The sequence below is a fragment of the Monodon monoceros genome, unplaced genomic scaffold (genome assembly GCF_005190385.1).
Source record: "Monodon monoceros isolate NGI ecotype Baffin Bay Population unplaced genomic scaffold, NGI_Narwhal_1 Super_Scaffold_22, whole genome shotgun sequence".
Lineage (NCBI taxonomy): Eukaryota > Metazoa > Chordata > Mammalia > Artiodactyla > Monodontidae > Monodon > Monodon monoceros.
The window spans coordinates 96,345,678-96,417,766 of record NW_021703779.1 but is presented as its reverse complement, the minus strand read 5'-3'; the positions used below and the strand labels follow the sequence as shown (position 1 = coordinate 96,417,766).

General features: G+C 34.8%; 2 non-coding genes and 1 pseudogene across 2 annotated transcripts; all 3 read right to left on the bottom strand.

Annotated features, from left to right (window-relative positions):
* Window positions 1–21,613: 21,613 nt before the first annotated feature.
* LOC114906715 lies at window positions 21,614–21,720 on the bottom strand. The gene has a single exon (XR_003796525.1). It is a non-coding gene; the product is annotated as a U6 spliceosomal RNA (small nuclear RNA).
* Window positions 21,721–28,781: 7,061 nt separating this feature from the next.
* On the bottom strand, window positions 28,782–64,714 carry LOC114905864 (annotated as a pseudogene).
* On the bottom strand, window positions 64,489–64,617 carry LOC114906660. The gene has a single exon (XR_003796477.1). It is a non-coding gene; the product is annotated as a small nucleolar RNA SNORA35 (small nucleolar RNA).
* Window positions 64,715–72,089: the final 7,375 nt, after the last annotated feature.

Sequence of the window (72,089 nt, the reverse complement as noted above, 5' to 3'; positions counted from 1 at the left end):
GCTGCTATTAGGACAGACTCTGTCTTTAATACAGATGCAAAAGCTGAAAGGGGTTGATACTTTGCTATCGTGATAGTACATTCAGTAAATCTAACTTTCTTTACCATTTAGTCTGGTTTTTTTTTTTTTTACATCTTTATTGGAGTATAATTGCTTTACAATGGTGTGTTAGTTTCTGCTTTATAACAAAGTGAATCAGTTATACATATACATATGTTCCCGTATCTCTTCCCCCTTGCATACCATTTAGTCTTTAGTGGGGAGAATAAAGTCCCCTTAGGTATAATGGGCTCCAGGGATCTTAAACCACAGTTTAGCTTTAGCAATTGTGATTCATGATTCAACCATATTTTAAAAATGACTATTTTCTTCATGTGTTTTTTTCTTGTAGTCAGGTTAATTCACTGATCTTAAGTGAACATTAAGTGGATTATATCAAATTAGGTTTTTCACAGCCAGTAGCATTGGAAAATTTCAATTTCAATATTCTGTGTAGAATTACAGAAACTGAGAATTTTGAAACGTAAGAGAGTTCTTTGGATATAGAGGCAGTCTCAAGAAATATTTGTTGAATAAGTTTTCTGTAAACCACTGGCTTTCAAAAAAAGCAAGTTATGTATTTTAAGATTGAAATGGACTAACATTGTTTGGTGTGCTAATTAAGTTTTCAAGTTTATCTTCTAGGCAGCATTTCTGCTGATGATCTTTTGTTGCAACACTTATAATACCTATATTATTTAGCGCTTAGAAAGCTATTTTAAATTTGAAAGAAAAGTTTCACTGAAGGTTTATAGCATATGCAAAACATGCCATATAGTATTTGGGTGACAAAAGAGGAGGCAGAAAGTTTAAAGAATATACCAACTCAGTTTATGATGCCCAAGCCACACACCTCTAGTTAATAAATGTATACAGACAAAAGATCTTACACTAAATTCTTAAATCTTTTAACCATATGTGACAAAAAAAACTACTTAATTTTTGAAAAGAAAAAGTTAAGCATGCTTATCCCCTCTGGAAAAGTCCATAAGAACTGACATTTTCTATCTAGCTGGCTATAAGAACTCACTAATTGTTTTATAATGGACAGTGACTTACTTGAAGTCTTGCTATGAAATAAGTACATAGAAATAAATACTTCTAAAATGTTCTACTTTCTTTTTGGCTGAAAAATGATAGTCTTCAGGAATGGTGCCTGATGAATATTAACATGATATTCTTGAAATAAAATGTATAACCTATAATTTACCAAACTTTTAGATCTGAGTGAAATGCTTTTTCTGGGACTACTTAATATTGGAAGCAAAACTATATTATTGGAAACAATTATTGCCAATCAATTCTTCCTCCAAGAACAAATGTTTCAGTACAGTAATATGGAAATATAGGTCAATATTTTCTTTGGCTTTATGCTGTAATAAAGGAGATGCTAAAGTGAGGCAAAACACCTAGCCAAACTATAAATTAAAAAAAAAAAATCACAGTCCAGTTACCTGAGTTCATTCTTCTGTTTTAAAATGAGAGTCATTTAATTCTTTAACACTTTCTGGTTAACCTAAACATCCTGAACTCAAAGAACTTTTTTCACCAAAGAGACCTAAATATTTTTAACTCATTGTTCCATTCATTCCCATGAGATAATTAAACAGACAGGCTTGGGAATTCAATGAAGAGATTGGGAAAATGACAGTACAAAGATCCTCCATACATTAGTGGATCATTCCTGTACCATATTCCCAAACTCCTAACACCCCTAGAGTCACATTAGTGTACACCTGAAGTCCTCCAGTTCCTTCTCTCTAGCTAATTCCTTCCTACTTCATCTATGTACCTGCAGCACTAGGGATCCCTACTCTAAGCAGGAAAAGGGATCAGAAAGCAAACTATCAGGCTCAGAATCCTGTTTTCTTTTCTAAACTGACATTCTGGGATTTTGGACTCTTCCGCTGAATACTGTGCTCAGGTTTCTCCCATCCAATTCTACATCTATTATCAAACGGCCCCAAACCTGATTTGCTCCTGACAATGGATGCCTCCGATTGTTTAACTCCACCTGCATTTCCCAGTTTTAAGACTTTTGTACAGATTGGGACTACAGATGCATTAGCTCCCTAGGCACAACTTTGATTTCTTGGCTCTCAAGTGCTTGATAAGCTTTTGATCTTTGGCATTATATGGGAAAGAAAGTTCTTATTTGCCGCTTGTGTCCAACTCTTTCCCTTCCTACTTGTCTAACTAGAACATATTACTGCCTGTAGAGCCAGCAGTAGGAACCCCAATTTCTTAATTCCTGTTTCATTTCTTCTTACATGAAAGGCACAAATACTGAAAAATTGATAGTCACTTCTCCTGAACGAGTTCGTTCTGTAAAAGATAGTAATTTACGAAAAACGTAGTACTTCTATTTTAGTGAAGAACATTTTTCTGTTGTTGCATTTCTTTTCCTCCTAACGTTTCAAGAATTCCAAGCTAGCAGTGATGATATCAACAAGATATATAGATGCTATTTTTTGCTAACAAGTAGTAGCCATCTGGGGCAAACACATTTTATGAAACAACCTATTTATTTGTACCAATACATTTGGAACTAATTTGTTTTTAACATGCAAAGATGCCAAAGTGAATCCAAACCATGTCTCAGATTATCAATGTAGGTATTTGACATTTGACATTAAATTCCTTAAGACAGAACCTGGCATAGAGTAGGAGTTTAGTAAATATCTGTTCAATGAAGAAACTATTGAAATTTCTCAAACTAGTTGAGATTTTCTCAAGAATTTATACAGAATTAAGGAGGCATGCAAGACAGAGAAAATACTTTAAAAAGAAAGAAATTTCAAATAATTGCTCAAAAATATGCCTTGTCAAAGATAAAGAGCTAACAAAAAAGCAAAGGGTTATATGATAAATGTGTAAGTTTTGGTTTTATACAGAAATGCTTTCTAACTCACATTTCTCATCAGTCTGTGCTAAAGCAAAATAAACTTAGTTTCAATGTTAAGTAGGCTATGTCACCACTATTGTTTTGTCACTTCTAACGTTCAGCATGGGGCATTTGCTGGTGTGATTTCTATGTTACCTCAGTCCTGTGTATAAGACTGAAGAGCATATGCCTATTTCTAGTTCGCACACACTGGTTTGCCATTGATTTCCATGTAATTATAATTGATTTTCATATAATAATTTCCAAGGAGACCAAAGAAGGAAGTGTTCTAATATTTCTTTTAAAGAAAATTCCTTTCTTTCTCACTGTGTGGCCTTGTTCTACAAGGTACTTAGTCACTTTTAGCCTCAATTTCCTCTTCTATAATATGGAGGTAGTAATAGCATCAATCTCGCTGGGTTGTTATGAGGATTGAGAATGATAGAAATTAAGATTATTATTGTTGTTAATATGATTGTGATGATAAAACATAAATAGTGATACCAATTCAAGGGATACCTGTTTAATGAGACAACTCGTGTCTATAAATAGGATGCAGTGTAGTGTCAAAAAGGGTCTCAGTCTAGGGTTCAGGCTATATGTTTTTCATAACACGGTAAACTTGCTAAATAATTTTAGACATTTTTTTCCAGTATTGTATTAAAGTATTAATGTTTTCATCACAGAGAATAAGTAAAATATTGCATGCTTATTGTTTTTAATCTCTATTAACTGAGTTTTATTTTTATAATGCTCATCTCAAGCTAACCATCAAATGATATACAAAAGAGTACTTGCTCTATTATCCCAGAATCAACGACTGCCTTTTTAGTTACTAATTTACTCAGTATGGCATAAAGGAATCCTCTATGGTTCATCTATTTTTGTTTGTGAGTTGTTTCCCATAATGTAGTCTTTTAAAGTTCTTTCTTTGTATTCCATTTTTTATATAGAATTCTTTTGTTAGATCAGAAGAAGATGATACAGAAAAAAAGAAAAACATCTTACAGATATTGCAGCAGATGGAAAACAGTCAAGCAATCAAAATCAGGTAGTGCTAGTTTTCATTTCTTTTAGGTATATTCTGGAGGGGAAAAGAAAAATGGAAAGGAAAACTGTCATGTACTACTGAATACCAGGCACTATGCTAGGAATGTCCACATGTCTAGATATTTAATCCTTGCCTTCAATTTGTAGAGGAAGAAATGGTTGAGTTGCAGATTGGAAATTCTTAACCAGATCTACATCTGTATCTCATAGAGTCAAGAAGTGTCATGATCATCTTTAGTGCTCTGAGGAAAAAAGGCTGCCTTTCTAGGGTGCTGCTAAGATATGCTGACCAAAATAATTCCTCACCCAGGAAACAGACTTTTCAAAATAGTGATAGACACAACAGATGCTTTAGTTGGAAATTACACAGAGTTGCAGCATTGCTGTTCTTATTATTTGAATAAAAAAATATGAAGTGCTGTCAAATTGATAACTTTTATAAATAGTGATTTAAAAAAAAAAAAAAGAGAGCCGAGTTATCTTACAAGTGACAGGAAATGTTCCCAGTAATAACTGTAAACTTAATTTCACTTTAAAAAGTTACTGCATCAGGGGCTTCCCTGGTGGCGCAGTGGTTGGGAGTCCGCCTGCCGATGCAGGGGACACGGGTTCGTGCCCCTGTCCGGGAGGGTCCCACGTGCTGCGGAGCGGCTGGGCCCGTGGGCCATGGCCGCTGGGCCTGTGCGTCCGAGGCCTGTGCTCCGCAACAGGAGAGGCCACAACAGTGAGAGGCCCGCGTACCGCAAAAAAAAAAAAAAAAAAAAAAAAAAAAGTTACTGCATCACAAACCAAACCATATTGTACTTCACTTGAACTATTAAGTTACTAGTATCAGGACTAGTGTTGTATTGAAATTCCAGTGAAATCTAGTTTGTAGTCTAATGTCTTTGCATTGTTTTGGTTATAATGAATCATCTGATGTGTTACAAATCCTGAGGTCTCTTCCATTTTGGAGAAAATGTCTTTGCAGTCACACAGATATGGTAGTTGGGAACACCACAGTTACACAAGTGTTCCCAGTTTTCCATTTATTAATAAGCCTCTGGCCAGCCAAATTGTACTGACAAATGCAACTGAGTCAGAATTGTCCAACAAAAAGCCTATTTTACTAAATTAAAGCAAGGAAATATACCCATATCTCCTTATTTCAAGGAACTGAGTCATTTTGGAAGCCAAATTGATGTGACATTAACGAAAATAGAACCAGAATGACACTGTGTTAGCCTCAAAATGAACTTTCTATCCAGATTAAGTAGACCTTTCTTGGATCACACTCACACCCTAGAGGATAAATTTGTATGGCAAGGTACTATTGGGGAATATGAGACATTTGCCACCAAAAATCTTGCTTTTTAAAAATTGAACTCTCTCTCTTTCTCAGTGGCCAGACGTTTTTAAAAGTGCAGTTGTCTGAATTTTCCAAGCTTTTTAGAAAGGAAGCATTTGTAGAGATTTTCTCCTTTTAAAACCATTATTAAAAAATAATTGTCAGAAGTACCATTTGCCTCTGGTCTAGACTGAACCATTCTAATGCAAAGTAGACCTGGTTCAAACAAAATGCTACTAGGTTTGCTCTGATTCTACAAGGCTGTGGTCCTTTCCCTCTTCAGTATCTAGTTTTCTTGTGAATTTTTATCAGGACAGAAAACAAAGGTATCATTTTTTTCTATTTTCAATCACTTGAATAAAAAAATCCATTGCTTCAGAAGAAGAGCTGATTAAAGCTCTAATGACTGATGTAATCTTTATCCAAGTTGTAGTTTCCTCAAAGACTCCACATTACCTTATGAAGAAGCACCATCCCCTTAAGATACTAATAGAAACTGGGCAAGTTCAGCAAACGTGGTTTGTGAGGACAGTATGATGCCCACAACACATTAATAAAGGCTATTATTTAAGCCCTTTATGGTTGTTTCATAGATTTTGTACAATAAAATTTGGTTATTGGAAATTAATAGTTATGTACCATTTTTTATAAGTGCTTACTTTAACTTCTGAAGATACAAGATTAAATCATCCTGTTTGAGAGAAATGTCTAGTAGGAGAAACAGAAAAATAAGTGGGCCATTGCAGGTCAGTGACTTACATACTATGATGGAGGTACCTACAAGGTGTTATGAGAGCTAAGAAGAAACACATCTCATCAAGACAGGAATTTTTAAAACTTCCTTATAGTAAGTGAGTTTTGAAACATAAATAAGAGTTGGCTAGAAAAAGGGACTTAGGATATGGGTGAGGAGTGTTATCTGAAAATTTGGTTCTTCCCTTTTTCTCTTCTGCTCTTTCAGTATTGTATCTTCCCACATAATAAGTACTTAGATCTGAAGACAAAATTCTCATCTGCGCTTCTATGACCAGGAATAAAAATCTGCTCAAATTAGAATTCTCCTCATCTGTCTATTATTCAATTTCCTTATTTCAGTGAGGCTTTCATCAAAGAATGAACGATAAAATAGCTTTCTCTTCCCAGGTAGCAACAGCTAAATTAAGTGTACTACCTATTAAACTTGACTGTTAAATTATAAGACAGCTTTTTTTTACTATGTCACAGTACATTATGTATATCATTAATTGGTAATCATAATTCATTTTCTAGCCAGCTGTGTGCCTGTAGGCCAATTACTATGGTGTTGATATAGCACTTTCCCCAAATGTTAATGTGAATTTCATTTCCAGATTTTTTAAACAGATCTGTGCTTCATAAAACAATTGAAACTGAGTTTAGTATTTATGACTAGTTTAACATTTATTACGATCTAACAGATGACTTTAATGAAGATCAGAAGCATAGTACAAAAGGAAGGGCCTGAGACATTAAAAATTGACAAAGAATGGAATTGTAATTTATAAAGGAAATCTAATAAAATAAAGTTTGCATTAAAAGATCATAAGGTTAAGAATCTCCAATGCACTTTACATTTATAAATATGAATCATCTATACCAGTATTTTGTTGACTAAGAAATAATACTTTTCAAAACTTAAAATAAATTACTCTGAAATTATGCTACTAAACTTCATAGATCATACCAGATTGGTCTTGAGGTTAGATAAACCTAATCTTAATTGTTAGCTATACAAAATTCATAATAAAGTAAAAACAGATTTTAAGCATTTGTTTACTCTCTGCTAAAGGAATTATAAATGCTTTTATAGAAAATATACAACAAACATGACATTTAATAAGCAATGCACTGCTAATTGCTAGGGTTTAGGATACCTTGAGGTGATGTTGAAAGACACTCAAATTCCCAAATCAGTGCAAGTACACGAAACATATAAAACATGGATACATTATTAAATGATGGAAAGTGCACAAAATAATGTATTGTGAAAGTACAAATATAATTGTGTCTATCAGCCAGCAGAAACCTAATTGCTTTCTGAACAATGTAAGTTTTCAGAATATTGTTTTTCATATGTATTTTCCACTTTATCTCATAATATATACCAAGTAACTGTTCTGCATACTGCTTTCCAAAACAAGTTTTAAATGCTTACCAGAAGAAAATATAACTGGTGTAAATGATAGGAATAATCTTTTTAATTCACAAAATCTCTTCTGAACCTCAGCATAATTAAGTCAATGCCATGAATTCCACTATGGCTGTATTTTCAAAATGATATTTCAGGCACTGACTTTACATACAAATTTTACTTCTTCTAAGAAAAACTTCAGCTATATAAGATATATCAAATATTAAAATAAAGTAATTTAAAAAATTTCTCACTCTTCTTTCAAAACAGAAAATAAAATGCAATTCATAAGGTTTTAAATCTATTTTGTTCTTATCTGAAATATTATATTATGAAGGTATTGTTATTTTTATTTATGGTAAGTTTGTATCTATAATGTATTCGCACAATGGCTATTTAGTATATTTATTTTAGTTATGTTCCTTTATATGTATAATAAATCTGCTTTTATAATCTTCTTTAAATGTTATTTTAATTGTTTTAATAAAAATATAATTATTCTGGATAGAAGTAATACAGGTAAATTTTTCCTTCCTTTCTACCTTTGCCTACTTTCCAAATTAAACATTTTAAATTGTGAACACTTGAACAAACTTATATTTTAAAATAATTCACAAGATGTTAAATTAGAAATAACAACCTCGCTCTTCCACCAATAGACCTATTGTCCTCTCAGAAATAAGTTCCTGACACATTCTCACATTGAAACTTCAGCCTCAACTGAAGATGAATATTCTAGCAATAAATCATCAAGAGTTACCACTGGAAATGCCTTTTCAAAGTAAGTACTTTTCAAAGTTAGTACTTTCTTTTTTTTTTTTTTTCTTTTTTGCGATACGCGGGCCTCTCACTGTTGTGGCCTCTCCCGTTGCAGAGCACAGGCTCCGGACACGCAGGGCCAGCGGCCATGGCTCACGGACCTAGCCGCTCCGCGGCATGTGGGATCTTCCCGGACGGGGGCACGAACCCGTGTCCCCTGCATCGGCAGGCGGACTCTCAACCACTGCGCCACCAGGGAAGCCCAAAGTTAGTACTTTCTGACTGGAGAAAAATAGTTCCAAAATTTGTACGTGCTCAGTAGCATCAAAGTGCTGACATTCCTTGTTTCTCTTTTTATTTGCCCATGGAGGAAGGGCTCTGAGGAATGTGGAACCAATGGAGAATTGTTTCTGAAACATGCTGTAAAGTAGAGTAGCTAAAAATTCTTCCTTCTGCTAGAGGATCCTCATATCCTAATCTGGTCAAAAGTTTTAGATAACAAAGTTAATTTTTTAAATGAAAGATGCATTTTAATCATGTCCGAGGACAATAAAATATTTAGAGTAAATGGTAAATACTAACAGGGAAAGACTGTCAGAGAATTACCAAAATGACCTTAATTTATATTGTTTATTTTAAAAGGATTTGCTTTATATCAACTGTCCTTTATTGAAGGCTAAATATTGTTACACTTCATTGACTTGCATAGCAACATTTTTAATGAGGAAAAGGTAGGGGCTAGGTAGAAACACTTAACTGAATCCTCATTTGTAAAATAAAACAATTGGGCTACATTCCTTCTTGTTATAAAGTCCTAGGAATCTATGCTAACCTACTGTTATAACCTGTCTCAGATAAATGTGTGGCTCTGACAGACCATCCAGGGACTGACAATTCCCTGGTAATGGGTTCCTCTAATTTCAGTTTTGTTTTAGGCAAAGAAATCAACTCCTGAAAGCTGTATCAGCACATATAATCACACATAGTACTAATAAAAATTACATCAGTTCCAGTAATAGATTACTACTTCATTGATGAATTCAGAAATCATGAGATTGGTTCAATGAAGTGGCACCAATGCAAAGTGATAGTTTTATTGACAGGGTCTCCATGATTAAAGGATATAAAGAACTATGCTGCATTCATCTTATGGCTTTTGAAGGTACTAAAGTGCCAAAGTACCACTGAATATGTGAAACAAGAATACTCTATTAATATCTTGCTTATAAGCTGTATAGTCAGGATAATTAAACATTGTTCTGGTGGGATGAGAAGATTTAATTAGTCCAGGGCATTTAGAAACCATTAATAAAAGTTTAAGTATTCATCAATCTTACAGCTATTGTTAACTGGTTCACTAATACATTATCATGCTATTTCTTAATGACGCAAATTAATGGCATTTATAATATAAATGGTAGAATTAATAAAACAATAATTTAAAAAAACATGAATATCACCTTTAGAAAAAAAATACCCACCAAATTTTAGTTTACTAAAGTGTTTTGACTGCAGTACATAGATTCTATTATTGCTCTTCTAGTTTTCTTTCCAGTGCATCAAATTACACCTCATTATTGTTGAAAGATTTTATTCTTTTGACCTATTGTATCTAAAATATTTGTATAAACCTATCACCTGCCTGGACTTAGAGATAAAAGTTTTACAGTAGAGGTTTTTGATTTTAGAAGGAACTATTTTTGATTAAACTTTTAAAATAGCAAATTCATTTATATCATGGTGATTTTTTAAAAGGTATCTTGTGTTAGTCCTTTTCTATAAAAGTATATTTTTAAAGTATGTGAGGAGAAATAAAATCCTCCGACTTTCATTCCCATTTTCATAAATTTGATATTTTTCAAAAAAACTGCAATACTTTATATGCCAAAAAAGCTTTTGTACTTATTCTTAGTGTGTTTTTAAATAGTATCAAGAAAGTGGAAATTGTCTGTCTTTCTTTAGAAAAATATCTCCCCCTTCCACGAAATAAGCAAGAGAACCAGGGTAACTACTAAACAAAACTAGATTTTACAAATTTCAAGACTGTGAAATAAGAGAGGTATTTTCTGTTATTAAACACCTGGCTTGGAAGAAGAAAATGAAAAGACTTTCCAAAGCATAATTTTTCTTGATAAAGAGTATTTAATTTTAGTATAATCAATGCTTCTTTCTAAATAAGTGTAATCTTTGGATTCTTGTCCAGCTACATTTATGCTTGGCCACAAGTTCTTAGAGCAATTTCTTTACTTAAGGTCAGTGAATAATGTCCTCTTATTGCATTCTTCAGTCTTGGTAAGCAAATCATTTTACAAAATGTGAGAAACAGTCATGATACAAAGTATGTTAGAATACTTCAGTGGAATTCTAAGGTAAAACTGATACAAAAATATAAAAATACTAAATTGGTAAGTAGTTGATAATAACCAAGTGGGTTATCAATATAACCTGGTATCTCAAAGGGTTCTCAATATAAAGCTGCTTTCTTATGTCATAAAAATATATTTTTATTAATTAAATATATTCACTGCTGCCAAGGGTTATTATTTTTTTCAGGGAAAGGGATGTACCTTAGCAGTTGGATGAACTTGTAAAGAGAATATTGTTATTTTAAAAGGTAATTCTCATAACAAAATTTTTGAGTGCAAAAAATACAGTTCTCAGAAGTCAAGCATTTTGAATATAGAGTATCTGGGATTCCTAAAGGCTTATTCTTCTTTGCCAGTGTACAAATTTTATGAATGATGAATGCCCCCTCCCCCCCGCAACCCATACTTCAGTGAAACTTCAGCTTACATTTACTAGGAATGCAAAATTTGGAAGTGCAAATATGGCATTCAGGGACATTTTGTGTATGAAAGTGTTTTGTATGGCTAAATGATATACTAGCATAGATGAACAGCAGTATAAAGATAAGTTGTCTCTTTCTTCAGCTCGATGCTTTGTGACGACCTAGAGGGGTGGAATAAGGAGGATGGGAGGGAGGCTCAAGAGGGAGGGGATATGGGTATATATGTATACATATAGCTGATTCACTTTGATGTACAGCAGAAACTAACAACATTGTAAAGCAATTATACTCCAATAAAGATGTAAAAAAAAATAAGTTATCTCTTTCCATCCTCAATCTATTATATTCATTATTTGTATTTCAACGTGTGTTACAAAGAAAATCACCAAGAGAACATTCATCTTTGTATATATAGCAACCGCTGATGAGTTAAAAATAGGTAAAAAGTCAACCTGTGTTTCAAATACTGAAGTGTTTCATCAAACTTCCAAGAGTGACACAAAGTTGTGACATCTCTGGCACGTTTGTTCTATTTATCTTATGGCCATAATTACAGCCTCATATTATGTTTCCATCAGTAAGACAGGGAACCAGCTCTGCTTACCTGGTGTCATCAGTATGAGTACGTGTATTTTCCGATTTGGCAGAAAGAGGAGCTTCTATTTATATACAAATAATGTTAAATTAATGGAAACGTTCGATGAAGTGACTAAGGGCATACTGCTCCTTTTCAAATAGTTATATGCAATAGACTGTTCCGCTTCTTAAAAAAAAAACAGAAAAGCTTAAGGACAAGTCTGGCTGAAGCCTATTATACACGGGTTGGGTTTCAGAGCCACGAGGAAAAGGTATTGGGTGGGTATGAAGGAGTGGGGGAGGGAGACAGGGAGACAGATCTGATCTCTAAATGAATTGTAGATTTCTATTTTTTTTTTCTGGGTAGGCAAAAAAAGAAAAAGTTTATTTCAATGAAGATGTTAGTCTAAAACTTAATAAGCAGCAGAAAGCTAATGAAGTATTCTTTGAAGAGAATGACAAATCTCATTTCTAAGGCAACCTCATTCCCTGAACTTTGAAATTCTGAAAAGAGCAGCATATTAAATGATATAAAAAGCACATTTACATATGAAAATGTCATCTAGAAATTTCAGTATGTGTTACCACCCACTAATTATAGATACTAAGTAGTCCAGTTTTATAAAAGATTCAGTTTCTATTTAAAATAGCACTACTCACTTAAAAAATATATCTAAAAGGTTATTGTTGAGAGGAGAATGGCAAACTTTATTCTACACCAATTAAATCTCAATATAGCATTTTAAAGGTATTCATTTTATCATTCTTCCGTTAATGCTTTTAACATATGCTTCTTTATGGTTCTAGGTATTCATTACTTGTTTTATTGAAAAAATAAGTGTGACCTTGTGGAATGAGTTTCCTAATCTTTAAATTCTTTCTCTGAATGCAAGGTAATTATATATCAATGGCATGTATACATTGTAAACAATTGATTTTTGTTGTTGAAGTATAGTTGATTTACAATGTTGTGTTAGTTTCTGGTGTACAGCAAAGTGATTCAGTTCTACATATATATGTATATATTCTTTTTCAGATTTTTTCTATTATAGTTTATTACAATATATGGAATATAGTTCCCTGTGTTATACAGTAAGACCTTATTGTTTACCTATTTTATATACAGTGGTTTGTATCTGCTAAACCCAAACTTTTAATTTATCCCTCCCCCCGCCCTTTGGTAACCATAAGTTTGCTTTCTATGTCTGTGGATCTATTTCTGTTTTATAAAATAATTTCATTTGTATCTTTTTTTTACATTCCCAATATGTGATATCATATGATATTTGTCTTTCTCTGTCTGACTTACTTCACTTAAAATGATAATCTCTCAGTCTATCCACGTTGCTGCAAATGGCATTATTTCATTCTCTTTTACAGCTAAGTAATATTCCGTTATATATATATATCACATCTTTTTTATCCATTCCTCTATTGATGGACACTTAGGTTGCTTCTATGTCTTGGCTATTGTGAATAGTGCTGCTATGAACAGTGGGGTGTATGCATCTTTTCAAATTATAGTTTTTTCTGGATATATGCCCAGGAGTGGGATTGCTGGATCATATATCATATGGTAACTCTAACAATTGAATTTCTAGAGGTGGCAAAACTTGACTGAAAATAAGTCTTAATTTAAATTGTTCAGATAGTAAAGATAGAAACATTCCTTCTAAAAATTAAGGAATCCATGTGTCCCGTATCCCACTTTATTGATTGCATTTTCCTCATTTCTTTTGTGACATTGCTAGCCATAAATATGTGTGTTTGAAGGAAGGGGAATGTGGTTAATAGAAAGCAGACTGGCAGAGAGGAGCTTTTTTTTTTCTTTGCGGTACGCGGGCCTCTCACTATTGTGGCCTCTCCCGTTGAGGAGCACCGGCTCCGTACGCGCAAGCTCAGCGGCCATGGCTCACGGGCCTAGCCGCTCTGCGGCATGTGGGATCTTCCCGGACCGGGGCACGAACCCGTGTCCCCTGCATCGGCAGGCGGAATCTCAACCACTGCGCCACCAGGGAAGCCCCTGAGGAGCATGTTTTGACAGTAGAGAGCTCTAGTATATTCTAACAGGTTAAAGAAACATTAGGGATAGTCCCTTCAGCACAGGTTTCCACTATAGAAAGAAGAGAGCTGACAATCATGATTATCTCCTGGGATTAGATCACTAAAATACCTGAGACTTTTCATTAATCTGAGAGGTAAAAGACAAACCAGGAAAAGTCTGATCAAAGATGATAACTTCATTCAAAAGTTTGAATGAAACTTACTGATGACACCATTGCCTCTTTTTTTTAAAACTAATTTTTATTGGAGTAGAGTTGCTTTACAATGTTGTGCCAGCTTCTGCTGTACAGCAAAGTGAATCAGCCATATGTACACACATATCCCCTCTTCTTTTCGGATTTCCTTCCCATTTAGGTCACCACGGAGCACTGAGTAGAGTTCCCTGAGCTATACAGCAGGTCCTCATCAGTCATCTATTTTATACATAGTATCAATAGTGTATATATGTCAATCCCAATCTCCCAATTCATCCCCCTGCCCCAACACCATCGCCTCTTCTTATTTCCTTTTCCTCACTTTGGAGGTAGAGGTTAGAAAACCCAACTGCAAATCATAACTTGAGCCCCCTTTATCCTTTTGTTTCTTGCATTGTTACCCAATGTTAAGGCTTGATCGACCACTCGTTGATTTAGGACAAGTCATTTTCTCAAAATATCAGTTTCCTCCATTTTAAAACAGGGTAATATCTACTTCAAAGAGTTGTGGGAACCATGGAATCCTGCAAGTACATAGCACCTAGAAAGCATTCAATGGATGTATATTATAATAATTATTAAGGCTGGCAATGACCAAGGGAGTGATTTCATAATGATATCTAAATATAAATAGTAATCTCACTTAGAATAAGTTGACCAACTGTCCTCAATCTCCTCAGGGGATAGAAAGTGAAAGAGGATAACTTTTTGGAACAACATATTTAACTATAATATAGGAAAGAAGGATACTGAAAAAATTCAGTATTGACATAGGTTTCTGGATGGAGTGCAAAACGGATAGTCAGATGAAATGAGGTTTCCATATGGCTGTCACCAATGTTAACCAGTATAGTACAGTACTTTCTCTTCTAAGGTCTAAATTAATTAAACATAGAATATGGGCACCATGATCTGCGTGGCAATATTTTTATCAGTAGAAGGCAATAGCAGGCTTTTTCTGTGAAACGTGTAAAGCTTGAAATTGCAAAACTTTGGGACATATAGGATACAGGGAGATAACAATACTTTTGTTACCACCAAAGGTTGCTTTAAACAAAGAGTCTTTTGGTATATATTATTCACTTAAACACTTTTAATCTTCACAGAATATAACCTATCAACTAATCTTATGCATAATTTTCTTCTGGAGATTTTTTTTTTAGCTTTCATTCTTGGCAAGATAATTAATAAACTTCTTGGATATTAGAAGTGGTTTCAGATCTAGTAATTAATTACCGCTTGTTTAAAGGGGACAACAATATCTTTTTTGTTATTTTGGTCACTTAATTCTGTTGTCTTTTCCATGGTTCCAAATTTAAGTCGAGAAATTGTAATCAAATATTGTCCAATTATAAACCAAGTGAAGTAGGTATCGTTTGTAATTTACCAAGTATATATCAACATAATCAGTTTCAATGTATAATGAGTTATACATTAATAACCAAGAAAATATTATTCTCCTACCTAAATTTTACTCATTTGAAGATGATATCGGATCCTTAAAGATACTCCGTGGCATGTCAGGCAAAGCATTAAGCTAGGAGTGAAGATCTAGATTCTAGTTTTGTGAACTCGGACAAATTACAATCTTTTTAGAACTGAATTTCCTCTTCCATAAATATCAGGTATGCGTTATATATAAGCTATTAGGTTTAGGAATACAGCTATACTGTAAATATAATATGGCCTCTACTTTGACAGAGCTTACCTTCCAGATGGGTGTGATTTTCTTACTGGATAATCTCTAAATTCACATTCATTTAGAAAATTCTGTGATGGTAATGTTCTTTCAGATTGCCAAGGATTGGCCAGCATTATATGTAGGAAAAGAAAGGACACAGGACACATAACAATTGTACATTAAGTATGGAATGAGAAAAAGAGAGAAATAAACAAGCCCATGCCCATAGAAGGGGCTCAATTCAGAATTGTTTACATAATTATTTTACTAAGAAGTCTAACAATGTGTTTCCAATTTGTGGTTCAGCAGATTTGTTTATCCAATATTTTATATTTCTGCCTGTTTTATTTATATTTTAATTTTTTTTTCTTTAGGAAACTCTTGTGGAAGTCTAAGAGGACATCTTTCAGTGGGTGAAAATACTCCTTCTAATTGACAGATTACTTAGGCAGCAAGAACACTTTACTAGCTAAATTCATAGCTCTTCTTAGTAGTGACATAGTAGAAATGCAATGGCTTAAGGCTAACATTTTAAAGGTGACATGTGGGTAACTGAGAAACTAAATCTGAGTAGGAGAGATGAAAATTACTACATCATTTGAAATGTTACCTAAACCCAAATGTGTAATGTTCCTAAAATCTATGGTATTTTACAGTTTGCAAAGCACTTTCACATTCATCATCTCATTTGAACCTCACAAGGTCAAGATCACCAGAATTGGAAACAAGAGGAAAAAAGCAAAGTAAATGCTATCTTTCTTTTTAAATAGTATTGAGGCTCTATTCATTCCCCAGTATGGTCTGGCTGCTAATCTTCAACACCACTGCAACACTAGAACTTTATTTTCTCTCTCTTGTTCCCATCCTCACTACTAAGTCAACAACAGCATTTTCTGGTTATGCCTATCACTTTTTTTCCAGTTTGAGTTAGGAACATGGAAGTAAGAATACAGGTGGGAAGGCTGACAGAATTTGAGGGGTTGGTTAGTTTGATCCTTTAAATTTCGTTCTGTTTTGCATCAGTCTTTATAAATGTGTGAGTGTGTGTGTGCACTCATGCGTGGTTTGTGCATGGAACCCAAATATGCAGTTTTAAAATATCTTGTCAAGTACATACTGTCTGATCAACCTTTAATATTTACTACATGTTCAGAAGAAGAATCATTCTGCCCATACTCTATTCACAGGGTCTATTTACCTTGATTTACGCTGGGGTCCAAAAATAATTCAAAGAACAGGAAAAAGGAGAGGAGGATGGCCAGACCTTCTGGTTCAGAAGTAATTTAATAAATTTTTAATTGTAAAATGGCATTGTTTCGTAGCAGCACTTAATGTCCTTATATGTCATAAGAACTCAGGAAAACAAAAAAATAGAGTGCTTTAGGATACCCATTTTTTTAGCTATGGCCTAGGGGATCATTTTGATAATTTGGCAAATCATAAAAGGGAAAAAATGGTAATATTAGAAATAGATATAGTAATATTTTCATTTTTTCCTAATCTCAGATACATAGAATTGAGCTCGATTATGTTCTGTTTAAGAAGGCAGATAATAATTGCAAAAAGTTTAGCCTGCTTGTAATTATCATTCTTTTCTCCTTTATTGACAAGTACTCAAGATTATTTACAGTCCATTATGATTTCTTATTAGCAAAGGATTATCATCTGAGCTCTTTAGTTTTTAAAATCTCCAAGTCTTTTGGTGTTTTAAAATATAAGGCCTTATTTGTCATTAAGAAGCTGCTGGCTGAAAAACAGAATTTTTAACTCCGTCCAATATACTGTTTCATTGTGTCATGGTTAAAGTACCAGTAAGTACTTCATTATTCTCTAGGGCTGAATGTTTTCTTGTAGTTAAATGAGGTTTGCCCTCCAAGGAGAAGACGAAAGCAATCAGTACTTCATTGATATATTATACACTGGTAGTTTTCCCAGATGACTTAAGTTTAAGGCATCAGCTTATCAAAATATCAATATTTTCGGATCTGTTCCCTCCTTTCCTGTTGGCCCTCATCAACTTTTGTCTAGACTATTCCAATAGTCTCCACATAGTTCTCCTTGCCTCTAGACTCTTACTTGCTCCAATTCTTCTCAATATTGCCATTATAGCTTAATTCCTGTGTGAGATGTGATCATGTTATCCATCAGCTCAAGAAATCTATATTGACCACAGAATAAAGTCCAAACAAAATTTTTAGCCCTTCACAAAATTCCCAAAGCCTATTTCTCATTTCCACCGTCAATAGTGGCCCTGCAAACACACAACAAATGCACACATGCACACACATCTAACACAAATCATAATATATTTCTTGAATGTGTCAGGCACTTTCACTAGTCTATACCTTTATTATTACGGAGAGGAAATCAAATACAATTGCTCGGTATTTTAATTAAATTAAGGAGTTCAAACACTGAACTAGAGGAAGATTTTAAGCAAGCAAATCTCCCTGTTCTTCTAGCCCTTGAATTTCACACTCACCCACTCAGGCCACCTGTTATCTGACTAGTTTTTAGCTCAAAAGTAGATAATTCCAGAGCAGTCTTTTGATGGTTTTCTAAGGATTAAAAAAACTTCATATAGAGCATATTCATTCTGATCTAAAAGTAAAAAAGCAAGCAAGCAAGCAAACGACTGAAAAACAGAGTATCATAGGGCAATAATAACAAATTAAGCCCTTTTTTGGGGAGAAGTAATTTTCTACATTTCTATTTTAAAACTCTCATGAGTAATTCTTTCAGCAATTAATAAATCCCCGCGAAAGAAAAAAATCTGTATTGCAATTTGACAGTTGTCACACCTGTAGCTCGCAATGAATTCTTTCTTTTCAAATGATTTCTTAGCAATGATTTTTCCAATGTGCATAAAAATGGAAATATTTTTGCATTTTGCAGCCCAAGTGATCTTTTAATTTCCTTTTCAAAAGTGGGTCTTTTCTTCCCTCAGAAAGCAGAAGTGGAACACATTTCTATTTTCAGCATGGAACAATGGCTATGGGCAATCAAAGGTGATTATATCACAAGATTAAGGAGAATTCTGAATGTTAGAGAGCAAGCCTTTTTGCTTAGTCATTTTGGTAGATTAATCAATTTCATTTATATATATTTTTTCATGTATGTGTTAGGCACCCACAGACAAAACTTACGATTACAGGCAAATGATTTTCAGAGTTAATATTTACCTACTCACTCTTAGATATGGTTATCAAAACAACCTTAAAGCTGTAAAAATCTCTCAACATTGCAATAATTGTTCATATTTTTTCGCAACTTTTATTCCTTTGAATTTTTGTCCAATGAAATGATCAAGATGTCAGGGTTTAAACTATTTCTATGTCTGGCCTCTTGGGAAGCTAAAGCAACTATTTCAGGTCATCACATGTTATTCGATGACTCATTTTTTCACTGTACTACAACAAACTCCAGGGAATAAAAGGAATAATGTAAATACCAAAGGTCCTTAAACTGGAACTGTCAAGGAGAAAACATAAAATAACCTTTCAACAAGCATGTGTTAAACTAAGTATAACACATTAAGAGAAAATTAGACTGTGCCATTCCACGGGTCCCTTTCTACTCTTGAGCCTATAAGTATAGATTGATTACCTCTTTGGTATTCCTTGGAATTCTCCCATTAATGTAAACGACAGATTAGATATTTGAATAAAAACCAGAACAGAAGACTTATGCATTTTAGAAAGATGTACAACTATAAGCATTGAAGTTAAAAAAACAAAAAGAATTTAACCAGAAATTGTGTCACCAGACTATTCCAACTTAACAAAGTCAACTTGTTTTGAGGTTAATTTGTCTAATATTTATAAGAAGGAATATTTTTGTACCTATATCACATATATACAACCTTTTAAACTGGCTAACCACAGATGTGTTAAATAATACAGAATATTTGCTGCTGAATATATAAGCTTTTCTCATAATTATGCCACTAGATTATTTATAATACATCTATGTTGAAGAAAATGTTAATGTAATATTTAGAAAGCCACTAGTTTGCTTGTTTTGTAGGCACAATGTAGGAGCCAAAGGCAGCAACTGGCACAGTGCCTCCTATGTTTAGCTCTAATCAGACGAAGTGTAGTTCCATATTTTTCTAAAGTTTAGATAAGTATGATTTTGCGCTCAGGGTCCATTGTGAACAGAGTATGAAACTGTAAAATAGGATCTAAGATCTACCACCTTCTTAGACCTCAGTAATGAGTAGAGTATCAAGAAGATTATCTGGTAGACAGCAGAGTTTAAAGTCAGAAAACATGGGTTCTAGAACCACCACTGCTTTTAAGTCACTGCTTTTGACTTTAGGCAAAACACTCCCTCATAACTTAATCAAACATCTGTTAAATGGGTATAATAACTGTCCCACTACTGGGGGGCTCAAATGAAATAATAGACGTAATTTTTTAAGGATAAGACACTATGTAATATAAAGTATCTCTTATTGTGCTGTACATTTTGACTTAAGAACATTGATCAGCCTTGAGTACTTACCACAAATATATTATTTCAAATTCTTTGATTTAGGATTTGGAAAAATATGGGCAGAAACACAATGAGAAACTTGTTTGAAGTGAGAAAGCAGATAAGAAAAAGGGGTGTTAGAAGATACATTTTTCCTTTTCTTCTTGCCTACTGCAGACTTAGAGAAAAAAAATTCTTGAAAACGTCTCACTGTAAAAACAAAAAAAAAGTCACTACGAGTTCAGCAGTTTCCCTGAAAAGTTTGTTGTTTAACAGGAGAAATGGTGGCTCTTGGAGTGTTTCAAATTCTAAATGTTGCCATAGAAACACAGCTTCAGACACTGGATAGAATGAGCCGTACGCCACTCTTTCGTTTTTTTTTTTCTGGTAAGGATTTTCTTAGGAGTATATCTTGGAAAAACTAGACTATGAAATAGGTGGAAAGACACGTTATGAAGCTCTTTGTTGGGTCATGATTGCAGAGCCTGGACCTTGTTTAACCCACAAACACATTTGTTCATGTGTTAAAAGGTGTCTGTGCACTGCCCTGAGGAGCTACTGTCAGGAAAAACACAACTACTGAGAACAGAGCTATTCTCCCTACTGCCCATAACAAGCTGGGAGTTCAAAAACTTATCAAATATAGCCTGGAAGCAGCCAGAGGCTAATGTGTTTTCTTATTAGAATATATTATAGGGCTTCCCTAGTGGTGCAGTGGTTAAGTCCCCAATGCAGGGGACACAGGTTCGAACCCTGGTCCAGGAGGATCCCACATGCCACAGAGCTGCTGGGCCCGTGCACCACAACTACTGAGCCTGCGTGCCACAAGTACTGAAGCCTGTGCACCTGGAGCCTGTTCTCCCCGCGTACCACAACGAAGAGTGGCCTCCGCTCGCTGCAGCTAGAGAAAACCCGCGCACAACAACGAAGACCCAACACAGCCAAAAATAAATAAATAAAATAAATTTATTAAAAAAAGAATATATTATAATATAATGTATTATTAATGTAAGTATTTTGAGAGATCTGGAGACAGAAAATTTTAGTTATAGAAGTAGAAGGTTTGAGACTCCTTTTGGTCTTTGTGGCAAAAAAATTTCCAATGTTTTAAGATATCACATTATTTCCATTGCTTATAAACAATATACATATATAGCATATAAAATTTGAGAAACAGAAGAGAAAGAATATAAAGATCCCAAGTGATTTTAACGCTCATATATAACGACTTTTAAACTTCTGTATATTTTCACATAGATGAAATAGGAAATGTATCATTTTATAGCCATATTTTTCTACTTAATATTGAGATTTTTCACTGAAAATAAAACCTCACATTGCCATATGATGCCAGATAGTCTATAATAAGAATAGTAGAATTCAAGAATATCGAATGCCAAATGATGAATGTGTTTCTCCTTTTCTGAATTTATTTGCACGTCCTCCATTAAGGATGGAGATCCTGAGAAGAGGCAGTGGCCAAAAGGCTTTTTTGAGTTTATATGAAGGAAAAGGTGAGTTGTAACAACCTTAGATTTCTTAACATTGCTTTCAAAATCTTGGTTTCTTTGGCTTAATATCAATACGTCCTTTTTTTTTTTTTTTTTTTTGCAGTCCAAAGGTCTTGAAAACACGGATTACTTCATGAATTTGTGTGTCATTCTTGCGCAGGGGCCATGCTAAGTGTCTCTGTATCATTCCAACTTTAGTATATGTGCTGCTGAAGCGAGTGCTCATATTTGTCAAATTTATCAATCATATATTTTCCATCAAATCCATTAAAATAGTCATAGGAATATAAAGATACAAATAAAGTTTAAAATAAAAATTTGAATAATTTAGTGAAATAATTTATCTCTTAGTGTTTTTGTTTTCTTGGAATTTACTATTTAATATAAGGTTTACCCCAAACTGAAGTTAATTTCTAATTAATTCAGGTCAGTAAAGTGAGATTCAGTGAGTTATTACCTTAGGCCAATTATAGTTCTTTGGCAACCTAAAGAGTTAATATAGCTTTCAAGTTTGTCTACTTGACAACTGGGAAAGAGCTTTTGCCCTGAGAATATCTAGCTCACTAATGGAGAATCATAGAATTTTTAAAGCCCAATTATGCATGGGGAAGCAGCACTTTAAATCCTGGTGATCTTAAGGGTGCAATCAGATAAGTCTCCTGATCCATATTAATCTTGTTATAGTTAAATGAAGATAACCTTCCTTCATAACTATGCTGTTCATGTTTCATTTAATAATGAAAATTTAAGGCAGGAAACACTGACCAAACAATGTAGTCAAGAACAGAAAATTGTAACACAGTCTAATAATCTCAATTTCTGCCTATTAACTTTACTACATATGTGTACATTGGCTGCCATTTTTCCAAAGTCATATTTGAAAATCCACAGAATATGTGTATGCGCCTCAATTTGAGGCTGTTTGTATATGTTGTGAATATTCTTAATGTAGATATTAGCTGTAGCTACTTAAAACTATGTATGTAATTATATTCTTTCATTTAATCTTTGCATCAAAGCTGTTATCCCCATTTTAAAGGTGAGAAATACTTATTTTACAGGAAAGCTAAGTAAATTGCCCAAGGTCATATAGCTAGCATATTCCTTTAAAAATTATTTTGTATAAATAAATGCTTATGCGTGAAGTTACTTAATCCAAAATATAAAATGGAATTGAAATTTTTAAGTGATTTTATCCAAGTGATGTGAAATATTATTTTACAGTGTATTTCAGATAAATTTAATTCTGTAGTCCAAGTTACTCTACTTCTAAGATTTAACATTTCTCTCTTATAAAGGTAAATGCTCCCAAAGAGTTTTTTTTTTCTTGTTTCTTGTTTGCCTATGTCTAACAGAACCCTGACATTTTCATTTCTGTACTTTAGAAAGAAAAAGATAAATGTTTGGGTACTGTCATTGCTCATTTTCTATGAACAGGCTGTATAACAAGTGCATATTAGACTCATTCTCAAGTATGTTGCAAGTGAATGCAACTATCTATACAGACCTTCCTTAACTTACAATGGTGTTATGTGCCCAAACCCATAGTAAGTTGACAATATCGTAAGTCAAAAATGCATTTAATACACCTAACCTAATACACCTAACCATAGCTTAGCCTAGCCCACTTTAAACATGCTCAGAACAATTACATTAGCCTACAGATGGGCAAAATCATCTAACACAAAGCCTATTTTATAATAAAGTGTTGAATATCTCATGTAATTTATTGACTACTGTACTGAAAGTGAAAAACAGACTGGTTGTAAGTGTATCAGTTGTTTACCTTTGTGATCACATGCCTGACTGGGAGCTGCAGCTTGCCCAGCATCACGGGAGAATATCATACTATATTCTGCTAGCCCAGGAAAAGATTACAATTCAAAATTTGAAGTATGGTTTCTACTGAATTTGTACCACTTTTACACCATCAGTAAAGTTGAAAAAAATCATTAAGTTGAACCACTGTAAGTTGAGGACTGTCTGTACTTTTAGAGAAGAGATGGTAATAGTATCTGAATATTTTTTTACTTTCCAATGAACCGTCAACTATGAATAATGGTAACGCCTGAGGCCAATACTGTGCATGCCAAATTCTTAAAAATATGGTCCCTGTCAATAATGTCAATGACTAGCATTTAATAATTCTAATGATCAAAGAAATATTCTGAAAATTTTATGGTATTTCAAAAGATCTACACATTATGGAATGTGACAATGTCTAAGCCATCATAGATCAGCTTAACAACTGCAGAAATAAATACAATATTGTTGTACGACATCAATCACGATGGAAATGTAAAAATAGCTGAATTAACAGTTAAAGTCAAATCCAAAGCAGTCTAAATGCTACAAACCCGAATCTTCTGAATTTTCAGTCTATTGATTAAAAAGTGCAAGATACCAGTAATGCAGCAAAATGCTCATTTTAATATTTGTTACTGAGATTAACAATAATTTTTATGTGATTTGGTGATTGGGCATCTGGGATCTGAAAACAAGGCATATAATTGTATTTACATATAATTGCTTTTGTCATTTTAATTAGATTTTCACTTAAATATTTTTTTTTTTTTTTTTTTGCGGTACGTGGGCCCTTCACTGTTGTGGCCTCTCCCGTTGCGGAGCACAGGCTCCGGAAGCGCAGGCTCAGCGGCCATGGCTCACGGGCCTAGCTGCTCCGCGGTATGTGGGATCTTCCCGGAGCGGGGCACGAACCCGCGTCCCCTGCATTGGCAGGAGGACTCTCAACCACTGCACCACCAGGAAAGCCCAGATTTTCACTTAAATTTATCTGAAATTGATGAAATTTATTTGTCAAGAACCATTCATAAATTTCAGTAAAGAAAGCACTCTAGAATTTTTTCCATCAGTGAATACCAGTGGGCATACATGAATATTTAAATGTAAATCTTCAGCTTGATTTCCCCCATGGTGTGTTAAGAACTGTATAGAAACAGTTTCACAAAGTGGAAGATATTGGATATGTCCTAATTAAAATCATTGACCAAAAAATATCAAATAAAGGCCATAAGTCTGATGATGAGGCTAGTCCATGGTTTACATGGTATGCCACCATGCATATATATAGATAACCAAGAATAGATAATTCACTGAATGCATCCAGTAAGTTTATTTATTTTTTTTACATCTTTATTGAAGTATAATTGCTTTACAATATTGTGTTAGTTTCTGCTGTATAACAAAGTGAATCAGCTATATGTATACATATATCCCCATATCCCCTCCCTCTTGTGCCTCCCTCCCACCCTCCCTATCCCACCCCTCTAGGTGGTCACAAAGCACCGAGCTGATCTCCCTGTGCAATGCGGCTGCTTCCCACTAACTATCTATTTCACGTTTGGTAGTGTATATATGTCAATGCTACTCTCTCACTTCATCCCAGCTTACCCTTCCCCATCCCCATGTCTTCAAGTCCATTCTCTACTTCTGCGTCTTTATTCCTGTCCTGCCCCTAGGTTTATCAGAAGCATATTTTTTTTAGATTCCATATATGTGTGTTAGCATACGGTATTTGTTTTTCTCTTTCTGACTGCTTCCAATAACTTTAAATAGAAATACATTTTAAGTCTATTCTTTATTCAGGTCTGTTCTCCAGTTAAACTCATACATTAATTATAAAAAACAGACTACTTTTGTGTAAGAGAAGAATATTTTGGTCCTGAATACATTTTATTCAGGCAAAGTGCCTAAAAGCAAACACATGGCCAACTCATAACAGTCTGTGGGTTTGCTTGCAAGGGTATTAATCATCGACCTGCCACAAATGTATATATTTAATGATAAATTTAATATACTGCATAAATTTCCGTTTGGGTCAATACAGAGTCATTATACACAGTGAATCCACATTGTTAGATTAGTAAACACCATAAGATGTGTTATTGCATGCTAGGCTGAGAAGAAAAATATCAATTCTCTTTTAACTGTACAACTGTTTAACTGCTTATTTCAGGGTAAGTATGCACTGCTTTGGGGCAAAGGTCAGTATGCTATTTACATAGTTAATAAAGACCAAACACAAAAGAATGATTTCTGAGCATAAAAATGGAAAACTTTATGCCATAAATTGCTAAAGGAGATATCTCAGCTTTGCTGTGTACAAGCTGTATATCTTGGGCCAGTTATTTAACTTCTATGTGATTATTTCCTTATCTTTAAAAGAGTAGCAAAACTTATCATAAAAGGTTGTTGGAAGAGATAGTGAAAAATGCATGTAATACTCTTAGAATGATTCTGAGCTTACAGTAAATGTTCAATGAATGTGAGCTGTTATCAGTGCACAACACTCCTAGTTTATTGCACAAAAGTATTCTTTCAACTCATTGCTTAAAGGGTAGAAATGTATGTATTCATCAATAAAATAGTTAACTATATCTTTTCAAAAGTACTACTCAAAAGTAAATTCTAACTAAAAGTCTCTTTAAAAAACTGTTTGACTTAGTTCCCAGTACGCAGAGAAGAAATGAAAGTTGCATGGAAAACTTTGTAGCTCAGAGGTTCAACTAATTCATCTTTAGGTTAGGAGAGTCTGGAAATAACCAATTATTGTTATGCCAAGGTCACCATTTAGTTTTTCTCTGCAAAGAAAACTTTAAAGAGAAAAGATATAATCTTGTTTGGCAAGTACTGAACGGGAAGAGTTGAAACCAGCGGTTTTTTAAAATTGAAGTCTAGTTGACTTGCAATATTATATTAGTTTGAAATCGGTATTCTTAGTAAGCTTAATTTGTTCAATGGCATGGCTCATACTGGCTTACCTGATGATGATTATACTCAATTAAATGACTCATAATTCATCTGATCACCAAAATTCTAATTAATAGACAAAGTGGGCTTAGTAATGGCTTGGGCACTATTACATAAATCACCAGGGAATTAGGCTTTATGTTTTTCTACTCCCATAAAAGAGCTCTAATATACCAACCTGATCATCAAATTAAAGTAATATTTCACATGCTGAGAGAACTCTAATTTATTACCAGAAAGTTATTTATGTGTGAATATAATTCTTAGCTTAATTTGAAAGATTTAAAACCACCGTATGATTGCTATCCTTTTTATCAGTTTTTATGGTGACATCTTACCTATTAAAATGCACTTTATAAAATAAAAGACCTGTTGAAAGGAAATGGAGTGCAAAAAGGCTCTTCTATATATCAAAAATTGACACAAATATAGAAAATATACTATAACGCAAGCATAACACAAGCATCTTTACTTTTGAACTCTCTAAGTCATTTGAAAGAAAATATCTCTTCATGCCCTGTACATCAGCAGTACCACTACCCTTCAAAAATTACTTGGTTTAGAAAATAGCCTGAACTATAGAAAATATATGTATATGTTTTATTGAAGTAGAAGTTAATTTTTGGTCTTAAATATGTAACTTTACTTGAAATAGCTAAATGATTCCAAAGAACTATTGTGACTGTATAATCTCCCTTCCATTTTGAATTTTAGATCCTCCCAAGCAGAAGGGTTATAAGAGCATCTTTATGAAATATTATAGGCAAAGAAAAATCATTCCTGGTACTCATTTTTATGATTATATTACTGTTTCAATGGTTATGAGATATGCACTTTGCACCTACACAGTAGAATGACACTGGATTTAGAGTATTTGCAAGAAGGAAGTGTATGGAGTGGAATTTACTTATTGGGGCACATGCTATAAAACCTACTTTTACTCCTATCTATGCCTTTTCTGCACCCACCTATCTTAAATTTAAATCTAGCTATAAATACACATCTTTTAAGTAATTATAGAACTTTGGTCCTTCAGGGGATGGATTCCCTCACAGAATTTCTGAGAGCTAAATAAAAATTTTTAAAAATTTTAAAAAATGTGTGGGTGAGGTGTAAAAGTAAATCAGAGTACCTGTCATTTTGAATTAGATGATTAGTAATTAACTTCATGTATTCTCAAAACGTGTTCACAAAGTAACTTCAAACCTATTGTGTAAGGCTCTTCCTAAGAGAATTTATTTTACTCTAAAAGGAGCATAGATCAGGCATCTATTTTAGGAGGATAAACCCATTATCAGTCTCATTCTGGAAACATAAGGCAATATCTTGTACAAAGGAAAAAGTACTGAGAAGGAAAAAAATCATAGGACTTGTCATTGAGAGTCTATTATGTTGATATTAAAACCCTTTCATTATTTACTATGTTTAGTAAATCTAATGTATGTTTGTATTGTGGATATATGCATATATTGCTCTTCAGTATCAGTGAAGCAGAAGTTTTAGTATGTCCTCTTTCTTCCAAGACATGGGCAGATATAGGTGATATGTTTTACTAGAGGAAAGTAAATTTTTCCATATATAAGAAGAAAGTATGTAAATGAATTTAGCTAAAATTATTGGAATGCAAACATTTTAAAAGTTTGTGTATTTCTAGAAATGTTTAAACACCCCATAATATGTCATTGCCTATCAGTAAAGGTCATGTGTCTGGCTCATAATCAGGACACACAGTCTGAGTCCTTCCATAGCTGCCTTGGGTCTGTGACACACATTTGGAAGAGAGCCTGTGTGCAGTCTGTGGTCACAACACTGAGAAAAGCTAATTGGGTCCAATTTGGTTACTTGGCTTCCTAGAAATTAATGCTGCATTTGACTTCAATGCCATCTAGTTCCACAGCTCCAGTTTCACCTTCAGTTGCCTCAACATATAATAAATAACATAAATATTCTCATAAGGTTTCCAAAGTCCAAATTAGCCCTATTTTCATTTAGTTTAGACTCCTCAAAATACAAGTCAGTATATATTTTATAGTATCAATATATCTTTTATAGGACACTGGAAGGAAAGAGTAAGCTTTGAGTGTTGGATTGAGGAGTAAAAAAATAAGTTAGCTTCCTAACATAGATGCCTGATCTTTGCTCCTTTTAGATTAATTCAATAATTCAATTGTTTATGCCAGCTTACAAATAGGTTCAGTAACTAATACTAAAAAAAAAAATGAGACACAACTAAAGAAATACTCTTCTCCAAAATTTACTTGTCTTATTCTCAAGGTCTCAGGAAAACAAAGACAGAAACCAAGTATCCTTTCACAGAGAGCAGAATTAAAGTCATGTGTAAATAATTGGGGTTTTTTTTTGCTGCAAAAAGCTTTATTGTTTCCATTTGGTCCAAGGCTTGGGAGAGGGCCCCAGGGCGGTTAAAAAGCTGCCTAGTGGCTGCAGAGACGGGCTTCAGGCAGAAGCCCTGACACCAGGGTGGCTCCTCAAAGGCCTCTGGGCTCTGGAGGCTCCTAGTTATGCTTGAGGGTGAGCCTTTCAAAGAGATACTGGCCGAGCCCAGCCTGGGACCAGCCAGCCTGTGGAGGTTAGTCGGGTGGTCGCCATCTGCTTGATGGGTTTCAACTGCTCCTGCAGGAAGCGGCTCTCCAGGAAGTCACAGGGGTGCGTGTCTGCGGGCAGAACTCAGGGCTTGCGGGCCCGCAAGGGCCTGGCTCAGGCTCTTCTCCATGAGAATGGCGGCTTCCATAGCGTCCTGGGTTTTACCCCACTCATCTTGGGACGGCTTCTGCACGTCCTGAAAGAAGGTAGTGTCGTGGCACTGGTTTTGCATCTTCAAGAGACTGTCAGTATCCTCATGCCTCTCCTTGGACAATTCGCAGAAAAAGTGGCCCATGCCGTCCCGAGCCACATCCTCGCGGTGGAAATAGAAGCCCAGAGAGAAGTAGGTGTAGGAGGACCCAGATGCAGGTTGACCAGGAGGTTGGCGGCGGCCTCCACCTCAGCGGAATAATTCTGAGGAATCTGGGAGCTCGTGGCTGATCAGTAATAAGGAGTTAAGCTCAAAAAATGGTGTTGGCTGGTCCCAAAAGCTGAGGATGGCTGAGTGGCTGTTTCCAAAAGCTGCGACTGGAAAAAAGGGTTGGAGGATGGTTGAGGCTGGAGCAAGGGGCGTCCCTGGGTCTGTTCTGTCCAAACACCATTGAAGCAAAAGACAGATCCGGGGGACGGCTGAATGCACTGCTGTAAGCAATACTTTATTGTTGTTCTCTAGGGATCTTTTATTGTTAAAAAGCAACAGATTCTATAAATGATAGTATTATTTTCAGATTAGCTCATAATCTACTATTTAGAATTGTTGCTTACAACTACAAATCAAAAACATACAATAGATTCACAAAACCAAAAAGAACATAAGTGTAATAGAATTGTTGCTTACAGGTTTGAATATATTAAGCTCCCCACAATGTGACATTGTTTTCCTCTATTTAGTAGAGCCCAGAGTTCGCTTAAAACTCAAGAAACAAATGATTAATAGTTCAATGATACCATGAATTATAAAAATGTAAAACTATTAAATTATTTTCATAATTATATAGTGATAACAAGTAATGATTGAAGTAACTAGCAAAGGTCTTGCTGTAACCTATTTTAATAATAGATATCATTGAATACTATAGAATGTTTGAAATAATTGCTCAAGATCAAATTAACAGTGCCCCATCATCTCACTTGTCTGTTCTGATATAATGTGACCGTCACATTGCTAAGAAATCTTGCATGATGCAAAAAAAATGTTTTCAAGGGAAAAAATCCCTGGAGTTTCTAGTGAACAACATTATTGTTTCTGAAGGAATTTAGAGTATTTCCTAAACCCCATACTTTTCTTTTGTTTTTTACTTAGTCATCCTCAATTTATGTCCATTCTGAATTAATGAAGTATGACTAAAAAAAGAGTTCAATGATTCTGATAATCCACAGACTATATAGAATACTATAAATCCGAGCAGAAAATGAACATATAATGCAAGGATGTTGTAAGGGAGCTCTATTATTTACATTACTGCTTCAGTTACTAAGTAACATTTTAAGTAAAAAACAAACAAAAAACAACAACCAAAAAACCAGAATACAGTAAAAGATTATTCAGGAAAAGTGTAGGGAAGTAATTTAGTTACTGTGCATTTTCTGAAATATAAACTGTACTTTAAAAATAAAGCTCTATGACAAATAATTTACCCAATGCATTTGGTATCCAATAGTATCCAGTATTGCTATTCATTGAACTTAAGGTATTATCAAACTCCTTCAGAACATTTTAAAATTTGGCTGTACAATGGATTATACTTAAAAAATAATAATAGTTATGTGTATGTGTTAGGAAAAATAAAGCTCTAATGTAAATGACCTTAAAAATCACGTCTACTAGAAGGAAAAAGAAACACAGTGTGTTCAATATTGATGTAAATAACCAAACACAAATCTCATATCTTGAATTACCTCATGTTATTACAAAACCTAAAATGAAATTTTTGCTCAGAATTCAAGTTTTCGACTCATCCTACATAATATGGCACCTTGGTAACACTAATATGGTAAAACTAGATAATTGTAAAGAGAAATAAGATGATTGTTAGAAAGGTTGTTCTCTGAATAAACTTTAGAAAAACTATTTCTTAGATACTCAGTTTGCTTTTCATTTCAATTTCTCTAGAAAATTATGTTAGTGACTATTACATTTTATTATTTTTAGCAACATTCCTCACAACTATATTTGAAGGTTGGTTAGCATGACTTACTCCATTTCTGCAGAGAGAGCTGAAGCAAAGAGAGCAAGCTCAGAACAGAATTGAGCTCAATACTCACAACTGTAGCTTGTGTTTTCAATCTGCTGCTTAGCCTCTAGGTCATTAGATCTTATATCTAATGTTTCCCCTGCCTTAGTATATTTAATTGATAACTGAACATGTTGCTTTGCCTACTATCACTATGAATCTTTTGTCAGCAGCATGAAATAGGCAAACATATCTCCTTATAAACAGGTTTTAGTCCAAGAAATAATTAGGTTATAAATGATAGGGATGGAAAAATGACAACTGTTACATCAGATAGATAAAGAATACATTTTAAGTAGAAAAATCTCTCTTAAGGAAAGGAGAAAATAATGTGTCATGGATACTAAAAAAAGAAAGGGACCTTTAGTTTCTTACAGGGTATATGTGCCAAGAAGAAAGGCATATCAAAAACTGAGCAAATATTTAAATTATATCTCAATAAGTCTGTTTAAAAATGAAACCACAAATTTACATGAAAATCAGCAAGAGGAAACAGAACACTTTTCAGCACTGTGGAAAACTTCACCTTAAGCTACAAATCAGCTTGAAGTACTTGGGTAAATTGAGATGACTTTCACAGCCAGTGGCAGCCATACAGGTGTATGTCAGAGGGGAAGAGATATATCTGTCTAGTCTCCACCGATCTCATGATTTGCCTAATTTCTGGGATGTCTACCTGATGCATAGGTTTGGTCTTTTGACAAACTTCCTGTATGCCTGGACCTTAACTGCTGTCAGTATTCATAATGTGCCTAATCAGAGATTTTCCTGGTTGGTTACTAATTAGGACCTTAGTAAATTGCCTGCCTTGTCCCCTCCTGATCTCATGTGATTCTTCTTCCTAGAGAGTCCTACCTGCTGAGACAAAGATTCAACCTATCCTTCTGGCTCAACTGATAAAAATACATTCAAGGTAAGTTGACTCATTGTCTTCCTGTTTATCTTCTGAAGAAAGGCCAACCTAGTAAATAAATAATTAAAAGCAAACACAGGTTTGTTAGAAACACTTTTCCCTCACTTGGTGGTGGTTAAATTTGGAAGATAGCCTTGCTGTTTCAGAGATCTTAGCATCATATAAAACCAATTCACCAAAAGCACAAGCAAAACAAAAACTACAAGGAGATGGAAATGATTTTTTTAAAATGTGTGTTTAGTTTTTGTTGACTCATCTGAGAGATTTGGATGAAAATTGCAAGCATAGATTTCAGTTGTTTTTGATCCTCTTGTCATATTTTCACTCAAAGCTTCACACGGAATGCAACTACGTATCTGCTATGGTCTGAATGTGTCGTGTGAAAATTCATAGTACTTTTTCATGTGAGTAGCCCCTCTTATACTTCGGACATTTACATTAGGCATCATGATGTTCCTGTTACTTATGCAAGTACTTTACAATAAAAGGCGATACTATTGTACACATTTTATTTTAGGTTGATTTTTCTCCCTAAATCCATGTGATTCCTCACTTATTCCCAAAACAAAATATAGTGTCTGATTTGTTGACAATTTTTGTTGGCAATTTCAAAAAGAATAAGAGGTGATATCCTACTGGCAAGATTTTCACCTAGTCTATTATTTAATAGACTAGGTGAGTTACTACTACTCACAGTTGGTCCACTCAATGACCAGCAAGCTACCGTGCAGGCCACCCTATGCCAAACAGCTAGCAAGACAGGAACACAACCCCACCCATTAGCAGAGAGGCTGCCTAAAATCATAATAAGGTCAGAGACACCCCAAAACACACCCCCAGACGTGGACCTGCCCACCAGAGAGACAAGATCCAGTCTCATCCACCAGAACACAGGCACTAGTGCCCTCCACCAGGAAGCCTACACAACCCACTGAAACAACCTTAGCCATTGGGGGCAGACACCAAAAACAATGGGAACACGAACCTGCAGCCTGCAAAAAGGAGACCCCAAACACAATAAGTTAAGCAAAATGAGAAGACAAAGAAACACACAGCAGATGAAGGAGCGAGGTAAAAACCCACCAGACCAAACAAATGAAGAGGAAATAGGCAGTTTACCTGAAAAACAGAGTAATGATGGTAAAGATGATCCAAATTCTTGGAAATAGAATGGAGAAAATACAAGAAATGTTTAACAAGGACCTAGAAGAACTAAAGACCATACAAACAATGATGAACAGAAAAATAACTGAAATTAAAAATTCTCTAGAAGGAATCAATAGCAGAATAAATGAGGCAGAAGAACGGATAAGTGACCTGGAATATAAAGTGGTGGAAATAACTACTGCCAAGCAGAATAAAGGAAAAAAAATGAAACGAATTGAGGACAGTCTTAGAGACCTCTGGGACAACACAAAATGCACCAACATTCGAATTATAGGGGTCTCAGAAGAAGAAGAGAAAAAGAAAGCATCTGAGAAAATCTTTGAAGAGATTATAGTTGAAAAGTTCCCTAATATGGGAAAGGAAATAGTTAATCAAGTCCAGGAAGTGCAGAGTCCCATTCAGGATAAATCCAAGGAGAAACATGCCAAGACACATATTAATCAAACTATCAAAAATTAAATATAAGAAAAAATATTAAAAGCAGCAAGGGAAAAACAACAAATAACATAAAAGGGATTCCCCATAAGGTTAAGAGTTGATCTTTCAGCAGAAACTCTGCAAGCCAGAAGGGAGTGGCAGGACATATTTAAAGTGATGAAAGGATGAAACCTACAACCAAGATTATGCAATCCAGCAAGGATCTCATTCAGATTCGACAGAGAAATTAAACCTTTACAGACAAGCAAAAGCTAAGAGAATTCAGCACCACCAAAACAGCTTTACGACAAATGCTAAAGGAACTCCTCTAGGCAGGAAACACAAGAGAAGGAAAAGACCTACAATAACAAACCCAAAACAATTAAGAAAATGATAATAGGAACATACATATTGATAATTACCTTAAATGTAAATGGATTAAATGCTCCAACCAAAAGACATAGACTGGTTGAATGGATACAAAAACAAGACCCGTATATATGCTATCTACAAGAGACCCACTTCACACCTAGGGACACATACAGACTGAAAGTGAAGGGATGGAAAAAGACATTCCATGCAAATGGAAATCAAAAGAAAGCTGGAGTAGCAATTCTCACATCAGACAAAATAGACTTTAAAATAAAGACTATTACAAGAGACAAAGAAGGACACTACATAATGATCAAGGGATCAATCCAAGAAGAAGATATAACAATTGTAAATATTTATTCACCCAACATAGGAGCACCTCAATACATAAGGCAAATGCTAACAGCCATAAATGAGGAAATTGAGAGTAACACAATCATAGTAGGGGACTTTAACATCCCACTTTTACCAATGGACAGATCATCCAAATTGAAAATAAATAAGGAAACACAAGCTTTAAATGATACAGTAAACAAGATGGACTTAATTGATATTTATAGTACATGCCATCCAAAACAACAGAATACACTTTCATCTCAAGTGCTCATGGAACATTCTGCAAGATAGATCATATCATGGGTCACAAGTCAAGCCTTGGTAAATTTAAGAAAATTGAAATTGTATCAAGCATCTTTTCTGACCACAATGCTATGAGACTATATATCAATTACAGGAAAGAAAACTGTAAAAAATACAAGCACATGGAGACTAAACGATATGCTACTAAATAACCAAGAGATCACTGAAGAAATCAAAGAGGAAATCAAAAAATACCTAGAAACAAATGACAATGAAAACACGATGATCCAAAACCTAGGCGATGCAGCAAAAGCAGTTCTAAGAGGGAAGTTTATAGCAATACAATCCTACCTCAAGAAACAAACATCTCAAATGAACAACCTAACCTTGCACCTAAAGCAATTAGAGAAAGAACAAAAAACCTCCAACGTTAGCAGAAGGAAAGAAACCATAAATATCAGACCAGAAATTAATGAAAAAGAAATGAAGGAAAGAGTGGCAAAGAGGAATAAAACTAAAAGCTGGTTCTTTGAGAAGATAAACAAAATTGATAAACCATTAGCCAGACTTATCAAGAAAAAAAGGGGGAAAACTCAAATCAATAGAATTAGATATGAAAAATGAGAAGTAACAACTGACACTGCAGAAATACAAAGGATCATGAGAGATTACTACAAGCAACTATATGCCAATAAAATGGACAACCTGGAAGAAATGGACAAATTCTTAGAAAAGCACAACCTTCCAAGACTGAACCAGGAAGAAATAGAAAATATAAACAGACCAATCACAAGCACTGAATTTGAGACTCTGATTAAAAATCTTCCAGCAAACAAAAGCCCAGGACCAGATGGCTTCACAGGCGAATTCTATCAAACATTTAGAGAAGAGCTAACACCTATCCTTCTCAAACTCTTCCAAAATATAGCAGAGGGAAGAACACTCCAAGCTCATTCTACGAGGCCACCATCACCCTGATACCAAAACCAGACAAAGATGTCAGAAGGAAAGAAAACTACAGGCCAATATCACTGATGAACATAGATGCAAAAATCCTCAACAAAATACTAGCAAATTGAATCCAACAGCACATTAAGAGGACCGTACACTGGCCTTTCTCACCTTCTGAGATGGCCCACACTCTGTCTGTGGAGTGTGTTTCTCTCTAAATAAATCTACTTATCTATCACTTTGTCTCTCACTGAATTCTTTCTGCGATGTGACATCAAGAACCTGAGCTTCATTAAGTTCTGAAACCAGGTGTGTGATCTCAGTTGGAAGACTGTGGGTTTTGGCCAGGTCTAAGTCCCAGCCTCATGGGTTCAAGTCACAATCCAGGTTTTGGCCAGGTTCAAGTCCTAGCCACGTGGGTTCAAGTCCCAATCTGAGTTTTGGCTGTGTTTGAGTCCCAGTCCGAGGTGCATGGTTTCAACTGGGTTATCTCCACCTTGTCCTTTTTTTTTTCTTTTTCTGGGGGGCCGAGCTGCACGGCATGTGAGATCTTAGTTCCCCCAGCCAGGGATGGAACCCATGCCTGCTGTGGTGGAAGCGAGAAGTCCTTAACCACTGGACCACCAGGGAAGTCCCTCCACCTTTGTCCTTGACAAGACTATCTCACAATTCTTTAGAGGTAGAAGTTGCAGAAAACTGATAGTAATGCAAACAATTTCTGTCCATAGAAATACAAATTGTATCTAGTAAAATGCAAGTAATTGTAAACCTATGAATATTGCCCAGTTTTGCATACATTTGCAAATTTATTTCAGCATCCCTATCTGACTGTGAAGGTGGTATGTTGAGTTCTTGTCTGAACTAGTTGTAATATCTTACTGGGTCCATGAAAAAAAAAAAAGGATCATATACCATAATCAAGTGGAGTTTATCCCAGGCATGCAAGGATTCTTCAATATACACCAATCAATCAATGTGATACACCATATTAACAAATTGAAGGAGAAAAACCATATGATCATCTCAATAGATGCAGAAAAAGCTTTCAGCAAATTCAACACCCATTTATGATAACAGCCCTGCAGAAAGTAGGCATAGAGGGAACTTTCCTCAACATAATAAAGGCCATATATGACAAACCCACAGCCAACATCGTTCTCAATGGTGAGAAACTGAAACCATTTCCACTAAGATCAGGAACAAGACAAGGTTGTCCACGCTCACCACTGTTATTCAACATAGTTTTGGACGTTTTAGGCACAGCAATCAGAGAAGAAAAAGAAATTAAAGGAATCCAAATTGGAAAAGAAAAAGTAAAGCTGTCACTGTTTGCAGGTGACATGATAGTATACATAGAGAATCCTAAAGATGGTACCAGAAAACTACTAGAGCTAATCAATGAATTTGGTAAAGTAGCAGGATACAAAATGAATGCACAGAAATCTCTTGCATTCCTCTACACTAACGATGAAAAATCTGAAAGAGAAATTCTGGAAACACTCCCATTTACCATTGCAACAAAAAGAATAAAATACCTAGGAATAAACCTACCCAAGGAGACAAAAGACCTGTATGCAGAAAACTGTAAGACACTGATGAAAGAAATTAAAGATGATACAAACAGATGGATAGATATACTATGTTCCTGGATTGGAAGAATCAACATTGTGAAAATGACTCTACTACCCAAAGCAATCTACAGATTTAATGCAATCCCTATCAAACTACCACTGGCATTTTTCACAGAACTAGAAAAATAAATTTCACTGCTTTTATGGAAACATAAAAGGCCCCGAATAGCCAAAACAATCTTGAGAAAGAAAAGCGGAGCTGGAGGAATCAGGCTCCCTGACTTCAGACTATACTACAAACCTACAGTAATCAAGACACTATGATACTGGCACAAAAACAGAAATATAGATCAATGGAATAGATAGAAAGCCCAGAGACAAACTCACGCACATATGGTCACCTTATTTTTGATAAAGGAGGCAAGAATATACAATGGAGAAAATACAGCATCTTCAATAAGTCATGCTTGGAAAACTGGAGAGCTACATGTAAAAGAATGAAATTAGAACACTCCCTAACACCATACACAAAAATAAACTCAAAATGGATTAAAGCCCAAAATGTAAGGCCAGACACTGTAAAACTCTTAGAAGAAAACCTAGGCAGAACACTCTATGACATAAATCACAGCAAGATCCTTTTTGACTCACCTCCCAGAGAAATGGAAATAAAAACAAGGATAAACAAATTCGACCTAATGAAACTTAAAAGCTTTTGCACAGCAAAGGAAACCATAAACAAGATGAAAAGACAACCCTCAGAATGAGAGAAAATATTTGCAAATGAAGCAACTGACAAAGCATTAATCTCCACAATTTACAAGCAGCTCGTGCAGCTCAATATCAAAAAAACAAAAAACCCAATCCAAAAATGGGCAGAAGACTTAAATAGACATTTCTCCAAAGAAGATACACAGATTGCCAACAAACACATGAAAGAATGCTCAACATCACTAATCATTAGAGAAATGCAAATCAAAACTACAATGAGGTATCACCTCACACCAGTCAGAATGGCCATCATCAAAAACTCTACAAACAATAAATGCTGGAGCGGGTGTGGAGAAAAGGGAACTCTCTTGCACTGTTGGTGGGAATGTAATTTGATACAGCCACTACCGAGGACAGCAGGGAGGTTCCTTAAAAAGCTAAAAATAGAACTACCATATGACCCAGCAATCCCACTACTGGGCATATACTCTGAGAAAACCATAATTCAATAAGAGTCATGTACTACAGTGTTCATTGCAGCTCTATTTACAATAGCCAGGACATGGAAGCAACCTAAGTGTCTATCGACAGATGAATGGATAAAGAAGATGTGGCACGTATATACAATGGAATATTACTCAGCCATAAAAAGGAACGAAATTGAGTTATTTGTAGTGAGGTGGATGGGCCTAGAGAGTCTGTCATACAGAGTGAAGTAAGTCAGAAAGAGAAAAACAAATGCCGTATGGTAACACATATATACGGAATCTAAAAAAAAAAAAAAGGTTCTGAAGCACCTAGGTGCACGACAGGAATAAAGACGGAGCGGTAGAGAATGGACTTGACGACACGGGGAGGGGGAAGGGTAAGCTGGGACAAAGTGAGAGAGTGGCGTGGATTTATATATACTACCAAATGTAAAGTAGATAGCTAGTGGGAAGCAGCCGCATAGCACAGGGAGATCAGCTCTGCAGTTTCTGATCACCTAGAGGTGTGGGATAGGGAGTGTGGGATGGAGACACAAGAGGGAGGAGATATGGGGATATATGTATATGTATAACTGATTCACTGTGTTATAAAACAGAAACTAATACACCATTGTAAAGCAATTATACTCCAATAAAGATGTTAAAAAAAGAAAGATGTAACTTCATAATATTCACACCTATGTAAACAAAATTAAGCAAAATATTCAATAATTCTATGTACTTGTCAACATTCTGTATCATGAGTGTGATAAATATGAAATTAAGAAGTACTAAGTGAGGTATTAAAATGCCTTGTTATTTCAAAAAGCCAATCTCTTCATCTCGTATTCCCAGATAATATTGAAAAATTCTGCCACTCTTTTATTTCAGCATTTATTTTAGCCCCAAAGAGGAAGATAATTGCTGATAAAGAAAAATCAATATAGAATGAAGCAACATATTGGCTGTACAATACATAAAAATTCATTACATATGTTTAAACACTTTGAAATGGCTAGTTTGCAGTAAGATTCTATCTGAAAGGGCTGGCAAGCTGACTACTATAGCATTGTAGATTAACTGGCAAATTGAACGTTAAAAAAGAATGAGACCTAGGGAAAGTAAGACTTGATCGATGTGTGTGTTTGCTTGGGAGATTTAAGTAAAAGTTAAGAAAAACACACAGTTGGGCATTACAATAGTGGTCCCTAAACAGCTTAGGGATTTGAGAGTACTGGAAGCCAAAAGGACAGCAGAATATGGATAGATATGTGAGATATAGTTTTTTATAGATAGATTCCTTGGTAAGTGTTGAATACTGATTGATTTGAGAAGAATGAAAAAATTAAGTATATCTTATCTGCTGCTGTTACTGAGTCTCATGCTAGGTATCCTAGGAGATTATAGATGCTATGAAGTCATACTCATAAACCTACTAGGTTTAAATGTACAAAACCTATTCTTTGAATCTCTAGTCTTGGCATTGGGTAATTAAGATATGCACAGAAAAACTCTGTATACTGAATACATTATTTTCATATTATTTAAACCTCTTTGGTAAACAAAGGAAACATTAGATCATAAAAATAAAACAATGAAGTACACACATATTGCAGTCTAGTCTTAGTTGGAAAGTAAATAGGCACAGAAGACCAAGATATTATCCATGAAATAAGAAATTAGGCAATAAATATAATTGATAACTCAATTTCAAATAAAAGCCTAACTCAAAATTTAAGAAACGAGTATATTCTACAAAATAAAAAATAGAAGACTTCCCCCAGCACTGATTTGTTCTTCTAAACAAATTATTTTATGCAAGTTTGGTTTTCAGCATTCCTAGCTGACATTCTGGAGTAAAAATTATTTTTACTTTATAACACATATATACTCTCATTTCCCTTAAAATACGTGTTACTTTGTGGAATAGTTCGTTGAGTGGTATAAGGGAATATGGCAGCATTTTTTTCATGTTCTCTCATACTGTTCAAATTAACCAGCAAAATATTTATTGTGTGTTTACGTGCTGGCTTTATGAAAGAGTCAAATGAAATGAGTGACCTGATTCCTACCTACAAGGAACATGTAATTTAATTCTGTTGATAAACTACATATGAATAAAATAAAGTCCTAAACTATCTAGGGAAACAATCATAAGACAGGGTATGTATTAAAATAGTACTGATAAAACAGTACAAACAAGAAGTATAGTAGGAGTTTGGAGACAGAAGGCGGAATAACAGGTGCCCTATAAATGCCTGCTGAAAGGAACTAATTAATTCAGTCAGTAACATTTAATGAGAAACTACTGTATACTGATCTACATACTAGAAATTCAAAGATGAAGAAATCCAGGGCTTTGCCAGTAGTAACCAAGAGATTTTAAGCCGAGGTACCTTGGTTTTTAGCCTAGATGCATTAGATGTTCAGAGCATGATTGACTGCTTCCCAAATCATCAATTAATTGACAAGGGTCAATAGTTTTAAAGAAGGCATCAAAAGAAAAGAACAAGCTTTTAGCTTATTCTTCAGGAGTTCTAAGCTATAGTTATCAATAATCAGGTTTTTTTCATGGAAATTATGAACTCTAAAAATATGAAAATGAAATAAAATAATTACCTCCCCTGAAGAATTTGATTAGGTGGATCATGATGTATAAAAACATATTCATGCCTGCTCTAGACAAACTGTATCCTAAGGGAAGTAGACTTATCACATTAAAACAGATTTCTTCTATTCATTAAAATTGGTTACTTGTTAATATCACTAAATACTTTCCATATTACATGTAGTTTATAAAAATGCATTTTCAGGCTGCATTGCTGAATTTGCATGAATTATTTATAAAGCAGAAAAGTTTTGCCCATATTCTTATCATCACAGGTTTTGTGCATGTAACCTGCTATTGATTGCCAGCAAATAAGGATTTAAACAATTAAAAATGAAGGGTAATTTAGGTAAATACCCTAAAACATCAATGGTCTTTAAAAACATAAAATATCACATGAATGAATTTTTTTTTTTTTTTTTTTTGCCGTATGTGGGCCTCTCACTGTTGTGGCCTCTCCCGTTGCGGAGCACAGGCTCCGGACGCGCAGGCTCAGCGGCCATGGCTCACGGGCCCAGCCGCTCTGCGGCAGGTGGGATCTTCCCGGACCAGGGCATGAACCCGTGTCTCCTGCATGGGCAGGCGGACTCTCAACCACTGCGCCACCAGGGAAGCCCTGAATGAATATTTTTTAGATGATTTTTTTTTCTGGTTCCATTCCATCCTTATTTTGAAATGAAAGAGCAATCAAGAAATGTATGAAAATATTTCTATTTTAAACTAATTTATTAAAAATAAGGAAGTGTGACAAAAGACATAGCAACTAATTGAATTATGCTGAAGATACGTGCCTCCCAATTTCATTGAGCTGCAGCTATTTATTTATAAGATTGTTTCATAATCACAACTTGAAAATTCATTTTTGGAGTTAAGACTATCTCACTGTAAACATTATTTATTTATTATTTTATTATTATGTAATATTCATTTCTTGAGATAACTTAGGCCTTTTCCCTACCAAGTTAAACATGATATAAGTATATTTAATTTTTTGTTTCTTTTTCCCAGATGCCCTTTTCTAGATCAAGATGTCTTTTGACCAAATTGAAATTAAATGAAATTATCAGTGTGTTAACTTTTCAAACTATATGACCGATACAATTTGACTATATCTAAAAATGACTTCAGAAAAAATATTCATTTCCATGAGAAGGTTTTGTGTAAGGTCTATGATAATGGACGGCTATTTCAAACAGAATATTTTCATATTAGATAATTTTTGCTCAATTTCAAATCTCTTCCAGAAAAAAAAATTACCTGATATTACCTGACACTTGACTCAACTTTAGCAAACCCTTTCTAAGCAATGCTTGAGATATATGTGTATATATATATATATATTCTCTCTCTCTCTCTGTCTCTCTGTCTCTCTTCTTTTTTAGACTACAGGGAGTTAAAGGTAAAGCAAAAGAGAACTTGACTCAGTGGAAATAGGAATTTATTGCATTAAGAAGTTAATGGATATATCCATTCCTTTGTAACCAACTGTGTTAATGATAGTTACAAAATAAACTTGTATAAATGGATCAATGGGTGATTAAATGAGAATTCTTTTTTCTTCATGTTGAAGCAATACCTTAGGAAAAACACTGTGTAAAAGCAGAGAGGACAGGAATAAATTCGGAGATTAAATTAAACTAATTATTTTTCTCTCCATCTTTAATTTCTCCAGTTAAACAATAAGCAGGGAGACAAAGCATCCAAGAGTAACAAAGTTAGCATATAAAACAATGATAGGTGATTCTGAGATAAAAAGTTCAGAAAAGATAATAGAGAAGCTCAGAAAAGATCTGGGACAGTTCAAAAGTATATACAGTAGCAGAAATCAATCAAATGGATGAAACAATGAGATAATTCATTTTCTTGTACAAAGTGAGCTAAATGAAGGTAAGTTGGCTGAAATTACCATGCAAACAAAAAGTAAATGCATATTTGAAATAATAATGAAAATATGAAGAAAGCCAGGATGGAAATAATCAAAATAAGTGTGCTATGATTCAGCAAGTTATTTTTGTAACCTTAATTAGCAGGTCAATTCAAATGAGTAGAGTTTTACACAGTTAAAACTTGAGAAGGGGGCTTCCCTGGTGGCGCAGTGGTTGAGAGTCCACCTGCCGATGCAGGGGACACGGGTTCATGCCCTGGTCCGGGAGGATCCCACATGCCGCAGAGCGGCTGGGCCCGTGAGCCATGGCCGCTGAGCCTGCGCGTCCGGAGCCTGTGCTCCGCAAAAAAAAAATTGGGAAGGTACAGTATCTTCCAAAAGAATCCAGTCAAACCAGTGAAAGGAATTTAAGAGGCAGAAAAGATTTCTACAATGTGTAGCCTCATCAGTCTCCTAAAATGGCAGATCTAGATATAGCTCCTCTAGCATTTTTAGTAAACCAATTCATTTACTAACATTTTTTGGCTTGGTACATGAGGTAGTTGTAAAATTATTTGTAAAAATGTAGTAAAGGAACACTTAGTCTATGATATGTGCCGAAATTACATAAGAAGTTGAAGAACAATGAAAAAAGTAACTAATAACCATGAAATGAGCATATACAGCAAAAGAATATTAACATAATTCATTAGCAATACACTAATATGGGTTGAGAACACATTGAAGGAGTGTAATTAAGAATAGATATTAAAGTAGCCATTATAACACATTAACACATTTTGGCTAACAGATTGGACAGGTGGTTTGCCAGACCATTTAACACATCTAAAGAAGTAGTGTAATGGCAAATTGCCCTCATAGCAATGTTCAGTTCTACAACCTAATGCACACAGCTCAAAATGTGTGTCTTGTTTGGTACTTAAAAAATCTAAGTACATTACCCTCTAAGAAAAATCCTTAGCATTGTCACCTATCAGTTTGCATTCAACCTCATAATTCGCAATTTCCAGGAATTGTACCCGTGACCATCTGATTCCTCATCATACCTTATTTACTTACTAGGTTCGTGAAAACTGCCTCTTTGTTTCTTAGTTTTTCTTTTCTTTTCTTTTCATCTCCACCGCTAGTCCCAGAAACGTGTTTTGTAGTTCCTTGTAGTACAAAACTCAAAGTAATCAAACAATAAATTCTTGCTACATCTCTCAGTTAGACATTAAATATTTAAATAATTTGCATTTCAACCTCTGTGGGAAGGACATGAATAGGCAGGAGACATGCAACACTGATACCACCTTCTCTAGGAGCACTGCTTTCATGTGCTCTCAAAGCATGCTGGGCTACTCCTGCTGTAGCACTTCCAACACAGTATTTTAATTGTATGCTTACTTGCCCACTTCTCCCAATAAAATTTGATCTCTTTGAGGAGAGGGATTGAGTCTTATTTATCGTTGCATCTGCAGCTCCTAGCACAATACCAGACATTAGATACAACTTAATTAAATGAATAAAAGAACAATATGGATAAATTTTCAGTGCAAGTTAAAAAAAAAGGAGCTCACCAATAAAAAGTATTCTACAATTACTTCAATTGAAGGGCCATTATCAATGGTTCTTTAACTTTTAATCCTTCAAAATATAGGATTATTAAACATCTAGGGATACAATCGTGTATGACAAAGCTTTTGATCTTAAAAATTTGTGTTTAGAAATGTCACGGATTACATACTTAGAAATGATAATATTAATCAGCATTACTAAGTAGGTGTCATGAGTTCTGTTATTAAAAGATATATATATTTATGTATTATTTTTAATTTAGGGGGTTTTAGAATCCCACGTGGAATTAGTTACAGTAACTAATTAGTTTTAATTAATAAGCAAAGAGCAAAATACTCCACATGCATTTTTCCACATAAATTTTAAAAAATTATATTCACATTTTCATCCATAATAAGTTGGAGCAATAGATTTTCTCATTCAACCCACTGCCTTCAGATTGACAAGATATTATTAGTCAGATTTTATATTGAGAAAACCTGAAGTTCAGGAATATGAATTCACTGACTTCAGGTTACACAGCTAAAAAGTGTTGAAGGGGTGTGAGGCAGACAGGCCCTAAGTCTTCTGTGCTCTTAGGCAGAGTTGGGTAGAGAAGCAGTAGTAGAAATATTTTAAGAGTTTATAAAATAAAAAGCATTTGCATTTTATTTTAGTATGCACTGTGTATACTCAGGAGTCAGATTGATCTTCCTATATTGTGTTTCTTGATTAGATTGCTATATTTAATTGGGTTTTCTTTTCCAGACCAAGTGGTTATTAATTTATTCAACAAATATTTATATGGATGCTCATTCAAGCCCATGGGCTGTGTTAGTAGTTGGTAAAGAATGGTGAGCAAAACCTGCATGATCTCTGTACACTTAATAAATAATAAGAAGAAACAGGAGATAGAGAAGGAAAAAGAGGAAAAAGAAAATGGGCGTAAATAGGATAAATAGGATATTTCCTGATAAATAGGAAAGTGGGTTAGGAGCAATATGCATGAAAGGGGTGAGAAAACTAGCTTAGAATCCAAGTGATTTTCATATCATTCATATGATAGGCATAAATGTCTCGGGTGGGGCAATCAGCTTGCTTTACTCCTAACACCGCTCCCTACCCTGATGAAATCAACATTTCCTAATACTGGGTACTTCTCACAAAGGTGACCAAAGAGGAAATAAAGAGAAAAAAAATTAAACTCTTTGATCTTCCCAGGAAGGAAAACAGTTACAAGTTTTTATACTAGAAACAACTAATGTTGTTTTCATGATTTAAATTAATTTCTAATAACTTAGGCTACAAGTTTAACATGAAGAATAAAATGATTGACAGAGTAATTACTGAAATGTTTTGCATATGCTCTACTAGAATTGATATATGTGACATATTAAGGAAAAACAAAGCCAAGAGACAAAGAGGCTTCCAGGAACCTAGACTATTTCATATTATAAGAAGGTAAAAGGCAAATGGAATTTTAAAGAATGGATGATTATAAAAAGATTTCTTGATGATCTGATATTTGTTTTTGATTCATTAAGTGTCTTATAGTAATATTGATTAGTAATCTTTATATATTTGCTTAAATTTCTACAATAAATAATTTTGCTCACTTAATTTTTACTAATTCTGAGGCTCAGGTCACCTTTTCTCTCTAAAACCTTCCCAGATGGGAAATGATCTGGCTTTCCTCGACCTTTCAAGATACATTTATTCTTATCACACACTTTCTTATGTAGTGGTTATTTGTGCATCAGCCTTATATTTCTTCTCTCCCATATTAGATCATAAGCTCTGTTTGGCTCGTAGGTTTTTATCCTCCACATAACAGGTGCTCAAATAAGACTTGTTGGTTCTCTTATTCTTGCAACAAATACTTATTGAGGACCTGCTATATGCCAGGCATGAAGAAACACAATGTGTTGAACATATTCTGACATTTTCTTTAAAACTATTACACCATAATTTTGTTTGATAATATTATAGAAAATATCCCAATATTTCAAATGAGCATTTATTAAAATTCCTCTTTCCCTATAAGCCCATTTTCTATCTCTATTCTGTTTTATAGGTTCACTCAAATGTACTTTTGTTATTTTTCTTTTCTATAATATCTTTTTATTCATCTTTTGAACCAAGTCCAGGTCTCTTAATAAGAACTTCTAAATATATATTTTGCTATTAGATGTCTAAAAGTCCAGCTTTTGGTTCTTAATATAAGCAAGGAGATACCAAAATAAGAATAACAAAACAATTTTCTAATTATGAGGACTATAGTCATGATTGGAGCAAGTATATTTTATATTTGGAATTTTATGCAAAGATCACACAGCTGTCAAATCAAACTAATTCATTCTAATACTCTAGGAAATTTTTTTTCTGTTTCAACTTAAGGATATAAAATCAATTTATAATTATTGAAGTAATAGATTCTCATTGTAAAAATATTGGAAATTATGGAAAATTTTTAACAAGGTGGTTAAAGAAACATCCATTTAGCTGATCACAAGATGATATGTTCACCAATATTATCATGGAGTAAAATCATACTATGGAGATTTTAATTATCAACTGTAAATAGAGAGCATCTGTTGTGTCAGCAAAGAAATATCAATAAAATGATAAAAAAAATCATAATAATTATGTTCTTCCAAATGTGCTTTTTATAGTTCTATTAAAAGAATTCTTCTGTTACTGAAAGCTAACTTTGACTACCCATGTGAAATTTTAACAAATTTTTAATCTAAATAAAAGAGGAATAAAAAAATCCATTATAAAAATAGAAGTACGCAGATTCCAGTTATGAGTTTGGAATCTAGATTGTGGAATTGAAAGTTCGGAGGCAGGTTTAGTACAAAGCTTAAAATGAAGAGTTAATAAATCTACATGAAGCACAAAATTACTTTTTAAGAATTTGTGTTTTACCCTCTGGCTGTCTTTCAATCTCTATTATGTTCACACTGCACGCTCTGGGTATTGAATAAAAATATACACAGCCCATGCAATGAGCACATCCTAGAGCCAAGTCCAGCTGTGATATAAAGCTCAAAAGGTAGTATCATTTGGTCAAATTTTAAATGTTAAATAAATTTGAAATGATTTATTCTGAAAGTCGAAAATTTGGCCAAAAGACTATACTAAAATCTTAGCACTTGAAGAGACCATATTGAAGTAATCTCTTACCCTCTAGCCATATCCTTTACCCTTTCCCAAACCATACCAGACAGATGAATATCTATTCCAAGTGCATTTCAAAGATATTTGGGAACAACCTGGGATAACTCTTACCAGAATTTACAAACTGTAGTAAGAAATGTCTTTGTTTATTACATCCAAATTAAATTCCTTGTTCTGCAGACTAAACCAAAAGTGGTGTCATGGAAAAAAATATTGGACATGAGACTAAGAAAACATGAATTATACCTTATAACTATGTGACAAGTCAGTTAAATTCTCTGTGCCGCAGTTTCTATGCCTGTAAAACAGGGATAATAATAACAAATTTACATATTTATTATGTGAAAGGTTAAGGGACTTTACACATGCAAAAGTAGTCTGTAAACTATAAAAAACAAGCAATTATAATGGATTCTTTCTCTGGAGTAGCAATACTCCAATTCATATCACCATTTTCTCCTCTTCATAGGTCTTATTTTCTAATCCTTTCATCATCTCTGTATCTCTTCTCTGAAATCTTTTCAGTCTTTTCTCTTACATCATTATGCAATTCCACCACCCTGAACTAGACCTAAGATTTAATCAATTAGTTGGCTGAGGTCTATTTTTATTACTTATCATTCTTACTTCAATAAACATGCAAACTGCTTGCTTGAGATATAGCTGTGAACAAGACAGATAAGGTCCTGTCTACCATGGAATTTACAATATAGGGACAGGGAGAGAGTCAATAAGGAAGTGAACAAATAAGATAATTTTATATAGTATTAGTGCTGTGAAAAATAAAACGGATAAACATGAGAGGTGAGGGTGAGTAGTTTAGATGGGGTCATCAGGGTAGAAGTTTTGAGACAGTGATGTATGACCTGAGACTTGAAGAAAGAGGGGGATTAGTCAGTTGAGGATCTGGGAGAATAGTGTTCCAGAAAGAGCATCAAATGCAAATGGCTTAAGGTGGGTGTGAGCCACTGAGGCTGGGGAATAGTGAATGAGTTGTTTAAGAAAAAGCTAGAGAGAAAAGCCTGGGACCCTATCATTATGGTGTTTGAAGTCATGGTATGATGATAAGAAGGCATTGAATGTTTTTTTCTTTTTCATTGAATGGTTTTAAAGATGGAATGATGTGTTACAACGAACTAAAAAACCTACCTTCAGAGTTACCCAGTGATTTCTGAATCCTCTCAATACATTCAACTGAGTATCAGATGGGTTTCTTTTACTTTGTAAATGATCTGCAAATTGGACTTTAGGATTTTCCTTTCATCTGTGTTCAGTAAGCATTAATTAGTTGTTTATGTGATACTTTGCAATAGAGTAACGACTGACATTAAATTTAGTCAGCTTAGAGATCTATGCCATCCGTTTTGTCCTCATTCTCCAGATATGCCAAAAAAGACTGACAAATCAGTCTTGTGCTATTTCCATTTCATAGGAAGTCATGCAAAATGACAGAACCACTCTGTATGTGGATAAAACCATGTTTTATCCTACTTCTCACCTGTCATTCAATGACGAAATGATTGAATGATGTTATACGGATATTTTAAAAAACTAAAGAGGAAAGCCTAAAAGACTACCTTGTTTTTCTCAGGCTGATACAGCTACAGCTAAAAGCCCTGCTGACATCCTCTCTCTTCCCTGACCTGTGCCCCACCTATGAAAAAACAAAGCTTTCTTTCAGAGAAAAATGCAATTTACAGTGCAATAAACACTGTGTTTCTCTATTCTAAAAGAAAGACTGCTGTATCATATTGTATTGGGAATAATCAAAATAAATTAATCATCAAGAAAAAACCCCACAAGAATAAAAATTACTATTTGCATTGTTCGCCGGTAGACAAAAATGACAAAATGTGCTCCCAACTGTTAATAGTTTCTGCATAATATTTAGATAGTATTGAAAGACAACCTGAACTTGATAAGTGAAAATAGAATATCCTCCCAAATGCTTGAAAAGTATACTAGGCACTATGGATTTAGTACTATAATTGTCATGATCATATGTGGAAAACACTTACATGAAATAATTGGGGAAAAACGGAGAATATAATGCCTGCATCTGAACTGATGTACTACTAGTCCCTTGGAGCCAAGGACTGTGGATACTTTAGGGGAACAAAACTTGCCACCCCAAAATGTCTCTTTGGCATGCAGATTATTTCAAGCTGAAAACAATCAAGGCCCAAAAGACTCAGGAAGAAACTTTGACCTTCCCCCTAACTGCCTAAAAGAATTTAGATAGAGGGCCTGTTCCCAGAATAGAGCTATGACCAGAGATAGCTGCAAAGAATATGGGCTCAGTGTGATGGTGGTGGGGGGCAAAGAGGGCCTAGAGATCAGAGTCCACGCTGTGTCTCATTGTTTCTGCCTGGCCCAGTAAATATTTATTTACCAAACATTTTGCTTTTCCATCTCCATGTGAATTGCCTTCCTCCCTTTTGAAGTCCCAAACCACTACCCTCAACATCCTCTTTTGTCTTTAGCTGAAGGCAGCATTTAAGGTGGTCTCTTGGGCCATCTCAGGGAGTTAGTTTCCTGAGTATCTCTCATGTATTCAGGAGGTACACATGTTAATAAACTTCTTAACTTGTCTTTTATTCTAGGGGGTCTCAGCCAAGAACTCAGAATGGTAGAGGGAAAATTATTTTTCCTTCCTTACACAGACTACACTGTTTTAAGACATCCCTGTCTTGGCACATGCTATTTCTTCTGTCTGGAATGACCTTTGACCCTTTCCATGCTTGGCCATCTCAGAGTCATGACATAGAGCACTGCTAGATATCATGTCCTCTGTGAAGCCTGCTCTGACAGTGCCAACCATTCCCTTCTCTACAGTACTTGTGGATCTCATACTTATTCCATCACTGCCTTCATGCCATTTTATTTTCATTATTTGTCTGCATATCTCTCTCCTCTGTGAGACTGGAAGCAATTAATTAACAACAAATATAACTGAATCTTTTTTGGGTCCCCAACACCTGGCATAGTGCCTGCATACAGTAGGCATTTAGTAAACTATTACTGAACTGAGCAGTGTTAAGGAAACTACCTGCAGATACCTGAAGTTGAGGAAAATAGACGTGCTGATTTTAAAACCTTTGTTCATACTGGAAAATGGAAAATAAAAACCTTTGTTCATACTGGAAAATGAGAATCAAAGCATGTTGCCAAAATACTGTTTCTCATCCACAATCACATTTTTAATGACTCTTCTATGTTTGTTTTGTAAAAAAAAAATCTAGTGACTGATATAGTTCATTCAGAAATAATCGATATTCACCCCTTTTCGTAAAAGTGGTTTTTTCATTATTAAATCTGATTTATTGACCTGAAATTGCATAAACCACCACAGCCTTCTGCATTTTTATGATCCTGCCTTTTGCATTCTTATACTACACATTGCATGCACATGCTTTCAACTGTGTTACACTTGGTTGTCTGATTTTAAACAATTCTTCAAGATTCCCTTTAAACTTTCTTAAGTTCTCCTGACTTTGCCCTTTATACTTTCAAAGTCAGCTTCCAACTAGGGCAGCTTGTTTCCCTAATTCTTTGTCATTCATTCGTGGTTTTGTTTTTTTTCTCTCTCCCTCCTTCTTCTCTCTCTCTTGATCCCCTGGTGCCTCCCCAGGGAAGCTTCTGACTGTTTTTCAGGCTTTCCATTGTATTTTCTCATATTCATTATTTTCTCCTCTATGGAGCTATCACCTTCATGCTGTTTTCTTAAGGCACTTTTTTCTTTACATGAGCCCTAATGTATCTATTTTCTTCCATAGTTTGCATTCCTGTCACCACCTGATATTTATATATATTTTTTCCTCTGTTACTTCCTGAGCTTCCTCATACTTCCTTCCTCTCTTTTGTAACTGTTAAATGGCTTTTTGGCATTCAATAGAACAGGGACTATTGTCACCAGCTCAGAAATTCTTTTGTCTCCCAAAACAATAGAGGTATTAAGTGCTGCCTTTTCTTCCGCTTTTTTTTTTTTTTTTTTTTTGCGGTACTCGGGCCTCTCACTGTTGTGGCCTCTCCCGTCGCGGAGCACAGGCTCCGGACGCCCAGGCTTAGCGGCCATGGCTCACGGGCCCAGCCGCTCCGCGGCATGTGGGATCTTCCTGGACCGGGGCACGAACCCGTGTCCCCTGCATAGGCAGGCGGACTCTCAACCGCTGCGCCACCAGGGAAGCCCTCTTCTGCTTTTCTATGGGCTGCTTTCATATGTCTTTCCTCTCCAATTACTCATAGTCCCTTCCTGAAAAATGCTGTATTCGAGAATCTACTTTGGGATTATTTGAGCTACCATTCTCTGTTGACTCACCTTCTTCTCAATGTCTGGCCCATACCCGAGGCCCTCAGCCACTCACATCACGACTATGGACTAAGCACAATTAAGAAACTCAGTATTGAGGTCTAAAACTTTATTTAGTATGCTCTCACTTTTCATTTATTTCTATAATTATGTTGCCACCAATTTTTAATACTTTCAGTTCTGAGAAAAGAATTACTTCAAAGCCTCTAGCAGTACTTATTTTATTAGTAGGGGCATGTAACTCTTATCTACAAAGGCTCAAATACCAAAACCTTCAGATCCTATAAGCAGGTGATATGCCAAATTAATAAACCATTAAATAGGAACGACATATCTAATTTTCAAGGATACGATGCTAATCTGATTAAAGTGTGAGGGGGAAGAAAATTAAATGGGAACAATTCAGTGTGTTTAAAAAGAAACAATAGGCCCCAAATGGAGTTACTTGTGCTAAGCTCTATGTCAGCAAACGAAGACTTAATACCTGATCTAACCACAGTTACAACCACCCCCAGGAATGTAGTCTTAATTGGTCAGTTTGGAATTTTCTAGTCAGAACCAATAAAATAATCTGCCACATAGTCTCCTTCCGTCCCCATAGGTAGGTTACCTAAGACTGAAATAATCCACTCTTTCCCCCCTTCTGCCTATAAAGGGCTTCCATTTTGTACAACTCCTTGGAGCTCCTTTCTATCTGCTAGATGGGATGTGCTGCCCTACTCATGAATCATTCAATAAAGCCAATTAGATCTTTAAAATGTACTCAGTTGAATTTTGTTTTTTAGCAGGTAGTTCTAGTCATCCTCCTATGTGAATTCAGGAGACTCGTGAGGTGCTATAGATAGTTTCCATGCACTTAAAATATGACTTAATGAAAGTTCAGTTACATATAACTTCTCAGAAATGTATCTATTGCTTAAAACAAGGCAAACTCACACTTATCTCCCACTAACTACATCGATTTTTGAACAATTTCAGCTATTCACTTAGGTAAGCACACGAGCTCCCAAACTGTTTCACTATTGATATAATTAGAATTGTGATATATAGCAAAGAGAATAAGCCTCCAAAAACACTGGCTCAAAAATTTAAATCTAAAATCTGCTTTCTTTGCACCTTATAGAGCAGTTATTTCTTGGTTGGTGCCTTGAAGGGTTTTTTTTCTCTGCAAGACTGAAAACTAACAGAAATTTTTTTGTTTAGTTTAGCAGCAAATTGCCTGAAATTGAGCCAGCCCAAGAACATGTAGTTAATAACTGTCAGTCCTTGCAAGTAGCTCTGTATTCTAATTAACTTGCACTTTCATAATTTCTTAGCAAAGTTCCTTTACACTGTGAGGTTTTTCCTGTTAAAACTGATTCATTTTGGATCTGCAAAGAGGACAGAAACTCAAAGCTCAAAGGCTCTCCCCTACCCTGATCCTACCCTGTACTATCTAGGTTAAATCATTCAATTTATCTGTGGTTCATATTTTCATCTTTAAAAACCAAGATGTTAATAAATAATATGTGAAGGCTGACAAAGCATTATGGCAGTGAGAAGTCTGCATTAAAAAACACCAGCACATACATTAAAGAAGACAAAATAGAGAGTCAAAGTAATCAATATTGCTTCATCTTTTTCTAAGACACAAATAAGTAACCTAGCTTCTAGGGCTCTTGTGAACACTAAAAGAGATCTGTTTTTCAGATGCTCTGTAAATGGCAACAACTGATTTATCCAGAAACATCATTTATATAGAACAAAATTGCACACAGAAAGGAAGCAAAAGTAATATGTTATCACAAAGGTCACATCCACTTCATTAATAATAGCATTGTTTCTCCTTTTAAAAAAATCACGTCTCCTAGTTTCTAAATATTTTCTTAGAAAATGGGTTCTGTTTTGCAAAATTCATTGTTAAATTTCTTTTTCCTGATTTACTCATTAGTAACACCAGTATGCAAAAGTTGGGAGTTAATTATCAAATCATTGTGGTGAGCTAAAATTTATTGTTAACAAGAAAACAAATGTGTGTCAGTGGAAAACTGAAAATTCATGAACAATCCAAGAAATCTTTCTACAAAAAACTAATCTGTTAAAAACTAATTTGCAATTATACCACAATAAAAAAGAACAAATCAGAAATAATATTAATAGATAGTATATAGGATCTATATAAACATGACTATAAAAATCTACTTATGATCTAAAAGGAGATATACATATGTATATACATGTATACGTAGATATAGATATACATATATTTGTATATATGTATGTAATTTTGTTATTGGATTATGTAGTGGACATCAGTTGCTTTTGTCTTTCCAGTATTTTCTCCTCCCTTTTTTTGTTACCAGTGTCTTCCTTCTTTTGAGGAACTCTACTTTCGCTAATCTGTATGGTTCTGTGGAAGCTCCCTCCCCCAACCAGAGGAGGCTACTCTCTCAGGCTGGGTCTATAATAGTACTTTAGCCTCTTGGTCACTCTAATGATCCTAGGGACCATGATTTGATCCACATAAGTCAATTATAGTCCTTCTCAATTATTCCAAGGTGGAAATTAAGGGAAAGCATTCTCAATTCTCCTGGATGATCATCTGTAAGGATGGCTCTTTAAAGATGATAATAGTCACATTTCCTGACACATAGAACAGTCTAAGAGAATGAGGATAGCACATGCACAAGAGCTGAAATAAGAAGTAAAACAATGGGGTAAGGGGGTGGTTGTGACACTTTTCAAATTCCAGGATGCCATCAATTCCAAGTCCTGTACTACTCCTTACCTTATTTTAGTTTGGATATATGAGCCACTGAATTTGCCATATTTAGTTAAGATGGTTGGAATTGTGTTTCTAAAAAAAGAAAATACTAATTTGCATAAAACTAATATGGTTCAATACCCTAAATTACAACATCATACACTTTTCTAAGTAAACTTGGAACCTAGAAAAAAATGTTATCATTTTGGTATAGTAATCCCACAAACAAAGCAAAAACCAAGAAACAACCATTAAAACATAAGTAAATACATACAAAAAATGCAAAAAAATATGTCCTATTTATTACTCTGAATGGCATCTACCATGTTATATATAAAATACTAACTTGTATATGCCCATGGTAGTTTCAAAGTAAGACATTTGCTCAGGTTTTTAAAAAGTTTTGATATAGATATCACATAGTATTAATGAAAAAAATCAGTTAAAATTCTTCACTTGAATTGTATCTTTTTTTTTCATGTAAGGTACAGTAATAAGATCTAAGCTATGAAAATGTAGACTTGATATTTCCAAAGATGTATAAATATTAATGCAGTTTATTTTATCACTGCCTGAATGAAGTCTACATCCTGATGGAATGGGATAATATTCTTTTTTAATGACCTGTTTAAATTATCATCTATTGGGAAATAGTTATACTTTGTTCTTGAGAGCAATTTGAACTTTATTGAAAGTTGAAAGTAATTATTGAAAGAAAATTAAGTTTTCCCTTGTTGATCTTATATGGATAACCACTTGCATCTAACCAAGTTTGGAATAACAAGAATTTTTTTTAATTTCAAAAGCTAATCAATTAGAAAAAAAAAACCTTCAATATAAGAGCTAGTCAGAAAATCACTCTCAATATTTCACTCTCAAATATTCACCAATTCTCAATATTTCAGAATTGGTTCTTCACCTTTATTTATTTATTTAAAAATCTTTATGTGAAACCAGATTTAATTATTTGGCCACACCTCGAGGGATCTCAGTTCCCTGACCAGGAATTGAACCTGGGCCACTGCAGTGAAAGCCCGGAATCCTAACCACTAGGCAAACCAGGAACTCCCCCATTCTTCGTCTTTAAATGAGACTATACTAACCAAAGTCTCCATATCAGAAGAGGTTCCAACAGAGTATAAGGGCCCTGATTTCATGTTCTTAAATATAAGGACTCAGCAAAAGCAGAAAACAGTTTTATGTTAGGAAAAATTATCTGAGTCTATTTGTGAATTTTATATGCCAATGTAGTCAGGTAGCACTTAAGCAGAAAATCTACTACCAATGAACACTTAATCCTTTGAGTTTAAGAAACAAGGAGAAACAGAAAGCACAATATAATAATAGGTGGTGTAACTCAAATGCATAAGGTAGAAGCGTTCTACTTTTTTTTTTCTTTTTTTGAAGAGTCCTACTTTTGAAAGGGGTTGAGAGCTCTCTACCGCCAGGCTGTAAACTACTTGAATGCACAGAATATGCTTTTGTTTTCATTGTATTTAGTATAGGGTCTGGTATCTATTAAGTCTTCAAAAGATGTTTGTGTGACTGCACTGAATATCAAATTCAAATAAGTTTCAATAATTTTTAAAATGTGCATAATTTGTTACCAAAACTGCAGCTGTTAAACATTTGCTCTCAAACTTCACTGCGACATGGCATAGCCTGGGAACACTCTGTGACACTCACCTTCTGTGAAGAATGAGATTGGAGTCCCATAAGATCAAAATGTGGATACAATTCTACCTGTGGTCTTGCAAAAGATAAGATGTTATTGACAAAGTCTTTAATGTTCCACTTGCTAATGGCCCATCTGTGTACTTCCCTCTAGCCAGAGGTCCATGCCATGTAGGAAGCGTCCCTTGATTGTTCCTACTCAGTAATCACTCCTAATGATATTTATGTTTCACCTTTTCATTCAAAGTGAGAGTAAAATATATTTAAGCAGAAACGTAGAGAGTGATGACATCCAATGCTACATTCCATGGTTCAGGGATGCATTATCAACAATCAATTGAAGATAATACTACCTGCATTACTAGGTTGCTAAGATTGTTACCATTAAGAATAGAGGAGCTTCCCTGGTGGCGCAGTGGTTGGGAGTCGGCCTGCCGATGCAGGGGACGCGGGTTTGTGCCCCGGTCCGGGAGGATCCCACGTGCCGCGGAGCGGCTGGGCCCGTGGGCCGTGGCCGCTGAGCCTGCGCGTCCAGAGCCTGTGCTCTGCAGTGGGAGGGGCCGCAGCAGTGAGAGGCCCGCGTACCACAAAAAAAAAAAAAAAAAAAAAATAGAGTATGCATGGAAAATGCCTTGCGCATATTAAGGGTTATATAAGTATTTGTTGAATAAAAATGAATGATAAATTTATATTTTAATTGCACTATTATAATATACCACGTTCACTTCAAATTTCAGTTTTGAGAATCATGGAGTTCTATAAAACAACCTTACTTCCTGGCTTGAGCTTAACCTGTAATACACTTCAAACTTAAGGGCAGGAAGATTGTAAAATATTTGATCATATATGAATCTTCTTACATTTACTAATAATTCTACAAAACTTTTTCCAAGTAGCATTATACAAAGTTCAATATAAAATTAAAATAATCTCAGTCATTTATCACTATTTTTGTCATTGGGTGTACATTTTACCATTACAACATTATAATCTGTGAACAACACATGGCTTAAACATTGTGTTGTTTAGAAGGGTAGATGATATGAGAAAAGTATCTTGCATTTCAAAATACTTAAATTTTGAAACATTACTGCTTTGTTCTACCTTGAGGAGTTTTAACGGTTTCACTGTTCTGAGAGGATTCTCAATCCATTGATTACAATCAGCTGGCCAATCTTCTATCCCAACGAAATCAATCATGGTGACAGTTGCCACTCTGGCCTCCTCCCTGTATTTTTGAAGCATGGAGGAGGACAAGTGAGCACCTGCCTCCAAGATTTTAGATTGGAAATATTTCTTGAACAAATCGGGATTCTTTATACTATGGCAGAATACAACCTTCTGAAAAAGGCTGGGTGGGACTGCCCTAACAGATATGTCCATGCTCTGATCATGTTTTCCTTAAAAAACAAATTCCTCACATAATTTGTAAATGGAATTTAACAATATGTACAATTTAATCATCAAGAAATGGCTTTTAGATGTTTATGTCACATTGTTTATCACAATAGAAATTAATAAAAGTTTGATCAGAATATTCATAGAGCTATTTTTTGTAACAAGAGAAGCCATTTATTTTTCTTTTCACAATAAAAATAATGTACAAAATGAATATTCATTTATGGAGCTGCTCAAGCAAAAGCAAAACCCAAAATATTAAAGATCAGTAAGGATATTAATTCTTCTCTTAGAATATTATTGAAACAGTTGACACATTATTATATAATGTAATGACATAGTATTACATAATGGCCCAAAACATATCACAAATGATCACTTTTAAAGTTGTACAAGAATTCCATTTACAACATATTTGATCTATGTATTTCCTAACCTACAGGCCCAGGGAATATAACATCTCATGCCTCTGCATTTCAATAATGGATAGTGACAGATGCCATTAAATCCCTATTTGAAGGTATTAAAACTGATAGACTTTGTCCTTAAATTATGAATTTGTTTATTGTATTGAACTGTCAGGCTATTTTGCTGCTGCCTCTCAACTTGTTCTCAGTACATGGTCAGGAAATGAGTAGGTTCACGTGAGCCCATCTGAGAAGGCACTCCCCATTTCTGAAATTCTATAAGTAGGCTTGTTTGGAAAAATCAGTGAAACATTCCATTTAATCAGTTATTTCCTTCTACATTAAAAAGACAAAATAATCTATGACTTTGTTATAGAGCCCAGTCAGTTGCTCTAAAACACCATGGGTGCAGATCGATCTTCTTATGATGCTTTCTATCCTAGAAATGTTTCGTATGGCATGAGGAAGAAAGTACCCATCATCCTGTTGGTCTCAAGTCAAATTCCTTTCTTTTTGTTCTTACACTTGCTCTGCCTTAGCCAGTCCTGGCTTTCTTCAATTGCAATTACAATGTCTTTTTAAAAACAAGTTTGTCTTGCTCAGGTTCTCAGCTTTTTGGGTTGTCTACGGCTGGTTACCCCTCCAGATCTCAGTGTGAGTTAACATCTTCATTTTCCTTCCCTTGTCTTACACCTTCCAACAGCTCTGTAAGGTGTCACCAATCTCCAGAAGTTTGGGAATGAGGCATAGAATTTGGATCATGCTCTTATTTTGCCAGAACAATGATTAAACACACACACACACACACACACACACACACACACACACACACACACAGAAAATGAGTAGAGGTTTAAATTGTTTTTACTTCTACACCCTGAAATAATTGAGGCCATTTTCAAAATAAATAATCTACTTTTGAATTTGGCCTTAAGTTTAAAATACACTTAGTTAGAGATGCCTGCGGATTAATATTTCAGCACATTGTCAAGTGATTCCATATGTCTTTTATTTTTCCTCTTTCCACTTCCTCCCTTTTAGTCAAAAGTATTTGAAGTTTAAGTGTTTTGTAAATCAAGGGGTAGAATAGTCTACTATGAGTGGCAGAATAAAACAGATTGATTTAAAATTCACGAGCAGTATATTTGAAAAGACAGATTCTCAGTGATTTACTTACAACTCTATTTTCAGCTCCTATCAGTTTTCAGCTGTTTATATCTCTGATTTAATGCTTTATGTAGTTGCTTTAGTACATTTACAGATTTAAATGTACAGGAGTATGTATTTCTGAAAAAAATGCACTGAAAGTTTAAAATTTCAATGGGACTACCTGTAAGGTTAGTAGAGATTTCTTAGTACTTGGAATTCACTTGGAATATTTTCCTAAAACGACTTCAATTTTCCGTTTCATGGCTAACCATGCAAAAAGTAAGGGGAAACCCCTTATAACAATGTTTACACCATCCTAAGCAAAGTTATAATACGGAGAAAATTAATACCCTCAGTTCTAAATTTCATAATTTGCTTTCATTGCAGCAATCATTTATGATAAAACATCTATTATAGCTCCTATTTCTTCTGTTACTTCTGTTTTTCATTCAACTATCTTTATAAAATCTTGACTTCTCTCCCTCTCATCCCCTCCCACTATGACTATGACCACCACTAACAACACTGACAGCAGACAGGTGAACTTGCAGCTGGTTTTAAATACATCATGGCATTTCTACCAAAAAAAAAAATCTGTCTCTGTTTAATGATGCACCAAATGTAAATGAACTAAGTAGCAACTTAAAAGTTGTTAATATTTGATCTTGTATTTCATATCTACTATATTAAGAAGGCTCAGAATTATTTGTGGATATTACACCACAATTTTAAAGGACAGAATAAATATTAGACCACTAAATTTTTTCTCTTGTTCCTCAGATTCTTTTTAGACTAGATCTACCTCCAACTTCTCCAGTTAATGGAGTGGAGGATCCATGTGCATTATCAAAAGTGATGTATAATCCATTCTGATGGTTTGGGCTGCTTTCTCCACTCTCTGCGATAGGAAAAACTGCCAAGGCAAGTGGGCCTACAGCCTTGAACCAGCTAGATTCATAGAAGACATCTCAGCTTCTTTGAGGTGGTACAGTTCCTTGTGCAGGTGCTACAACTTTACTCCAGAGAGCATGATCTCTCCTTTTAGGTGATTAGAACTGGGAACAAGAGCAAGCTTTATGATATCAGAATGGGTAACAGGCCTCAGTTGTGAGAAGTGACAAAGGAGACCAGTGCATGGTATCCAGGCTTCCCAGCTGAGCTGTCTGAAGCCTTGGTTACCTGTAGCATAATGGTAGTTTTCACGCTCTGAAAATACGCAATGCCAGCTTCTCCTGAAAGAGTCCCCCACCATTCTAGGGTTGCATCATTATCAGAAGGAATGAAAATACGGTCTTAATCCAGTTAGGAAATAAAGGACACTTGCTAGGAAAAGTTTCAAGTCAACACAACAAATATTTGCTGGTTTGGGTTAACTTACCTGCAAGAAATGTTCTTTTTTTGTGACAGAGAAGCACATGATCCCAAACCAGTTACAACTATGTCCCTGGAAACATTGGTGATGGAAGTGACATTTCTGTAGAAGTTAGAGCAGGAAACGAACTTTAGAGATCCTTTACATAGCCCTTAGTAGAGTACCTTGCACAAAGTAATCTCACAATAAATAACCGATGAATGGATGCATCCACTTCATGCCCTCTTTTTACAGATGAAGGAAATAAAGCCAAAGGGAAGAAGTAATTTACTCAATGACATAAAGTTGACCAGTGGCAGAGCCAGGATGAGAGACCAGAATTTCCAAGTCCTTAGTGATTATTCTCTCTACCATACCCTTCTTTGTATTCAGTCATTTCCACTGTTGATTGATCAGCAGTGAACTGTAACCATATCCATCCCTAGAAATTTGTCCATGTGACGTCATGCCTGCAAGGCCCTTTAGCAGAGCAGTAGCTTAAACTAGGCTTAACAGCTCTAGTCCACATCCATTTATCTCTCTGAATTCCAACACTGCTTATTGCCTGTACCACATATTTAGAATTTTAATACAAAGAATTATGGATTATTTTGCAATGATTTCACATGTATTTCTTTTGTCATTAATAAGTTTGCATGCTCCTCTGGGTAATGGACATTTGCTTATACTTCTTTCACATATGTCAGCATGTAACTCTTAGGTTTGTATGGGTACAGAAGAGATCGAATAAACATGTAACTTAGAATCCAAATTGGTACACTCTTGAGAATCAAAGAAAGTATTCATATTTGCTTGATAAGTGTAAACTGTGACTATTCTGGACAAACGAATGTATGATCTCCCTAACAGCAGTTGACTTGCTCAACACATGTTCAATTAGACTCATTCACCAATGATTGTATAATCGTCCAACTATGGGATACTGTTTATAGTTTACCTTATTACACTGAGTGGAATTATTTCTAAAGTAGTAATCACTGAAAAATCATGAATATTGCGGAATTCTATTTACTGAATACGTATATGTATGTGTTATTTGTTTACAAGTTATTATGAATATTTCCACAAAATATTCATTTGTTGCCTTAAAGTTGTAAGGATAAAGTTAAGTGCAAAACTTCTGCTGGTCCAGTTTTAATCATTCCAATATTGAAAATGTGGCTAAGAGTGGGAAAAATGGCATTCTCTTTATTTTCCTGATGGTAAAATATGAAATCTCATGATTTCATGTGGGGTAGGTCGGGCAGGGTGCTGTGAGGAGCTATGGACAAAAAGGCCTAAATTTGAAGTTTAAAAATAGATTTAAATTTAAACACTCTATTCAACTATATCAAGACACATCATGATCTAAAATTTCTTTTGGGATAAAACATGGAGACATTAATAAAGGAAACAAGTAAAGTCCACAATAAATTTATATATAAAAAATGACTAAAATTTTATAGCATTTACCCATCATACTATATACTAACTTAATGAAAAAAATCTTTACATTCATTTGTTAAGAAATAAACAAGTTTTTTGATACAATTTTCATTTTCATACATATAAATATGTATTTTTCTCTTCAGATATGTAACAAAGGTCCAGACATCCCAGACAGAACAGTCCATAGATTCAATTTATTAATATTGCCAAATTAGAGGTTTAATGATAAAAATTCCCTGCAGCAGAATGAATTTTAAGCACTTGAACAATGGCAGTTACACCATCTGCTCCAGATAGAAATTTGCTGTCTTGACAGTAATAAAGGACAAATAGGCAAAACAGATACATCAAGCCAACAAGAGGGTAAATGCAAGAAGGGAAGAAGCATTTCCTAGATAAATTGCTTTTTCTTTTGAATACTACATTCTATACTAAATAATACTTCATTCAACTATAAGTAGATGTTTATCAAAGAGAATTCATATTCATAATCTTTATCACAAAATCATTCTATATTATGAGAGAATCTAAACAATCATACTTTGCCATTCCTCATTCCATTAATTTCCTAAATGAAATTAAAGTACACGAACAGGAAAAAAAAAACACAAAAATAATCACATGGGAAACAAAATAGCATGTTGCCCTTGGGAAAAATACTGAGAACAGACATTATGTTGACAGATTCTCACCCACCCACACGGACTTCCAAGACAAGCCCCTAGACTACATTATTTTAAGAAATTGTTTTAAAAATCTATTTAAAAGACTGTCTTCCCACATCCTGTAATCAGTGTAATATGTGTGTATATGGCTGAGGAGGAATAGGGGAGTGTTCAAATAGCATTTGTTCTACATTAAAATAATAAGGGGAAAAATAAAACTCTGTATCATTATAACACATTAATTCACAAAGTTAGATCATATAAATATCTTGCCATATGTCTAAGAAAGAAGATATTTACTTTCATTTTTAAAAAAGAGGCCAATTTTTGGAACCTCAAGACAAGGAAATTTACATAGAGGCACATGGCCCACTTTCTACTTTCATTTCATATCACTCACATACTTGATGTTCAAACTTCTTTTATCTTTGGTTCAATGGTGGCAATAAAGATGATAGTTTGAAATATAGTTGAAAGAAAGAAATTAAAAAAATATATACTGTATAAAAAGTCTATTCCTTATCAATTGTCAGAAAAAATGTGTCATAGTTTTTATTTCATTTTGTATTTCAATCAACAAGGATTTATTTAGTGTGATATATATTTTTCACTGATACATTTCATCTCAATTGTCTGAAAATACTAATAAGCTGCAAGTTGTGTATACTATATTACAATGTTGGCCTAATTGTCAGAACATAGCTATGACCTGAGGTTAGACCTATGAGCCCAAAGTCCTTTCTGGCTGAAGGCCCTAAAGACATTTCCTGGGAAGGCAAGTTTACCATCCACAATGTTAACACAAAAAAAGTGTGAGGTCTTACTTCAAAATAATTATTTTCACTTAAATAACTTATCATGAATTCATCTCTCACAAACTAATCTTTTCTTGATTTTACATGAGTTTTCAGTCTATGTTTTATTTGCCACATAAAACAGTGCCATGTTTTGTATGGTACTAAAACTAGGGTATTCAACTTTCTAGATCTTGTCTTCAAGTCCTGGTTATAAGAATTAATGAATGACTTCATAGGTAACGTACATGAATTTTTCCATCAGTAATTATTTATTGAGCTTCTACTTTATGCAAGGCAAGGGGCTAGGTGCTGCAGTAAGTACTAAGATGTATGAGAAGATAGGGTCTTTGCTTTCAAAGAGTTTACAACTTAGCCAATAAGTTACCGACATAAATGAGTACAAAAAATGGGAAACTAGTTATTGCCAAACTGTGTGATAGAGGGAGAGGTTCAAGGGGGACTTGAGTATTCAAAGGTATTATGAAGGAACGAAGGGGCTAGGAATGGGTCTTGAGCGTAGATCTAAATTACAAGAAATAATTGGGAAAGAAATTCTGTCAGCACTAGATTTAAATAGACTGTTAAACTATCTACAGGGATAAACTATCTACAGGGAATGAAGAGGCAGGGGAAGGTTAGTTTGTCAGAAAGCTGGTAAGAATGTGGGGCAAATAAAATACACAAGAGCCAAAATCTGTAAGATAATTATAATCTATTTTTGTCACATCAAAAGGAGAAAACAACTTATCTCTCCTATCCTAACACTTAGTGAGCAATTTGCCAGTGAATATAAATGAATTTATCTTGTAATATAATCACCATGACAATATTAGATCATTCCAGTAGTGTCAAGCTTATTTTATGGACTAGGACACTGAGTCTAAGAGGGTTAATGTGAATTGCTAAGAGCTACACAGCTAGCAATTATGATGATAATAAGCAATAACGGTGATAACATTTATTGAGTACCTGCTGTTAAGCTGATTCAAACATAGTCACTTTTATCTAGTAGTAGCAGATACTGAGCTGCTTGATTTGTTTCTCCACCTCCTCACTTTTCTTAGGCAGGGTCCCAGGACTCAGGAGATATGTACCCACCTGCATGCAGGAGTAGCCCACAGCATGACTCTCCCAGCTTTGTGGAGGGATTTGCTTTGGCACTGCTCGATGCCCAGTTGGTCAAGGAGGAGCCCAGTGGGTCACTTGCCAGTGCTGTTGACAGTGGAGCTAGGGTTGGGACGCTGTGTTTTGTGCCGAAGAACCAGCTTGAAGGAGGGTGTGGATGGGAGACCTGAAACATCTCAGGATCCATTGCTTCATTCCCTTGGCATGGCTACTGCACACATGGGTCAGGTTCAGGTGAAGGAATTGTGAGTTTAGAATCAGGCAGGTCTGGGTTCAGAATCCAGGCTCTGACACTCACTAGCTATGGAACCTTGGAAACTCATTAAAGCCCTCTTGGCCTATGTTTCCTCATATGTGACTGTTGCGAGAGTTAGAAGAAATAACTCGTAGAGTCCAGTCCAGTAGGTGACATTAGTAGATGTTCAATCAATAATAGCTGTTGTCACAACTAAATGCCTCCCATGTAACTAATGGCAATTCTCTTTTTCTTTTTCAAATTACATTTGTGAGGAAGTTAGTTAAACATTTTTAGATATTTTTTCTGTTAATAATTCCATATTTTTCTACTTGTCTTATAATTTTCCTTTACAAAAGCCAAGTTGCTTTATACCTAATTGTTTATGTTGGCTTAAATGTTGAATATGACTATTTAAAATTGCCTAAAGTTTCTTGATGAGAATTTGTAGATCACTACTCTGAAATTATGTAAAAGACAAAGACACATTTTTCCTGTGTATCTGGAAGGAACTCACATTCTCCCAAATGTACAAAACAGAAAACTATCCATTTGATGTGCCTCCCATTTTTTCTCCTGGTTATGCCTAAAAATTTGTCACCTCAAGCAGCCATTGGCAAATAATCATTATTACTTCTTTTTCATTATTTGCTTCATGAAGTCATTGATAAAATTCTATGAACCAAGCACTACTCTAAATGTAGAGTGTTCCTATTTAAAAAAAGCCTTTTTCTATACCCCTTCTAGTTTTGCCCTAGCCTATTATGCTGCCTTACCAAATGATGCCCCCTTGGGTGCTCAGCCATCCTGGAATTTGAAAAATGGTCTGGCCTTAAGTGCACAGGACTGGATTAACTCTAACCATTGCTATGTGAATCACCATTATCATCTCATCAACATGGCTCCATTGACAAAATCGATTAATCAATGAAAAAATAAAACAGTACATTGTATACACATTGTGAATATTCACTTTTAGGAGATAATGCCAACTTTTTTCCCCTAGTAGTTGTACAGTGTATACTTCTGCCAGTAATGCATAAGAAATCTATTTGATTCACATTCCCTCAAATGCTTGGTTCTTTTAAACTTTAAAGATTTTATCAATACAGGAGGTATAAAATGTTCCATTTCCTTCTTGCCTGCCCTCCCTGAATAAGGAAGGTTCATTACCAAAGTTGAGGTTTAGAACTTTTCTTACACACCTGAAAGAGAATGGAATCAAATACGAGAAATTTCTCAGCAAAATGAGAACTACTGGTGATATTCTAGGCCTTTGTTGGTGAAAGGTTTTTAAAAATGAAGAGGAAGAAAACAATTTAAAAGTAAGCAATACCTAATTTAAGAGTAGAGAAAAAGTGCACTCCCAAATTTAAAGTGTACAATGACGCTTATCTATGACTGATAAAGAATGTATTTTCCTGCCTAAAATTCTAGAATAATGGCAAATTGAAGAGAAAAATATGAATTCACACTTGTTTCTATTTTTCCAACAAAGGAGACTTATTTCCAAACTGTTGGTTAACCTGTTAGAATATAGATACTGTCTTCAATGTGCAGACTATTTGATGGATATAAATACAAAAAGGTGGAAAATAACATGTGACAAACTGTTTATTAATTATGTGTTCTAATAGTTCACATTTTCTTTAGAAGACTATTCATTTATAAAGTTGTCATCCCATTTAGTTCATCATGTAGAAAAATATGTGTTCATTATTCTACAATTTTGAAAAGCACTTGCAGTTTCCTAGAGTAATTATTTTATATGTAAGTATGATTGCAACAGCCTTAATGCTAAATTATAATATTACTTCCAGTATGTATACTCATCAAAATGCAATGCTGTAGTAGAGATAATTCACCTAAAAGAAATTTAGTCAAGGTTTTTATCAATATTTCATCAGTGTTAGCCATTCTATCCCTATCTATGATGATGTGTCATTATTGTCTAACCATGTCCCAGTAAAATTATGTACGTGCCTAGCATTAATTGCAACAATATCATTCAATGCCTCTTGTTTTTGTGGAAGAGGAGCATGTCTAAACGAAAGTTCCTTAATATAAAGATATGAAGATTAAAAAGAAATCCTGCTTTTCTTAAGCATAAGATAGATACTACTTAAATACTGCTCCTAAAAGTAGACCAAACTCACACTATTTAAATATTTGCTTCAATTTTTGGATATATGAAGCATTAGAGAAACATTTCTGCTGAAAAGTTAACTACTGGCATTATTAAAATCTTGATATTCTAAGTCATGACTAATTGATGCAGACCAGTGAACCAAAATTGTTTTCAGAATCCAACAAGCATTCACATTTTTACCTTCATTCTTCAGTGTCGTGAGGGTGAGCTACTGGGCACTGCACTCTTTAAGAAGCAGATCTATAAGCTTTACTTTCAGACTGGCACTATGATCTAATGATAAGGTACTTTATCCATGGTCAATACAGATTTTTCTCAAGGTAACTATATATTGGACAGAAAAGCAAAATGTCTCTCTTTTGCTTGCTTTTACTAATATCCTTCTCAAAAATTTAATCGACCAACCAGCAAATATTTATGCATATAAGATACTTATGTACAAGATACTTACATGAATGCCTGGGTAAGGTGTAAAAAAGACAAATAGACTGCTTAATGAGATGGAAGAGATAATGATGGCAAATTTGTGTACAATTCATCCCAGTTTGTAAGCTCACTTCCTGAAGATTCTGAAAGGCTGAAATGCAGGCTTCATTGACTCCTCCCCTTTGCACCTGTATAATCTTTATTGCTCAGAGCACATGATTTGGCTTTTTGTAACATTCTTCCTTTTTTGTTTGTTTTTCCATAATTAATCTTATCTCACCAATAGGATTATAAGCAACCTGAGATGTCATAGATCCTAGCTAAGAGTTATCTGCAACGCCCACAGTTCCTGGCATAGTGCTCATCACATAGTAATTCTCCATAATTATTTTGGTTAATTAATCTAATATTTAAGGGTATATTATCCAGATAACTTAGTCCACTCATTCTTTATTCTAACCGCTGGAGACTCAAGTGGGAGGAAAAAAGATAAAATTCACTGTTATCACCATCAACTACTAGTTCTGGACTCTTCTATTAGTTAAATGTTTACAGCAAATTGTGTGAAAACTTAATAATTTAGAGCAATAAACGTCATCCTTTTCTTGTGACGGGATACTTTGGTATGTAAGTTGTAGTGTTGTGCTTTTTAAAAACTAGGTTAAATCATTTTAGTTCTAATGCAAACTTAAGGCACTACTTATTACTATGAAGTGTCAAAAATAATGATCTTGGATTTACACATTTTTTCCAAAAAATAAACTGAGAACTTTATGTTCTCCGGGGAGTGATATCATAAAGTATAATGAAGGCAGAACTACTGGATCTGTATTCTGCCAACTCGTACTATCCAAATTGCCACTGACCTTCTCCTGAAGGCTTTAGAGAGCCTAGCTATACTTTTCTTTTCCTCTAATTCAGTTGATATCCCTTCTCACAGCTATAACTCTGCCATAGGAAATCTCAATTAGTCAGTTGTTGGAGAGGAGTAAAAAAATTATTTTTAACTGGCAGAATTCAATGTTGGATAGCAAACATAAAGAAAGTTGTCTGGGAACAAGTCATATGTTATAGTGTAAGGTACACAGAAGCTAAATACAAATCATATTTACTCCTTCTATTTCATTTGTTTTGGTGCCTCCCTTGGAAATTTAACACATAAATCAATTCCCTAAGCTTGGGAATATTGAGAAGTGATGATCTTAATTCAACTTTTCCTAAAAGGTTGTCTAGATAGTAGATGGGACGTTAAGTAGATGACCAGATTTTAAAAGTTGTGGCTTGGAAGGACTTTCGTCCCCCTAGAGTCCCAACCACCGGAAAGCTACCTAGCATGACACAACTCTATAGCCACCTGGTGGTAGGGGATGTTTGTTACAGGTGTAATCATTGGAGGGCACAATACCAAAGCATCAGAACTGAAAGATGAGAGATCCAGTCCCATATTTCTAAATACTTATAGGAGTTTCTCTTTGGAAGAGCTGCTATAAATATTATCAAAACCCCTTAGTCAGCATCTTCCGCTATCATTTCCATGTTGCTCTCACTTGGTCTACCCCACCTTATTTCGTTACTAAGTATAACCCAATAAGGTCACAGGCCCCATCAACTCTGCCTCATTCAATGCTCGTTCGTTTCCAATCTTTTCATGCAGCCCTCCCCCACCCCCACCCCCAACACACACATTTGAAATGCTCTTCCTCCTGCCCTCTCCACACTCTAAATTCAACTGCATCTTCAGTGCTGAGTTCAGAGACACTTCCTATACCTTATTACAACACAAGCAAATCTTACCCATTCTTCATTTCTTTTCCCTCATTGACTTTACAGCTTTCTTCCCCTAAGCTATCTTTTCAATGATCAGCTCTCAAGTAAAAAATTTTTCCCCATAGAATCACTCTCTTTAAAAATGTACTTTTTAGTATTATGTGTCAATTATATCTCAATTAAAAAATAGCATCAGAAAGGGAAGTGAACTAGAGACAAATTTCTAGAAGAAGGAAAGTGATGTGTTTGTACTGACAGGTAAATCAGCGATGGGGAAGTGGCTGTCTACAATGGGAGACAGCTGAGATGGAAGTGGAAGCCATAGAAAAACTTGCTACCCACCTGCCTACTAGATATCACCCAATGGGCATCTTAGAGGCAACTCAAATCCAACATGTCTAAACTAAATTTATTTCTGTCCCTCTCCCCAAACAAAACTGCTTTCCCTCCTCTTGTATACCCCATCTCAGCAAAAAGTATCTCATATCACTAACTGCACAAGCCAGAGAGCTGAGAATCATCCTTGGCTCTTCCTTCTCTCTTACTTGTTCACAACCAATCACCAAGTCCTGACCCTCAAATAGGACAACTACTGTCAATTCCCACCACCCCATTCCACCATGTTGTCTGGACACGCTGTCTTCACTTCCTTACAGCTAAACCCTCTCCAATCTGGCTTGTCTCCACTGCTACACAAAACTCTTATCAAAATCACCAATGACTTGCATGGTACCAAAACTAACAAACATTTTTCTGATCTCATAAATTAAAGTTCTGGCAAGAAACAGAATTTACTTTATAAATTTCATATACACCTGAAAAATTCAATCCCACAGAAAAGTCTAAATCTTCTTTAACCCATGAGTTATAATCTCCTCCACCAAATTCTTTTCTAGAACTGGAACAAACTATAGAAGTGGTGGATTTGACTCTCCTGTCCTTACCAGAAAACAGAAGTACTTCTAGCTCTGCCTTTATTGGACAAATTTGGAGAAGACACTGAAATTTTAGGTTTCTTTAGGATGTTAGAGATACTTGATCATTTTTTCCCTTTTAGAATCAGAGGTTTCTGTTAGCCAATAACATAAAGATCTGTTTGTAAACTGAAAATTTGGCTTACACTTTAAAGGCACGAGGAGTGCCAACTCATCAAAATGAATATTAAATAAAGAAAAGCACCAAGGAGCAAACAATGTAAGGAAGGTGTGCTGCACTTAACTGTTAGCACATCAAGTACCAAAGTCAATTTTAACTATAATTAAAAAAAATAAAGTGTAATAAAGACTAATTCAAGGGCTTCCCTGGTGATGCAGTGGTTAAGAATCTGCCTGCCAATGCAGGGGACATGGATTCGATCCCTGGTCCGGGAAGATCCTACATGCCGCGGAGCAACTAAGCCCATGTGCCACAACTACCGAAGCCTGCACACTGCGACTACTGAAGCCTGTGTGCCTAGAGCCCATGCTCTGCAACAGAAACCACTGCAAAGAGAAGCCGGCGCACCGCAACGAAGAGTAGCCCCCGCTCGCCGCAACTAGAGAAAGGCTGCGCGCAGCAACAAAGACCCAACGCAGCCAAAAAAAAAAAAAAGACTAATTCATTTATGCTTTTATATCCAGGGGAACATTATGTGTTTTGTTAAAATGAATTTGCAGAGATAAGTATATATGCAATTTAAAGGAAGCTTTCTGTGCAGAAATCTAAAGATGTAAAAATAATAATGTACGAGTCATTCATTCACACTTTCATACAACGTTTATTGAACACATTTATTGAGTACTCCCACATTATCAATAAGCATTGCTTGAACTATTAAAAGGCAATGTTTAAACTGGGGCACAAATGAATGAATTATACTATTTTAATAACACGAATAATACTGTTTTGTTAAATACACAAATACTTTGGAAATATCTGTACAAGTCTTTAGAGATACAAATTATAGGAAGTAGTAGATGGAGCAGGAAAAAAGCTCAGAAACTTTGAAGTATGTGCTGAGTATTTTAGCCATAAACTCTCTTAACCTCCTGACGCCAGGCACTTAAACCAAATTCATTTTCTAGTCAAACATTGTTTTCTGAAGACAAACTGTCCAGTTCATTATCCAGGGGTATGCCACTAAGTAACTGGAAATATCAATATCTACTGCCTTGTTTGGCCTCATTTAAAAATATAAAGTATCCTTCAAGAGAAAAGTTCATACAGTTTTGACATTTACTAAGTGGCTTTTATATGCTAGAAACTTTAAGTGGGTTGTTGCATGTAATCCATCTGACAGATTTATATCATACTAACTTCCATGTTATTGTTGAGCTAAACAAGGCTTAGAGGAGGTGAGTAAATGGCAATAATACTAATAACAATAGTAACAATAAAAACAACAATAGCTAACTTTTGTCTAGCATCTGGTATGTGCTAGGCACTTAATATTACTGGATTGACAGAATAGCAGTTTTTCTTTGGCAAGTCCATAGGACTCAGGAGACTTTGGATAACTCACTTAAGCCCTCGAGGCCTCATATATTAAGTACAGGTAATAATAAGCACTTTCATTGGAATGTTGTGAAAATTAAATGGAATAATTTGTATAATTTTCAGCATATTGCCTGACATTGAGTAGTATTCAGTAAATGATAACTTAAAACTATGTATAACATCGCTCCTCATTTGATGGGAAACTTGATCACAGGTCCTTTGAATGTTAAAAAAACTTACAATTCCCTATGTCTACATTTGCTATTCTAACTCTGATTAATAAAGTTATGTTGCCTTTCCTCTCAAGGTCAGTCAGTATTTAAAAATTACCTAAAATTTTCTGATCAAAATTTGTGCGTTCCCTCTAGTGTGGAAAAGTGAAAACTCTCCCTTTGCTCTGCCTTCCGTTTTTATCCCTGGGTTATGACTAAGCCACAGCTACTAGTAGATGCACTCCCTGTTTTCAGGGAGATATAGGTAAATAAGTGGTAGCAAAAATTCCCCATTTAT